At 43.3% G+C, this 72,089-nt stretch overlaps 1 protein-coding gene and 1 non-coding gene across 2 annotated transcripts; both read left to right on the forward strand.

The window, feature by feature from the left end:
- The first annotated feature begins 5,267 nt into the window (after positions 1-5,267).
- SSUH2 (ssu-2 homolog) lies at positions 5,268-44,453 on the forward strand. Its single transcript, XM_029051517.1, has 11 exons — positions 5,268-5,362; positions 6,399-6,480; positions 9,121-9,250; positions 10,628-10,688; positions 13,549-13,673; positions 14,429-14,491; positions 19,138-19,223; positions 23,737-23,829; positions 26,281-26,386; positions 28,388-28,495; positions 42,764-44,453. The coding sequence occupies exons 3-11, from the start codon at positions 9,131-9,133 to the stop codon at positions 42,908-42,910; spliced, it is 909 nt and encodes a 302-aa protein (XP_028907350.1). The 5' UTR covers positions 5,268-5,362; positions 6,399-6,480; positions 9,121-9,130; the 3' UTR covers positions 42,911-44,453.
- Positions 7,234-7,373, forward strand: LOC114806764. The gene has a single exon (XR_003754826.1). It is a non-coding gene; the product is annotated as a small nucleolar RNA SNORA7 (small nucleolar RNA).
- Positions 44,454-72,089: the final 27,636 nt, after the last annotated feature.

Here is a 72,089-nt window from a genome sequence, read left to right on the forward strand (position 1 = left end):
CCTTCTGTTGTAACAGGTGTGGAGATGGTGAGGAGTAGTGTTCAGGGGAGGGCCCATGATGGGAGGAATGGAGGAAAGAAGTTGGATAGAAAGTCCTCATGCTAGCAGACCTTGGGACTCAGCACATTCATCAGCAGGACGGCAATTTCAGCTTTTCTGCCCGCCATTCTTGCCATTCCATTTCACTGACGTTTTGGACTCTCATAGCTGACCCAGAGTCTAGGCAGGTTAGCAATGGGGTAAGAAGCTGAGGGCATAACTCTCAGCTCTCCTAGCTGAAACTGTCAACTGAGAAGATTCCTGAGCAATCAATCAGAAGGAAGACCCATCTGAGGAAACATATAACTTTGACCCTACCTGGAAAAATAACAGTAACTAGTTGCAAATTCAACTTTTGGTGAATTGAAAACAAAAGCCATCTTCTGTTGGCTCCATGAAGGAATACCTCAGCTCAAGATTTCTTTTTTTTTTTTTAAAAAAAAAAGGGTGCTCATTTTGTCAATACAGATTCAGCCATTGACTGGGGAAAAAAGGACTCTTTTTTCCAGTATGAGCTTCTAAAAATGTTACAGTGCATGGGGAAAGCAACTCTCCTTCACTCCCCTCCTTAATTCTCCAGTGATGCCAGATGTTCAGTGAAGAACCCCTCTCCAGGCAGCAGCAACTTATGCTGCTGTCCTTTGGTTCTCCATTGTCCCTTCCTGGTGTTTTGAAATCTTAAAGAGGGAGAAGAGTGAAGCTGACACACAAAATCACCAAGACCCTAACCCCTCACTCCTAGATCTACTCCCAAACAGTGCCACCCTAAGCCTTGAATGTAGCATCCTGGAACTATTTTCCTACCAAACAGCTCAGCATTTATGGACATAGAGGTTCCTTTACATCAATTTGGAGAAGCAATGCATTTTGGGAGTCAGAGGACTCAGGTTCTAATCCCAGCTCTCCCATTTGCCCGCTGTGTGATCTTGGGCAACTCATTTAATTTCTCTGTGCCTCTTAGATGGAGAGAGCATGGACTTCGGAGAGTCAGAAGGACCTGGGTTCTAATCCTAATCTGCCACTTGTCTGTTCTGTGACTTTGGGCAAGTCACTTCAGTTCTCTGTGTCTGTTACCTGATCTGAAAAATGGGGATTAAGACTTTGAGCCCTGTGTGGGACATGTACTTATATCTTACATCATCTTATATTTATCCCAGTGCCTAGTACAATGCCTTGCAAGTGCTTAATAAGTGCCATAATTATTATTATTATAATTGTTATTGTTACCTGCTCTCCTACCTAGACTGTGAGCCCCACGTGGGACAGGGATTGTATCTGATTTGATTATCTTGGGTCTACTGCAGTGCTTAGAACAGCAAATTTCACATAGTAAGTTTTTAGCTAAACCACAATTATTGTTTTATTATCAATTTACATAATATACTATCATACATGCATTTATTCATCTTTCAATTCTCTTGTTATAACCAGCTGTATCCCCTTTTCCTCTTAAATATAAATAATCTTGTGTCTTCCTGAAATTCCCATTAGATTGGAAGCTCCTTGATGTTGGGTATCATGTTTTTGCTTACATTTTTCTCTCCTGGATGATTAGTAAAATGTTCTGTATACAGTTGGCTCTCAATAAATATCATTGGTAAGTTGATTACAAATGGGGAGTGAAATAGTCTATTCCCTTACCAGCTAAGTCAAATGTTTGTTTCCCTATGACAGTCTGTTCTTCCCTGCCTCAGGAGGCAGTCTCTGTACCAATATTCAATATATCTTACCCCAGAATTTTTAATTATATCAGTGACATTTGGAATAGGTGGTTTTTCAATAACTCAAAATTTCCAACTGAACATTACAGTAATTTCAACCCTAATAGTACTCTAAACCACGAAGTGTCTTGTATTTCTTTGCTCTCGTTATTCCTGGAGACTTTGTTATAGCAACAAGTTTATTAGTTTTATGGTTTCCAACTCAAAAGTATTTTTAACTTGACAATTTAAATTCATTTGCATTGGCTAGTGCTCAGTGCCCAGAGTGTATTTCTTCCATTAGGTCAGCCCATTTTAAAGGTCTATCACATACACTCTGCACATCCGCAACGGATCTATGAATATCTTAATCTAGACTAGAAGCCAAGTGCAGCAACACTGATTATTCATTGGGAATGTGAAGGCTTTGGTTTATTTTGACATTCAGTGGTGAGCAGTCTTGGCATGTGGAGTCTGGAATTTTCACGCTTCTCTGAAATAAAGCGAGACAGTAGAAGAATTGGTTCTTTCCCATGGCTGTTAGAGTTGCTCCCTGTTTACAGAAGCTTTCCAAATTCCTCAAAGTGACTTCACATTCCCAAAACATGAGTAGTGGACCCATCTATGAGATACTAGAATGTTTTTCCAAAAGAGATTATCAGTTCATTCTCTGGGGATTTTGAAGAAAAGACTAAATGGCTTTCTGCCTGGATTGGTTTTGGTGCATTCGTATCTTGTAGCAGGAAAGTGATCCATCGTTTTCAAACAGGCATACATATTACCCTGAGATACTTCAAAATGTCCTGGGGCCTTAGCCATTATGTCTATGATGCCTTCTATGACTGCAGAACTGGTTCTTAATGACTTTTCTAAGGTGGGAACTCTGGGGAGCCTAGCAAGAAGCAGAGAGGCAGAACCTGAAACAGGTAAAAAGACAAATTGCTCATGCTCTTGCCTGTTGCTGGCACCACTGATGTTCATGGCTGTGACAGAAGCACAGCAAGTAGCATTACCACAAGCCCTGGAAGTCAAATTCTGGGGAGCAATTGTTACTGGCAGTGACACCAGAAGCAGTTTCTCTTCACATCTGCTCTGGTTTTGACTGTTTTGCTCCCTCAGTCCTGGCTTTGATTAGTATTCCTTGGTGTGTGAATGGAGGTGGATGTGAGGATGGTGGGAGAATCAGGTTGTAGATGTGTGTATAGGGAAAGGATGAGTGGCCTCGGGTTGGGGGGCAGGTGCTTGTGTGTTACACTGGGGAAACTTTCAGAACACAGGGATATTTTTTTCCCTTCCCATATTTCCATCACTCTGAAATTACCTGGGCTTGTTAAGCCATTTAGAGAAAACTTAGTTTTTGACTTTTATCTATATTGAGTGATCATATTTCCTCCTGGGGCCTGAATTTATGGTGAGAATTATGAGTTCCACTGTTAGATTGTTTAACTGAACCACATATTGAACATCGTCTGAAGCCTAGACACTTGTAAACCCAATTAACCACCTTTGCATTTTATTCCTTTTTAATTCCTTTCCTCAACACATATGTACATATGAATATCTGTATGTTCAATTCTTTATTCAGTTATTTCATCCTGTCATACTTGTACTACAACTTGTTAGACTCCTGTACTTCCTGCTGCTCCCACTATTTGTAAATCACTTTTGTCTGTCATAATCTCCTTGAGAGCAAGGGATGTTCTCTTCTATTTTCTTCCATCTGCTTAGTTCAGTGGTGCACACTCAGTAAATACCACTGAATAAGCACTTAGTAAAATGTTCTGCTGGTAGTAAGTGCTCAATAAATACCATTGATGGGTTTCATCATTTGATTGATTGGCAGTGGCAACAGGATGCTTGGAAGAACTCTTTGACAGTTATCCTCCTTGATAGCCATCTTAATTTTTAATGTCTAGCATTGGAAACTTTTCTATTTATATCCCTAAGCTTCCCACTACTAACCCATTACTCCTCTTGATATGATTGGCCTGTAAAACATCCTGTGGGAGCCAACTCCATATGTTTACCACTTGCTGGGTTAAGACATATTTCTTTCAGGTTTGTTTTAAAGTTACCACCTTCAGACGTGGGTGTCCATCTCTTCCTGAAAGGCAAATCTGTGTTGGGCATCTCATACCCTACATGATTTTGTAAACTCCTTTTGGGTCTTTGGTGGTTCCAGATGGATAAGAGTCCTAATCTTTTCAGACTATCCCCTTAGGAACCTGCTTGATCCCCTTTCTTCAGTATCCTCTCAGCGAATGCATTCCCTGAGATGTCCCAGCTGGTGAGTTAATTCTTTGCTCTGAATAATGCTGAAAACAATGACCCTGCAGGCTGTTTTTTAAAGTGACCTGCATTGGTACTCACACAATGATTCGGCTGACGTCTTTGTTCCTGTTGTGCAAGGACATCCTTGTTCAATTATGCACAGGAAATGGCGTATTTCTATTTAAACGTCAAGTGTCTTATTTTCATAGGTATAATAATAGAGAGATTAATTTAGTTCCCTGAAGAATTGAGAATTCTCTAATAAGATGTCTAGTACATCAAGTTGATGGATTATTGGTCTCCAGCCACCCAGCTCTCATTCTTTTCCTCTTTTTCCTCCTGTTTGTTTTAAATGGTACATTGTTGGCCAGATGGCATTTCTTAGCTCTTCCCAATCCTTTATAACTGAACTGAATTTTAATATTGTGCAGGTGACTGGGTATAGTTGGAAGGGTAATCAGCAGTTATACCTGTTAATAAGAAGGCCATTTATTTCTATATTCAGCAACAGTGGGGAAATTATCATCAGTGGGGAAATAGGGTCTAATTATATGGTAGCATAAAGACAAAGAAACAACTGGACTCAGAATGTAATTAAAACTGGCTATATTGCCAAGCTGTTGGGAAACTGTAGGAAAAGCTATTATTAATAAATGTCTTGTTCATTCAAGGTAATGCAATTATGAAAAACAGCCAATGAATAATTCTCCCCTCTGATAATATTAAAGTGTTAAATGGTTACCACAAGTATGAGGATTTGCATTTTTCCGGTTCTCCTCAAGTACAGTTTTGACGACATGGAAGACTTAATTTTCATAACTTGTTTGAGGGACGGTCCAAAGAGATACAGAGGTACCCAAAAAGAGTTGGTAATCCTAAATCATATATTATAACATGAATTCCAGAAGGAAAAACAATACATTCAGACCATCTCTAACCTAGAATTGCTCTTGGTCAAGTAATCAGAAGGAATACTAAAATTATTCTCTAGCACAGCAAAGTTAAATAATTCTCTTCTCTAGCACAGCAAAGTTAAATAAGTGCAAGGAATTGTGGGGGCATATTTAGGTGTTCCTGCCCAATTTATATACAGATGATCATTCCTGCTGTTTGATCAATTCTAGCTAATCTCATTTAGACTCTAACAGATTGGGCTGGTAAACTATAGAAAAGTCGTCAGAATCTTTATAACTACATTGATCTGCTTCCCCCAGCATATATTAGTGACTCATAACTGCTGGTTTATTTGGCAGGTATCACTGACCTTGACTATGAGGGGGAAAGTCCACTGGCTCCCCCTGCCGATCTCCTGGAACAACTAGCCCCCTATGACTGGCCCGTTCAAGATGGAGGCAAGTAAAAGAGAAAATTTCTCTGATTTGAAATTATTTTCCAAAATGTGTGTCTGTACATCATGCTAAGGCTAATGGAGCTTTCCGAAGCCACCATCTTTACTACCTTCAACATTCTCTGTGCCTACCTGATAACTCCCTTTGGACTTCCATAGGCTGCCAATGTAACTGAATTCTTTTTGTGGCAGTAGCAGAATTTGAACCAGATCTTAGTCACTTTAATAATCTTGGAGGTATTTAGCAAGCTGAAACAGCCACATTTTGACACATCTCCACTAGGTTTAGCCAATATTACCCTTGGAAAGGTGACTCGTGGGTACAGCGGAGTGGACACCTTAATGGTAATTGTGGATGCTGAGGGGGTCCTGAAGGATAAAACCACCCTGAGGAGGCATGGATCCCATCCACCAAGAATAAAATCATTATGGGAGTTTAAGGGAGTTCCCAGCCTCCTTTCCCCTCAGGGAGCTAGACAGTGTGGTCAAGTGGAAAGGATGGAGTACTTAAAGTCAGAAGACCCAGGTTCTAGTCCCGACTCACCACTTACCTGCTCTGTGATCTTGGCAAATCACTTAACCTCTCTGATCCTCAGTTTCCTCGCCTGTAAAATGGGGATTTAATACCTATTCTCCCTCACTCTCAGCCTGATAATCCCAGGTGGGGCCGGATCTGATCTGATTAAACTGCATCTACCCCAACCCTTAGGAAAGGGCTTGGACATAGTAAGCACTTAACAAATGCAACAGTGGTTATTATTAAGCCCTTCCCTCCAAGCTGGCTTTATGAGAGGAAAGTTTATGCCTCAGATCATGGAGTTGGTGGGAATCTGGCTCTCAGATTACCCCCTGCTTTGGGGAGCAGGGTGGGAGGGAGGATGGGAGCTCTGTTCCTTTCCTTACATTGGAGCCAATTAGATGGGCCTTGAGACTTAGCAGTGCCAGTTGGTGAGGGGTGCTTTAGGGGACTGATAAGGCCTTGAATTAAGCAATGATTAACTTTTTAAATTTTATCACTGTTTTGGAAATATGACATCTAGGCTGGCAAAGATTACCTCCCCCTTCAGAACTACAGAGAAAACTCAGTGAGCAGAGATGTCGACCCATATTTCTAGAATGCAGGTAAAAGTGTGGTTCTTCATTTTCCCTTTGTGACTTTTATTTCCCTTTTATTTGCAGAGCACTTTTCCATTTTTTCTAAACTTGTCTATATTAAGTAGAACATTTTGTCCTCAGAACATCCCTGTGAGGTAGAGGGGCAGGCATTAGGCATCATTAGGTATTATAATTAGGTATTATTGAGAAGCAGCATGGTCTAGTGGATAGAGCACGGGCCTGGGAGTTAAAAGGACCTGAGTTCTACTCCCGAGTCTGCCACTTGTCTGCTGTTTGACCTTGGCCAAGTCTCTTCACTTCTCTGTGCTTCATTTTCCTCATTTATAAAAGGTGGGTTAAGACTGTGAGCTCCATGTGGGTTAAGACTGTGTCCAAACTAATTAGCTTGTATCTATCCTGGAACTTCTTATAGTGCCTGGCACATAGTAAGTGCCTAACAAATACCACAATTATCATTATTGTAATTATTTTGTATTATTCTCATTTCGCAGATGAGGATATGTAGGCACAGGTAAATCTCTGGTTGGCCTGAGGGCACCTAACAGGTTAGTGTCAGAGCTGAGATTAGAACCCCAGTTTCTTGGTTCCCATACCCTATGTCTTTCCACCAGTCCATATTGCCCATTGCTTTCTCATAGAGATCTCATCTGTGCCTTCATTACTGCACTTTAGTCAAGTACGAGAATTTTACCTGCACCTCCATTCTTGAAGCACTCTGACTCAGTAATAATGTAATTATAGTACTTGTTAAGCACTTATTATGTGCCAGGGTCACACCTGGAGAGTTTCCAGTACTCTACCAGTCTCAACTACAGGAGGGAGAGTCAAGCAGAGACATACCCATTCCATTCCTAGTTTGGGCAGTGGCTAGTGAGTGGAAGGCAATCTCTGCTACAAGTCAGAACTCACCTGTGCTGGGCAGAAGTGGCAAGGGAGAGAGTCGAGGGCAGAGACTTAAGTTTTCTGTGAGGAAGGAGGCAGTGGTAAACCACTTCTGTATTTTTACCAAGAAAACTCTATGGATACACTACCAGAAGGATTGCAGATGGAAGTGGGGTGTTCTGGGAGAGATGAGTCCATGGCATTGCTATGGGTTGGAGATGACTCAACTGCATAAGACAAGACATGTGCCAGGCACTGTACTAAGTGCTAGGTTGGGTACAAGCAAATCAAGTTGGACATGGTCCCTGTCCCACGTGGGGCTCACAGTCTCAATCGCCATTTTGCAGATGAGGTAACTGAGGCACAGTGAAGTGACTTGCCCAAGGTCACCCATCAGAAAAGTGACAGAGCTGGAATTAAAACCCATGACCTTCTGACTCTCAGGCCTATGCTCTATCTACTATGCCATGCTGGGTCACTCTGAGATAGATTTCCAACCCATTTTTCAGAAGAAAAAGAAAAATAGCAAGCTCCCTGGGGGCAGAGATCATATCTTTTACTTCTATTATATGATCCTAAATGTCTAGGACAGTGGTCTCTGCTTAGACAGAAAACACCTTATAGGCAGGGAACATGACTACCAACTCTATTGTACTGTACTCTCCCAAGCACTTAGTATGGCACTCTACACAGAGTAAGTGCTCAAGAAATAACACTGATTGGTAGAGGAAGCTCAATCATAAGTCTTGGTGGATGAGTTGATAAAAAAGATTGTCCTAACCATCAATTAATCAATTCAGGCCAATTGTTCCTGCCATGGAGGTAGGATAGATTTGGCATATAGAAAGAGGTAGGTAGACAACTGTTAATAATAATGATGGTATTTGTTAAGTGCTTACTACATACCAGGCACTGTACTAAGCACTGGGGTGGATACAAGCAAATCGAGTTGGACACAGTCCCTGTCCCATGTGAGGCTCACGGCCTCAATCTCCATTACAGATGAGGGACCTGAGGCCCAGAGAAGTGAAGTGACTTAGGAGGGGGACTACCTTCTATTCCCGGCTCTGCCACTTGTCAGCTTTGTGACTGTGGGCAAGTCACTTCACTTCTCTGGGCCTCAGTTCCCTCATCTGGAAAATGGGGATTAAGACTGTGAGCCTCACGTGGGACAATCTGATTACCCTGTATCTCCTCCAGCGCTTAGAACAGAGCTCTGCACATAGCACTTAACAAATGCCAACATTATCATTAGTATTATTATTATTATTATTAAAGGGGGACTAAGCAATTGTTCATAACTTCTTTTTGCTGTGAAGGCAAACCATACAGGAGGTGGACTATCAACTGAAATTTGAAAGATAGGAGGGATACAGTTTTAAAGTATAGGAAGAGGAAGGCTATTTCAGGCATGGGCCAGGGAAAGGTCAAAGGTTAGGGAGGAGCCAGCCTGAGAACAGTGCAAAACTGTGTATGGAAGGAAGGAAGCCACTTCCCCCTCACCACTGACATTTATATCTCAGCTTTTTGACTGGAATGGGATGATCAATGAACTCTTGCCTGATTTAAAGTGAAGAATACTTAACTCTCCAGTCAGTGTGCAGTGCTGTTGCTTTCTGATGAAAGATTTGAGTCATCATTTGATGTGCTGAACTTGTCAGGTGCTGCATTGACCATGAGCCTTAAGAATGGCCCTCACTGTTATCGTACCCTTAAGAAATCTGAACTTTGACGGTAAGTTTTTTCTTTTATTTCAATCTACAGGATTCCAATCATGACAGAGGAGATGGCTCGGAATGCTCTCCTTAGTTTTGTCAATTCAAAATGCTGCTATGGCAACAGAGCTGCTGGAGAACTGGTCATTCAGGGTCTGAAACAACAGGCCCTATACAGAGTATGTAGAAATCTTCTTAGAGAGGTTTGGGGGCCTCTGGTGGATCACTGGACCTGGGAAGCTGAACTCTGAAATCAATAAAATACAGTCATTGCAATGTTCCCCTTCATGAGGGGAACTGGGATGCATCAATGTCACCGGTGCTTCTCTGGACAATTCCATCTACACCATTCTAACCCTTGAGAGAATAATCACAACAGGATCATTGGTGGGGAAGTAATCTCTTATCAGGGAGGAAGGAAAGGAGGTGTTTGAGGCTGGGTACACACTTGCATTCTAGCTCCCTTACTGGTCTAGCCACAGCTGGTCAGAGTAGCCAAGCAGTCTCCTCTTGTGAAGTTTTGCCAAGTTGATAACCCATATTTCCCCACTCCTCAGAAACCGCCAGTGGTTGCCCATCCACCTCCTCATCAAACAAAAACTCTTTACCATCAGCTTTAAAGTACTCAATCACCTTGCTCCATTCTACATAACCTCCTACTACGACCCATCCCACACACTTCACTCCTCTAATGCCAGCCTACTCACTGTACCTCTATCTGGCCACTGAGCTCTTGCACACATCATTCCTCTGGCCTGGAATGCCCTCCCTTTTCATATCCGACAGACAGTTACTCTCCCCACCTTCGAAGTCTTATTGAAGGCACATCTCCTCCAAGATGCCTTCCCTAATTAAACCCTCATTTCCTCTTTTCCCACTCCCTTCTGCACCACCCTGACTTGCTCCCTGTATTCACTTCCCTCCCAACCCAGCCCCACAGTACATATGTATACATCTGTAATTTATTTATATTAATGTCTGTTTCCCCCTCTAGACTATAAGTGTGTTTTGGGTAGGGAATGTATCAGTTATATTGTGTTGTACTCTTCCAAGTGCTTAGTACAGTGCTCTGCACAGAGCAAATGCTCAATGACTATGATTGATTGGGTAACAGTGTAGAAATGGATAATTTAGTAAATGAAACAGTAATCCTAGCAAATAGGCTTTTTCCCACTCAGCCAAAACATGTCAACTTTTTTGACCAGTGAATAGTAAAGGCTGGTAATTTCAATGAGTGGTCAATATAAGTAAATTTATTTATTATCTGAAGGGAAGGTGGCCTGTCTTTTTGAGTTCCTTTGTAAGGTTGCTTTACAGACAAATGCAATTCTCTCAAAAACGATATAAAGAGCTAAAGCATCACCTTAACAACACCCCAGTGAACACAAACACCAAACCCCCAGCTTTAGAGACAACAACAGTATTGTATTGTTTTACTTGGTGAAATTTCGATTAACTCAGTGTAGATATTAAGTAGACATTTCCTGTTATTCCTCCCTAATTGGAAAGATCTCTGTTTGTTAACTCAAATATCATGATTCTTTTTTTTTTCCTAGTATCGACTGGAGACCTATAATGAATCCAGATTAAGTGAATGGACTTTTGAGCCTTTTACTAGTAAGTAAGAATACATTGGGGCCATTTATTTAAAAAAAATCATCTGGAAAATCTGGTATGACTGTAATATTGCTAATAATAATTATAATTGTGGTATTTGTTAAGCACTTACTATGTATGTATTTAGTACCTACGAAGTGCTAAGGTAGTTACAAGATAATCAAGTTTGACACAGTCCCTGTCCTTCATGGGCCTCATAGTCTAAGGGAGAGGGAAAACAGGTCTTGAATACCTACATTATAATTGAGGAAACTGAGGCACTGAAAAGTTAAGTAACTTGCCCCAGGTCACTCAGTGGGTAAGGGGCAGAGGCAGGGTGAGAACCCAGATCTCCTGACTCCCAGGTCTGTCTTCCATCCACTAGGCCATGCTGAAGCCACTCTGATCCTTCCTGAGACATGGGATTAAAAAATATACAACATATAGCATAGAATCTAGGGGCTGTAGAAAGGTATATTAGGCAGAAGGGAATTGGGGCAGGAGTAGAGGGGCATAGAGAGGGAGTGGGTCAGAAAGATGGAAAAAGAGAGAGAGAGAAATAAGGGTTGAAAAGGAATGTACAAAGGATTGGAGAAGTGGGAAGGAAGAAGGGAGAAAATGGTGGAGGGAAGAAGAGGATAAAGAGGTAAGAAGGATCATATATTTGCTCCAATCTCCTTGACAAATCCTAATTACTTTTGTTACTTTTTTCTGGAATGTCTCCAAATTTTCCATATCGCACTCTAGTTGTGGGGCTCCTAATAGTAGAGTCTAAGGGAGAATTACCTCAAGATTTGACCAATTTTATTCCTACATCCTAGCATTGTTCAACTCTGGCACTTTGTGGTTGACATACCCAGATTTTAGGTTTAGTTTTAACTTTTTGCTGCAAACCAATTTATCCCTTCTTGGATTATTTAATAGATGACTATTATTTGACAGTAGATAAACCATCTAATATTGATTGCAAGCTCATGATGATTTTACTAGTTCAGTACATGACATAACTTTCCCAATTACAACTAGAGGCCTTGCCCAGCTAAGCTCTCATTTTCCCCTATTCTCTTTCACTTCTGCATCACTTTCCCATTTGGCTTTGTATCCCTGAAGCACTTGATATTCACCTCACCGTCAGCCCACAGCACTTAAGTTTAACCCATAACTTATTTTAATGCCTGTCTCCCCCTCTAGACTGTAAGCTTATTGTGGGCAGGAAATGTCTACTAATTCTGTTGCATTATACACTACCAGGTGCTTAGTACAGTGCTCTGCACACAGTAAGTGGTTGGTAAGTACAATTGATTGCTTGATTATGACCATATATTTTGGAATGAAACAGGAAGGGAAGGCACAGTTTTCCCAGCCCATCTTTGAATAGAAAAGGAAGAGGAGAAAGTTGGACAACTGCTCCTCTCCTTGCTCTTTGCATCTATGTTATTGCTGCCAGTCCCTTTTTGAAACCCTCCCCTGCACCTCACCAGCTGAGAGTGGGATCTTAATGGATCCTACCAAAGACTTTTCGGGTGGAAGGATAGAATTCCTAATGCAAAACATCTGGTCACATTTTGCTATGGCTGCAGAGAGTGTGTATGCTAGAATTAAAACAGAAAATTTGATTTTAAAGTGGAAGAGAATGAGATCATTCTGGAACGTCTACCAACTCTATTATATTCTACTCTCCCAAACATTTAGTACAGTGCTCTGCACACAGTAAATGCTCAGTAAGTATATCAGTCAATTGACTGATAGCTATGTCAACCTCTCCAAGGAGGCTCATTCTTAAAGCTTATGCTCCTCCCCTAATTTGGCCTAGCGCACTAGCAGAGCATTGCAAATTGAGGGGGATAATGTCTTTTTAGTATTCCACTTTTCTCCACTTCCTCCTCTCCATAATCTCCTCTTCAGGAGATTGGAACTGCAGTAGCACTGCCGTTTCTGGATAATCGCCAAAGGAGAGTAGGTTTTAGGGTTATAGCTCATGATCCAGTAAAGCAGCTAGCCACAAGAGCACTTGCATTCATAGGCAGTGACCAGCAACCAAACCAGGAATGGAAGACAGCTTTCCTCTCCATCCAAACTACTGTCACATTAATATACTCACTCATCCTATCCCGCTTGGATTATTACATGATCCTCCTCACTGACCTCCCAGCCTCCTGTTTCTCCCCACTTCAGTCCATACTTTGCTCTGCTGCCTGGATCATTTTTCTACAAAAACGTTCAGGACACATCACCCTGCTCCTCAAAAAACTCCAGTGGTTTCCCATACACCTCCACATCAAACAAAGCTCCTCCCCATTGGCGTTAAAGCACTTCGTCACCTTGCCCTCTCCTACCTCACCTCTCTTCTCTCCTTCTACAACCCAGGCCATACACTTCTAGTACTGACCTCACTGTGCCTCGATCTCGCCTGTCTCGCTGCCGACCCCTAGCCCACATTCTGCCTCTGTCCTGGAATGCCCTTCCTCCTCAAATCCAACAGACAATTACTCTCCCCGCTTCAAATCCGTACTCAAGGCACATCTCCTCCAAGAGGCCTTTCCAGACTAAGCCTCGCTTTTCCTCATCTCCCACTCCTGCATCACCTTGACTTGCTCCCTTTGGTCTTCCCCCCTTCCAGCCCCACAGCAATTATATACATAGCTGTAATTTTATTTTATTTATTTGTACTGATGTCTGTCTCTCCCTCCCCCTGGCCTCCAGACTGTAAGCTTGTTATGGGCAGGGAATGTGACTGTTTATTGTTGTAATGTACTCCCCCAAGTGCTTAGTACAGTGCTCTACACACAGTAAGCGCTCATTAAATATGATTGAATGAATGAATGATCACTCACATATAAAATAAACTAGCAGGCTCATGGAGATTTTCTTCTTGTATCAGATCACTCAGTAGATGGTCCCCAAAAAGGAACCTCTCCCCGACCTTGGGACATTAAGGTGCAAGTTCCTCCAATGTTTCAGGAGGAAACCAAGAAGTTACAAGTTCCTCATTCTTCAACAGTCAAGGTAAAATGATGATGTATTTAGACTATTTGTATTTCTTGCCTCTGTTCCTTCTCCTAGAAGCCATCTTATACTTTGTGGGGTGGGGCAGGAGCATGGTGGCCAGGACAGAAAATCTTGGTGACAGTTTCATCTTGGATTGTCCCATCCCATGCTTTCTTTTCAGATTACATACCCTATTGTGGCAATGGGTCATATACAACCATGCATGAAGCAGCAAGAATGGTTCAAGCCCCCCACCCTGGTAAACCAGCTTGCCCTCATGACTGGGAGAGGAGAATAGTCAAAGTTTTCATAAACCTTCCTGAATTACTCTGGATGGTCTGTTTAATAGAGAATTGTTAACAATTATTAGCAAGAATCTCAGCCCTGAAATGCCTTTCCTAGATTGTTAGATCTGGCATGAGTCTAAACTATAAGCTCGTGGTGGGTAGAGAACAGGTCTACCAACTCTGTTTTATTGTACTCTCCCAAATGCTTAGTACAGTGTTCTGCACGCAGCAAGTGGTTAATAAAAACCATTGGATGACTGATGTATCTGGCACCATTTTCGGTTGCCATGGGGAGAGGGTGCTGGGAAACACAACCTCAACTGGTTTGTGGGGAAAAGGATCCAGTACTAGTCCGTTGCCCAAGAAAAGTCCACCATGGGTAACTATCCAACGAAATGCTGGTTCCATTACATTGACTGAAGACCAACCTCGTGCTATTTGCCAATAGCCTTGGGCCTTGTTACACAGAGAACATTGTGCTTTCAGGAATGCCACAAATGCTATGGTCGTGGACGATACAAGTGCAGTGGGTGCCACGGTGCAGGCATGGTGAGTTGTGGCTACTGCTTCTTTGAGATAAAGCTCAGGTCCTTCCCTTTGATTCCTCACTTTATTGCCATTCTAGTCTTGAACTTGGCAGGATCAGATTTCCTCTGCAAAGATAACAGATGAAAAGAGATGTTACCTACAAGTTTTTAAAAAAAAAGACTGAAAGAGAAAATCTATACTATGAAATAAATTCCAACTGTGGAGAATGAGCTTCCCAAGGACAATACATTCTTTCTGGGGGAAAAACAAAATCCAAGCAAATGTTAGAATTGAACTGGTCATGTTAAATGTCTCATGTTAAAGTTATCAGCTTCAAAGATACCTTTCACAAATGACCTTTTAAAGTGGTACCTGGTCATAAAATTCATTTTGACTACATTTAAAGCCAGAGTCAGTTCAAGCAGTTCTCCTATAATGTGGGGATTGTGTTCTCTCAAATGCAAAGTAAAGCATGCTCGTTCTTATGCTACAAGCATATGCACAACCATGTCTTCTGATGTCACCATGGTTATGCACACAGTAAGTGATCAATAAACATGATTGAATGAATGAACGATTATATCCAAACAGGCTCTTATTGTTGTAAGAACATTTCCTTATTCCCTAAAAGGTTCTTGCCAGAATGTGTAGACAGATGATGCAATTTGGCAGAAGTGATTGAACTTGACTTTGGGACTTTTCTGGGCCTATGGATGCACTTATATCCATACCTGTAATTTATTTTATTGTCTGCATCTCCCTCTATACTGCAAGCTCCTTAAGGGAAGGAACTGTCTCTACAAACTCTTTTGTATTGTACTCTCCCAAGTACTTAATTCTGTGCTCTGCACAAAGTGAGTGCACAATAAATACCATCGATTGCTTGCAAAACATTGGCCAAGAACTAATAATAACAAGAACTGTGGTATTTCTTAACTGGTTACTATTTTGCCAAACATTAAATTAAGCTCTGTAATAGATATAATTCAAATCAGATCAATCACAGTCCCTGTCCCACATGGGGCTCACAGTCTAAAGGGGAGGCAGAACAGGCATTGAATCCCCATTTTACAGGGGAGGTAACTGAGGCAGAGAAATTGTGATTTCCCCAAGGTCACAGTAGGAATGGGGCAGAGCTGAAATTAGAATCTAGGTCTCCTGACTCTGTCCTGTGGTTTTTCAACTAGGTAATACTATGTTTTAGAACTACAAGAATAATTTGTATGAAAAGGCAATCAGGGCATTAAGAACAGAGTTACCAAGAATGGCCTCTAGGAATGAAAGTCCTCTTAGAGAGCTTGAAGTAGGCAATGCGTATATATCTCCTGCAGCTAACATCTGGTTCTAATCCTAGCTCTACCACTTGTTTGCTGTGTGACCTTGGGCAAATCACTTAATTTCTTTGCCTTAGTTATCTCATCTGTAAAATGGGGATTACTACTATGAGCCCCATGTGGAACATGGACTGTGTCCAACCTGATTAGCTTGTATCTACACCAGCACTTAGTACAATGCCTGGCAAATAGTAAATGCTTAACAAATCCCCACCCACCCAGCCTCTGCGACACACACACACACACACACACACAAACACACAAATAAATAAAATAAAACATCTGTTTTCCTTCCTACTTCGACTGTGAGCCCCATATGGAGGCAGGGATTGTACCTGATCTTGTTATCTTGGATCTACCCCATGGTGTAGATACTGCACACAGTAAGTGCTCAAAAAATATGATTGAATGAATACTATTATTGTTATTATTATCACTATAGTTGATTACAAGTCTGAGGCCCAAACCTGACTACAAATAGAAATCCAAATATTACTAAGAAAATATCTATCTACCAAATATAATGGCCACTTGGTATTATCAAATATCGATGGTATTTACTGAGACCTTACTATGTGCTGAGCACTGTACTAAGCACTCTGGAGAGTACCACAGTCTTTTAATCATTAGAAACAATGGACGTATTCCATTGTATTCTTCTTCACTTCTGGGTGGATCTACTTCCAGAAAGGGAAGGGGCCATCCCAATTAGAAGAGAAGCAGTGAGGATTAGTGGAAAGAGCACGGGCTTGGGAGTCAGAGGTTGTGTGTTCTAATCCCAGCTCCGCCACTTGTCAGCTGTGTGACTTTGGGCAAGTCTCTCAACTTCTTTGTGCCTCAGTTATCTCATCTGTAAAATGGGGATTAAGACTGTGAGCCCCACCTGGGACAGCCTAATAACCTTGTATCTATCCCAGCGCTTAGAACAACTCCAACTCTCTCCTGGACCCCCTCCAATATGGCTTCTGCTCCCTCCACTCTACCGAGACTGCTCTCTCAAAGGTCACCCATGACCTTTTTCTTGCCAAATCCAATGGCTCCTACTCTATCCTAATCCTCCTTGACCTCTCAGCTGCCTCTGACACTGTCGACCATCCCCTTCTCCTCCACACCTTATCTCACCTTGGCTTCACGGACTCCGTCCTCTCCTGGTTCTCCTCTTATCTTTCTGGCCATTCATTCTCTGTCTCCTTCGTGGGCTCCTCCTCCCCCTCCCATCCTCTAACTGTAGGGGTTCCTCAAGGGTCAGTTCTTGGCCCTCTTCTGTTCTCCATCTACACTCACTCCCTCAGTGAACTCATTCGCTCCCACGGCTTCAACTATCATCTCTATGCAGATGATACTCAAATCTACATCTCCTCCCCTGTTCTCTCCCCCTCCCTTCAGGCTTGTATCTCCTCCTGCCTCCAGGACATCTCCTCCTGGATGTCTGCCCGCCACCTAAAACTCAACATGCCCAAAACTGAGCTCCTTATCTTCCCTCCCAAGCCCTGTCCTCTTCCTGACTTCCCTATCGCTGTGGATGGTATGACCATCCTTCCCGTCTCTCAAGCCCGCAACCTTGGTGTCATCGTTGACTCAGCTCTCTCATTCACCCCACACATCCAATCCGTCATCAGTGCCTGCCAGTCTCACCTTTACAATATCGCCAAGATCCGCCCTTTCCTCTCCACCCAAACGGCTATCGTACTGGTACAAGCTCTCATATTATCCCGGCTGGTTTATTGTGTTAGCCTTCTCTCTGATCTCCCTTCCTCCAGTCTCTCCCTACTCCAGTCTTTTCTTCATTCCGCTGCCTGGATCATCTTCCTGCAGAAACACTCTGGGCATATCACTCCCCTAATTAAAAACCTCCAGTGGTTGCCTATCAACCTCTGCATGAAACAAAAACTTCTCACTCTAGGCTTCAAGGCTGTCCATCACCTTGCCCCCTCCTACCTCTCCTCCATTCTCTCTTTCTACTGCCCACCCTGCATGCTCTGCTCCTCTGCCGCTCACCTCCTCACCGTCCCCCATTCTCGCCTATCCCACCGTCGACCCCTGGCCCACGTCCTCCCGCTGTTCTGGAATGCCCTCCCTCCTCACCTCCGCCAAACTAACTCTCTTCCCCTCTTCAAAGCCCTACTGAGAGCTCACCTCCTCCAAGAGGCCTTCCCAGACTGAGCTTCCCCTTTTCCCTCTGCTCCCTCTGCTCCTTCTCTGCTCCCCCTCTGCTCCTTCTCTGCCCCCCCTCTGCCCTCTGCTCCCTCCCCCTCCCCCCCCTTCACCTTCCCTCAGCTAAGCCCCCTTTCCCCCCTTTCCCTTTGCTCCTCCCCTTCTCCCTTCCCCTCCCCTCAGCACTGTGCTCATTTGTATATATTTTTATTACCCTATTCATTTTGTTAATGAGGTGTACATCCCCTTGATTCTATTTATCATGATTATGTTGTCTTGTTTTTGTCCATCTGTCTCCCCCAATTAGACTGTAAGCCCATCATTGGGCAGGGATTGTCTCTATCTGTTGCCAAATTGTACATTCCAAGCGCTTAGTACAGTGCTCTGCACATAATAAACGCTCAATAAATGCTATTGAATGAATGAACACTAGTGCTTGGCACACAGTAAGTGCTTAACAAATACCATCATTATTATTATATGGGGATAGGTGTCATCACCTTGCCCACAGCAGTACAAAGGATTGCATTGATCTTTTAGAACACTGAGCTATGGCAGCATCTTCTGTGGGCCCCACCATGCAGGGGAGAGCTGAACCGCCAGGGCCTGACCTAGCTCCATTTTACTTCCATCATCACCTGAGTCACGAGGATCCATTCACCTGGCTGGATGTAAATGCCCAGAATCAACAAGGGAAGAGAACACAGCTCACCTCCCTGGGTACATTTGGGAGGAAGGGCTAAGGGTGGAAATGCCCTGGCAAGTCAGTGTCAGCAGTGGGAGCCCGAGGTAATCAGATGAACAATAGGAAAGGTTACACCTTGAACACAGCTGTCCCTATAGTTACCACCCACCACTATTACAGCTAAAACAGGATCTTAATGTGTCCTTCTAGCTAAAATGTGGCAGGTAAAATGGTAACCAAAATCACGGGGCTGTCCCACCTAAGGTGGGGTCATTGGGTTACTGTAAGGAGGATATGCAAGTAATAGCCTTTTCCCAGACAGAAAGGGCAACTGCATAGCCTCCAGGGAAAGTGTTCTGAAAATGGGTTGTGCAAGTGCAATGAAAATGCAGTTTTTATAGAAACGTCACTGGTTTTGTGGCTGTGACTCCAACCCAGGTTTAGTCATCTGTTGGGTTCTGATGCATGTTTGTCACTCGTGGGTTTGTTTCCAGATGAGGTGTGCCACCTGCAGTGGAGCTAAGCGCAAGGCAAAGCAACAAAGGCGGTGCCAGATGTGTTCAGGTTCTGGCCGTAAAAGGTATGTAAGCCGGTATCCAAAGGTCCAGTATAGAAGAAGTACTGCAACTTTATCGACTCCATGCCTGGGCCTCCAAATCAATACTAGACTAGAGGTTGGCTGGTAACGAATTTGGGGATTTCATTTGGTGCCAGAAATACCTAATTGGGACCTTCCGGGGTGCCTGCCTTTGGCTGGGGTGATGAGAGGGGCCCCAATGGGCCAGCAGCCATGATGGCACTGGTGACACTGCAAGAGGGAACCCACTGCAGTCTCTGCCATACTCTCCACCATTGAACTGGCCCATCCTGCAGCCTTGAGAAGTGTGAGTTTCTGGGGCAGCTGAAACTATGTGTTCATGCCTGCCCCACACTCCCATTTATACACAGTCCTATGCTGGTCAGTTGATCCACACAGCTGTTGGATCCACTGTCAAAGACACTACCAATTCTGACTGGGAGGGTGGTGGTGGACGAAGATGGGGGCAATGATGGTGAGTACTTTTTTATAGTGTTTGGTAAGCATTTACTTTGTGTCGAGCACTGTTCTAATCTGTGGGGTAGATCAATAATAATGATTATTATTATTATGATACTGGTTAAGTGCTTACTGTGTGCCAAGCACTGTTCTAAGTGCTGGAGTAGATACAAGTCAATCAGGTTGGACACAGTCCCTGTCCCATACTGGGGCTCACAGTCTTAATCCCCATTGTACAGATGGTGTAATTAAGGTACAGAGAAGTTAGGTGACTTGCCCAAGGTCACACAGGAGACATTTGGGAAAGCTGGGATTAGAACCCTTGACCTTCCAACTCCCAGGCCTGTGCTTTATCCACTATGCCATGCTGCTTCCCGATAGAAGTTAATCCAGTTGACACAGTCCCTATCCCACATAGGACTCACAGTCCAATGGGGAGGGAGAACAGGTATTGAATCTCCATTTTACAGTTGAGGAAAGTGAGGCACATGAAAGTTAAAAGACTTACCTGAGGTTACACAGCAGGTAAGTGGTGGAGCCAGAATTAAAATCCAGATCTTCTGACTCCCAGCCTGTGCTTTTGTCATTAGGCATTGATTCTTCTCTACTCTCCCTTCTCCTGTTGTATCTAATCCTCTTTTCTGTCTCTTTCTTTTTCCTCTCTCTAGCCCCCACTTTAGACCCTGCCCCTGAACGTCTCAATCTGGTCACCTTACTCTATCCCCAGGAGTATATAAGGAAATGGGTGGAGAGAAGGGGTAATTCTCCCATATTAAGGTCCTGGGGTGAAGAGGACCCTAATCTCATCTATCTCGCAGTCCATCTCATTGCCGACTCCTTTCCCACTTCATTCCTCTAGCCTGGAACTCCCTCCCTCTCCATATATGCCAGACCACAACTGCCCCCACCTTAAAAGCCTCATTAAGGTTACATTTTCCCTGGCTAGTTTTCCCTCTTTTCCCTGGCTCCCTCTCCCTTTATATCATCTATGCACTTGGATCTCTGACCTATGGGTATTTGATAGTCTCCCCACCCTCAGCCCCACAGCACTTCTGTACATATCTATAAATTATATGTGCTAAATTATTTTTACTAGTGTCTCACCCCCTCTAGACTGTAAGCTCATTGTGTTCAGAGAGCATATCTACCAACTCTTTAATTGTACTCTCCCAAGTGCTTAATACAGTCCTCTGCACACAGTAAGCACTCAGTAAATACCACTGATGATGACTGATGTAGAGGAAAGACATGCAAGTGAGTCTTAAAACTCTGCTTGGGTCAAAAATCCATTGGCCTGCCATGGTAGATTCCTGTTCAGGTTAGTTTTTCAGTCCTTACCCAAACTGATTAAGACCCTCCATGGCCCAGAATCAAAAGACCTTGAAAAATCTTTTAAAGATTAACTAGGGCCATTGTTTTAAAGAGATGTTGTCCCATTAAATGGCCACCATAGTTCTCAGTGTGGGCACAGTAGCCATACCTTCTCTGTTTTGACTCACTGAGCTCATGTCCAAACCAAAAGAGTTTGAAGGTGCAAAGAGTGCCTTCCTTCCCCTCCTCTTCATTTCTTTCTCTGGCAGTGTGACACTTATGGCAGAAGGAGAGAGGCTCAGCATGTAAGCTTACTCAGGAGGCCTTGTAGCCAGTTTTATACTTGGCAATCTCTTTTTCAGTTGGTCTGTCCCTTGGCAGGTACTAAAACTGCTTTGGATGCCTTGAAATCTGGGATTTCAATTGTAAGCCTCCCTCTGCCTTCGCTCCTGTTGCCAAATTCCATGGCTCAGAAGTGACACGTCTGTTCCCAGGGACCTGGGAGGGGAAGGCAAAAGCCCAAGAGCCAGACAGAGATTGAGGAGGGAGGCCAGCCCCCCCACACCCTGGAGAAAGGCTGTAGGTTCAGGAAGACTTTAACAAAATGCTGCATATGATGTCATTACATTATGCTGTGTACCCAACAGAACGCATATTATGCATATCATGTACAGAGGGGTGTCGATTATTCCCAAGTGCTGTCATTGGCCACCTCAAGAGCCCTCCCAGAGTCAGTTGTGTTTGTCCTTATGCCAACACAGAGCTTCACCACAGGATTGGATTCTACAGGATCAGTTTTGGCCTTAGTGAACTTTGCATCCAAGTCACCAACCACTGTCTGATCTGGCAAAAATGAAGCTTTTGGCCCAATACAGCTGGATTGGGTCTGGGTCTTGTGAGGCCAGAGTAAACCAAGGCCTCACTTTGAGCAGAGAAATGCTTGGCCTGTATGAAACCATCCTGTGTGAAGGCACTAGAGCTTAGTAGATAGAGCATGGGCCTGGGAGTCAGAAGGACCTGAGTTCTAATCCCATCTCCATCACGTCTGCTGTGTGACCTTAAGCAGGTCACTTAACTTCTCTGTGCCTCAGTTACCTCATCTGTAAAATGGGGTTTAAGAATGAGAGTCTCTTGTAGGACAGGGGCTGTGTCCAACATAGTTAACTTGTATCTACCCTAGTGTTTAGAACAGTGCTTGGCATGTAGTAAGCATCTAATAAGTACCATTACTATTATTATCGTTATTATTATCCTGCATTTCATTCATTCATTCAATAGTATTTATTGAGTGCTTACTATGTGCATAGCACTGTACTAAGCACTTGGAATGTACAATTCGGCAACAGGTAGAGATAATCCCTGCCCACTGATGGGCTCACAGTCTAATCGGGGGAGACAGACGGCAGAGCAAAACAGAACAAAACAAAAACAAGACAACATTATCACGATAAATAGAATCAAGGGGCTGTACACCTTGTTAACAAAATAAATAGGGTAATAAATAATATATACAAATGAGCACAGTGCTGAGGGGAGGTGAAGGGGGAGGAGCAGAGGGTAGAGGGGGAGCAGAGGGAAAAGGGGGTAGCTCAGTCTGGGAAGGCCTCTTGGAGGAGGTGAGCTCTCAGTAGGGCTCTGAAGAGGGGAAGAGAGTTAGTTTGGTGGATGTGAGGAGGGAGGGCATTCCAGGACAGTGGTAGGACATCGGCAAGGGTTCAACAGCGAGATAGGCGTGAACGGGGGACAGTGAGGAGGTGAGCGGCTTTTTTTAAGATGTTCTAAAGAGCAGGGGTTTGAATTCCCAAGAAGAATTTAGCTGAGTGTTCTTAACTGAAGCAAGTACAGTGTCACTCAATGTATTAAATCTGAGATCACCTAATTTGGGGGTGCTAAAATTAGCCCCGGCAATTCAAATGGAAAGAGTGTCTACCAGATTATCTTTGGTATTCTGTGAAAAATTCATAGCTATAGATTTGTTTACAGAAAATATATCCCCCCAAATCCACTTTCTCTAACAGTGAGGCTGAGGCTCTCTGAAGGATGGTTAGCCTGCAGACATGTGAAGATATGACTTAAAGATGATGGGAGAAAGAAGAGCCTGCAAAGGAGACCAAATAGGAGCAGAGAGTCAAGAAGAAAACTACAATACTGTGACAGGGAAGCCAAGACCATAAAGAAGACTTAGATGAGGGCAGTGATCAGCATTGGCAAAGGAAGCCCATAGGTCAAGGAGGATTAGGATGGATTAGAACTCACTGGTCTTGGCCCAAAAGAGGTCACTGAAGATGTTAATGAGCACAGTCTCATTAGAGTGAAGGTGGCAAAAAACAGATTTTAGTGGGTCATGAAGAGAGCTAGTGGAGAGGAAGTGAAGGCAGTGGCTGTATAACCCTTAAACTCTAGACTGTGAGTCATTGTGGGCAGGAAATTTCACTGTTTATTGTTGTAACGGACTTTCCCAAGTGCTTACAGTGCTCTGCACACAGTCAGCATTCAGTAAATACAATTATATGAATGAGTGAATGAAGGAGTTTGGACAGGAATGGGAAGAGGCAGATGGGGAGAAAGGTGGAGGGAGCTGTAGGACCAAGAACATTCAAGTGAACAAATGACATACCTTAACCTGTTGACAGATTCTCTGTGGGCTTCACTCTCGATGATGAAAGACCTGTTCAAAAGATCACTGAAGTACCATTACAGTCATCATTTCAGTTCAACTGAAGTTCTACTGTTTTCTGGCCTACAGATGCAGTACCTGTTCAGGGCGGGGGAACAAGACCTGTGCGACATGCAAGGGGGAGAAAAGACTTATACACTTCATCCAGTTGATAATAACTTGGTAAGTGAAGAGGTGAGAGCTTCCTCTTGGCCACTTCTTACAATTCTTCAGTGTTCATTTTGAAATGTTTTCTTCCAGGAGGACGCACAACCACCTCACCCATTCTTTCAAATTTCTCTTTCCGCATTACCGTGTTAATTCTTTCCATTCAAACTCTTATTTTTCCACCTTTTAAACATTACTTTTCAAAAATTGCAGCAGCTCCCTAGCTGCTGTCTTTCATCCCTACATTCTCCAGAATTTGTTCCCCAAAACCTGGGGTTACTTAGCACCCCACTATTGATGGTCTCTCGTCTTTTCTTCCTTTCCACTTTTGGCCATTGGGCATGTTGTGATGTTGTGACCCCTTTGTCTCTTAAGGTGTATGTCCCTGGATGAATCATTTTTCCTATGAAGCAAACCACATTCCATCCCTACCCCTCCCTCGTGACTTTAAATTCATAAAATTTCTCAGTCTATATCTCCCTCTGTATCCATCCAAAACCTTCCTACTTTATCCTTGTTCTTCTTTCTGCTTTCACTAGATCTGTAAATATTTGCTTGTCTTCCCCATTAGACTTTAAACTCCTTTAGGGAAGAGAATGTGTGTTTTGCTACTGTTGTACTATTTCAAATGCTTAGTAGATTGCCTAGCACCCAGTTGATGCTCTTTAAGTATCATTGATGGATTCTATTTTCTCTTTTACTCCTTTACTTTTATAAAATTCTCTACCCTGGTCATTCTATACTCATTCTTTGGATTCTAGGTTCAGGTCTCTCTGCAGACTTGTCACAAAATAGAAAGTAGGGACCTGCCTCTTTCAACAATATTAGTATTAATAGTAGTATGGTAATACTAATAAATCATAAGCTCCTTGAGGGGAATAAACACATCTACTGTGTCTATTGTACTCTTTCAAGTGCTTCATACAGTGCTCTGCTCACAGTAGGTGTTGAATAAATACCATTAATTAATTGACGTGTAAGCTCAGTTGATCCACAGAACTCCTAGAAGTCTGCTGCATATTTTCTCATCCCAGGATCTATTGCCAATAGCTATAGACATACAGGCACTCTCACCTAACTTTTCTCATGACCCATATCTCCTTTCAGATATATTCATTTACTGTCTACAGACTAGAGGGTGATCTGGATAGTGTTGTTTCACCATTTGTCCCACTCTTTTTTCTAGACAGTCTGAAATTTTCCTTCCTTCCATTGCACTGTTCAGACCTTTTCATTTTATTTCAGTCAACTACCACCACTATCATGGTCAGATTAAGGCTTTGGTGGGACTGGGGCAGAATAAGCCTGGTAGGGGTCCCCCAACCTGTAGTTCATCCCCATCTACTCTTCCTGGGTGTAGTCCTTCTCTTTTCATTCATTCATTCAATTGTATTTATTAATCACTTACTATGTGCAGAGCACTGTACTAAGTGCTTGGGAAAGTACAATACCGCAATAAAGAGTGACAAATCCCTGCCCACAGTGAGCTCCCAGTCTGGAGGGTGGGGCAGACAGACATCAATACAAATAAACAGACATCAATAAAAATAAAATTACAGATATATATATATATATGAGTGCTGTGGGGCCGGGAGAGGGGGGAAGAGCAAAGGGAGCAAGTCAGGGTGATGCAGAAGGGAATGGGAGATGAGGAAAAGTGGGGCTTAGTCTGAGAAGGCCTCTTGGAGAAGATGTGTCTTCAGTAGGGCTTTGAAGGCAGGGAGAGAGTGATTGTCCGTTGACAGATTTGTTGGCGGGTTTCCTCGTTGTTGGTGCTATTTTCAGGCTAGGAGCGGCTGCAGTGGAGCGAGGGTAGAAGATTCTAAGACACTGTGGGCCCTCTATCTGAATCAAGGGGGTAGCTGTCCCTTCTGCTCAATGGTTAGAACAGCCCAGATTGCTAGATTTTTTTGAGTAAAATTCTAGCAAATATTTTATTGTTTCTACTGCATAGTCTTCATGGACCCCAGTTTCCAACATCTCCCCTCTGCCCTTTCATAAACAAGAGTCAGTGGTGTGTGTGTGAGTGAGAGGTTTCGTCTGGTTTAAAGGAGAGAATGTGGACACAGAGGTGGAAGGTTGTCTTCCTTCCACCCCTGGCTGGGCGTGTTGGTGTGGATGGGAGAACAAGGCTAGATGAAAGAATGATATGGGGGACAAGGACTTGGGTACATCACCCAGCGTGGCTCAGTGGAAAGAGCATGGGCTTAGGAGTCAGAGGTCATGGGTTCTGTTCCTGGCTCCGCCGCTTGTCAGCTGTGTGACTTTGGGCAAGTCACTTAACTTCTCTGTGCCTCAGTTACCTCATCTGGAAAATGGGGATTAAGACTGTGAGCCCCGTGTGGCACCGGATTACCCAGTGTCTACCCCAGCGCTTAGAACAGTGGCCGGCACATAGTAAGTGCTTAACAAATACCAACATTATTATCACCCCCAAATACCCTTTGTTCATTCCTCCTCTTCCAGGAAGAACAATCTGTTCGAGTTTGTGTCTGAGCATCAGCTGAACTTTCCAGGGGAGCTGCTCACTAAAGTCAAAGGAGAAAATATATTTAAGGATGAAAATGTCATGGTGAGGAAAGATTGTTTAATGCAGTGGGGTTGGGAGTGGGCGGGAGGGATTATAAATGTTGTTTTTATCCCCCTGCTGTAGGCAAAGAAATTATTGGCCTTTTTTAAATGAACATTTTTTTTGAAATGGAAAACAATCCAGCAAGGGACAAGCATCTCCTGCTGAACTTTCAAAAAATCTCATGTTCTGCTCCATTACCTCTATTATCCGCTAGACTTTTAAAGGTTAAAATCAGAAGTCAACAGGTTCCTAGTTTCTCTCACACCAACCCCAACTCCGTTTCTCAGCTATTTCTCTCACACCCACTCCCAAAGTGTCTGGAACCCTTCACCGATAGGAATTACATATTTGTCCCTTCTGTGCCTCTCTTCACTGAAGTAATCTGTCTAACAAATGCCATTCCTGAATTGGCCCCTGTTGACAGGAATTTAAAAAACATATATAGCAAACAAAAAGTATTTGGGATTAGAAAGAGACAATTGCCAGTGTCCACATTAAGAAGCAAATTGCAACTCTTGAGAATAATTTATTCCAGAAATCCAGGACTGTACATGAAGTTTTCTGTGACTTTAATAAGAGTATACATATGTGATAATAGTATTGATAATGGTATTTGCTTACTATGTGCCAAGCACTGTACTAAGCATTGGAATATATAAAAGATTATCTGTAGAAGCAGCGTGGCTTAGTGGAAAGAGCACGGGCTTTGGAGTCAGAGGTCATGGGTTCGAATCCCAGCTCAGCCACTTTATCAGCTGTGTGACTTTGGGCAAGTCACTTAACTTCTCGGTGCCTCAGTTACCTCATCTGTAAAATGGGAATTAAGACTGTGAGCCCCACGTGGGACAACCTGATTCCCTTGTGTCTACCCCAGCGCTTAGAACAGTGCTTGGCACATAGTAAGCGCTTAACAAATACCAACATTATTATTATTATTATTATCAGGTTGGACCACCGTTCCTGTCCTATAGGGGGCTCACAGTCTAAGTAGGAGGGGGAACAGGTATGATATTGCCATTTTACAGATGAGGAAACTGAGGCACATAGAAGTTAAGTGACTTGCCCAGGGTCACAAAGGAGGCAAGCAGCAGAACTGGGATTAGAACCCAGGTCTTCTGACTCCCAGGCCTGTGCTCTTTCCACCAGGCCAAACTGCTTCCCATATACTCCTGGGCCTCCTTTTTCATTAACTGGATCATTTTCTACAGAGCATTGGAGGCATTTTAAAAGATTTAGGGTGTTGGCTATATATGCTTTAGTCAGTATTCATTTTATACTGTAAAAAATCATGTTAAGGCAATATGCTGTAGATAAAATATTAGATTAAATAAAATTTGATGCTTTTATTGATAAGTTGGTTGTTATCCAACTGTCAAATTGCCTGTCATTTTCTCTCCCATCTGAGATTTCACTGAATGATTTTGTGGGAAAATTATTTTGAAACCTTGGCTAGAAACACACGTGTTCTTGTTTTGATAGCAACCTAACTAAACTGAGATATTGAATAAATTCCCCTAGTAAATTAGTAACCCTCTGGAGAGTCTAGTGTATCCTCTCAACTCATCGAGGGTGTACATAGAAAAATTAAAATGTGGGTAGTAGATCCAGGAGGGATTGCTCACTTTTTACTGCCAAATGAAACATTCTCTCTTCTTAGGGAGAAAAAGCTTTCTTTTTTTGAGAATTTAATTTGGGGCAAGGATAATTCAGTGGAATGTTTAGGAATAATTTTCTAAATGTTATAAGTGAACAATTTTGGATAAACCTGAGAAGCAAGACCTGGGAGTTTCAAACCCCATTAAAATCAGTAAAAATAAGTGATTTTAAAAAAAGGTATAAATCAGGCAGGGTTGTGTGGAGCCAAGATGTCAGAAACTAAAATGTTACGGTGATTCGAATGTGTTTATTCCCAGCTTAGCCCTTGTGCCATATCACAGAAGTGCACTTCCAGACCTTTCAAATGTTTTTTTTTTCTTTTCCTAATTCCTTTTTCTGTTTCAGGTGTATCCTATAATAGACTTTCCTAAACCTGAGATCTCTCTAGCATCCCAGAGAGGCATCGCTGAGCACAATGCTGCATTTGCTTCCAGATCACGCATTCTACAGCAGGTCAGGAGGTGAAAAAGTGGGGTGTGAATAGAAGGGAGGACAAATATGAATTGAGGGGCTAACCAGGACTGTTGAGTTCCTGACATGTCTCAGTTGGAGATTCAGGCCTTCCAAGGCAATGACTTCTCTAGACACCCAAGCCCTCTTTAAAGAGCTGATTGTTTCATGAAATATTCCTCATTTGTTTAAAGACTCTGAGATGCCAGATGGCTCTGAATCTGCACGCTGAGAGTCTACAGGCTGCATAGTGCAGCATTTAGGCCTAGGGAAGTCCCTCCCTAGTGGGTGGAGAGAAATGAGAATACCATCCTTCACACCTTCAGAGTAGGAAGGAGACTAATAGGAAATGGAGCCCTCCATGGGCTGAAATCCTGGGGCTCAGGCCTGAAATCAGAGGGTCTCCCTAGGGCCCCAAGAGGCAACTCAGCAACACACAGTAATTTCCACACTTGCACAATTCCTCATGCAAATGTGGCAACAACATGGCCTCCAAATTGCCTTTGCTAGAGGTCACCATCTTCACGGCATGGCTTAGTGGAAAGAGCATGGGCTTAGGAGATGTGGGTTCTAATCCCACCTCCGCCACTTGTCAGCTGTGTGACTTTGGGCAAGGCACTTAACTTCTCTGTCCCTCAGTTACCTCATCTGTAAAATGGGGATGAAGACTGTGAGCCCCACCTGGGACAAGCTGATTAACTTGTATCTACCCTAGTACTTAGAACAGTGCTTGGCACATAGTAAGCGCTTAACAAATGCCATCATCATCATTATTATTATTACTAACAGAGGGGGAAGGGGTAGTTGGGGTCAGATGCAAGAAGACTTTGGAATTCCATGACCTTACCTGCCTGCCTGCCAGTGCAGAGCATTACCAGGGAAGGCAGCAATCTTCACTTCTTCCTTAGTGTTTTCATTTCTTGTCTCTTTAGTATATTGATGACTGCTCATGGTGTTCTTCTTTGGAAACTGTTTTTACATGGTATTTGTTAAGTGCTTCCTATGTGCCAGGCACTGTATTAAGTGCTGGAGTGGATACAAGATAATCAGGTTGGATACAGTCCCTGTTCCTCATGGGACTCACAGTCTTAATCACCATTTTACAGCTGAGGTAAATGAGGCCCGGACAAGCTAAGTGACTTTCATTCATTCATTCAATAGTATTTATTGAGCGCTTACTATGTGCAGAGCACTGTACTAAGCGCTTGGGATGAACAAGTCGGCAACAGATAGAGACAGTCCCTGCCGTTTGACGGGTTTACAGTCTAATCGAGGGAGACGGACAGACAAGAACAATGGCAATAAACAGCGTCAAGGGGAAGAACATCTCGTAAAAACAATGGCAACTAAATAGAATCAAGGCGATGTACAATTCATTAACAAAATAAATAAGGTAACGAAAATATAATATATAGACTTGTCCAAAGACACACAGGAGACAAGTAATGGATCTGGGATTAGAACCCAGGTCCTCTGACTCTCAGGTCTAGGCTCTTTCCAGTAGGCCACACTGCTTCTCAAACTGGAAACTAGAATCAGAACCCTTGTTGAGACCCAGAGCTCAACTTGCCCTTCTGGCTGAGACTCTAAGGTGACCCTACATGCCAATTTTTTTCTCTGCCACTCTTTTTCTCTGTCTTTCTTTAGTTCTCCTTTTTCGTCTCTATCCATCTCTTTCTCCCCAATTTTCTGTCTTTTCTCAGTCCCCTGAGTCTTGCCCTCCTGTTTTGAGCTCCCCAAAGCCTGGTCATTTTTAGAGCTCTATTCTAGAGCCTGAGCAACTTGTAGAGATCCCCAAATTCTGAAGAAAGATGGATACTGGATCCATCATGGTGAATTAAAATTTAGAGAAGCAGCCTGGCTTAGTGGAAAGAACACAAATTTGGAAGTCAGAGGACATGGGTTCTAATTCCAGCTCCGCCACTTGTCTGGTGCGTGACCTTGGGCGATTCACTTAACTTCTCTATGTCTCAGTTACCTCATCTATAAAATGGGGATTAAGACTGTGAGCCCCATGTGGGACAGCTTAATTACCTTGAATCTATCCCAGTGCTTAGCACATTGCTGGGCACATAGTAAGTGCTTAACAAATACCATAATTATTATTATCAAATTCTTCACACATCAGTAGTCTTGGAGGCAGTAAGGCATTCCAGAGTTGCATGAGTGCCAGGGGTTGTGGGAGTACTTGGGCTTCCACTCTTCATGCCCCTCCTCCCACCTTGTTCTCAAGCCTAATGTGTCAGCAGGGGACATTTCTATCACTTGGGGATAGGCCAGTTTCTGGTTTCCAGTGCCCCAACTCCTCTCAATCAATCAGTGGTATTTATTGAATCATTACCAAATACAGAGCACTGTACTAAGCACTTGGGAGACAAAGTTGGTAGACATATTCCCTGACCACAAGGAGTCTCTCTGGTCTAGAGTGGGAGAGAGGTATTAAAATAAATTATAGGTATGTTCATAAGTGCTATGGGGCTGAGGGGGTGATTATCAAGTGCTTAAAGGGTTCAGATCCAAATGCATAAGCACTGCAGAAGGGAGAGGGAGTAGGAGAAATGAGGGCTTAGTTGGAGAAGGTCTCTTAAAGGAAATGAGATTTTAGCAAGGCTTTAAAGGTGGGGAGTTCCAGGCCAGAGGCAGGATGTGGGCAAGGGATCGGCAGTGAGCTAGACGAGATTGAGTTGAAGTAAATAGGTTGGCATTAGAGAAATGAAGTGTGCTGGCTGGGTTGCAGTTGGAGATCAGGAAGGTAGGATGGGAGGCAAACTAAGTTCTGCTGGGTCTATCTACCAAGATTATTTTAATGATGCAGAAGATTTCTGTGACTTAATCTTTCTTCTTGGCAAACCAGTTGACTAAAGTGAAAAGAAAAAGAAAAATAGTCTCCAAATGCAGGAATTCATTGTTTTCATAGCTAATCAAGCCCCACAGTACTGCATTTATTCAAAAAGACCACTTGGTGGCAGTAGTTATTCAGTAAACTCCGTGAAAACCTGTTTATAAGATCGTTTCAGATTCACTCCTGAACAAAATTAGAGACCAAATTCCAGGGATTTTTTTTCCAAGGAAGGCCCTTTCGGAGCATCTCTGCACTCCAGTTGGTAGAAATATTTGTGCACAAAGCATGCCACACATGTGTGTTCCTCATTGGCATATTGTAACAGTGGGAGATGCAGGGAAGAATTGGGACTTGGTTTGTTGGTCCTCCTTAAATAAGAGAAATATTCATCTTGTCCCAGGTTACATACTTCCCTTCTCTCCACTGAGTAGCCCTTATCCCTCTCTGCACACCTCCCTTTCTCCTGGACCTTTCCTCATTCCCCTCTTGCTAGACCTCTACTCCCTAACTTCAGCCACACGAACTCACTGAGCCAAGCCATATAGTCCCTCACCCTGGCATTCATTCCATCGTATTTACTGAGCACGTACTGTGTGAGGAACACTGTATTTTAAGCACTTGGTAGAGTACAATACCACAATAAACTGGCACATTCCCTGTCCACAATGAGCTCACAGTCTAGAGGGAGCTCAGTCTGTAGGGCAGAGATTGAAATATTTACTCATGGAGATGTCCTCAGAGCAGAGAGCGCCAAAGCACCCCCAGGTCAGGAATAGGTAAGCATAAGTGGCTGTAGCAGCTGCTTTTGAGAAGCATCGTGGCTTAGTGGAAAAAGCACGGGCTTGGGAGTCAGAGGTTGTGGGTTCTAATCCTGACTCCTCCACTTGTCAGCTGTGTGACTTTGGGCAAGTCACTTAACTTCTCTGCGCCTGTTACCTCATCTGTAAAATGGGGATTAAGACTGTGAGCCCCACGTGGGACAACCTGATAACCTGTATCTATCCCAGCACTTAGAACACCAGTGCTTGGCACATAGCGCTCATTTGTTATTTTGAGCTGAACTTGCCCAGTTGGGGATGATGGGGCTATAGTTACATGTTTCTGCTGCTGCTGCATTGTGCTCCTTGCTGCAATAGTCTCTCTTCTGTCCTCACCACTGGCTGGCCTATTCCTTCCATTGACTACTTCCATAACAGGATCGACTTTAGATGGTAAGCAAGTGAGACAGCAGCTCAAGGTATACCATTAAGTGAACTTGTTGTGGGCAGCGAATATGTCTGTTCTTGTATTGTACCCTCCCAAGCTCTTAGTACAGTGGTTTGCACACAGTAAGTGCTCAATAAATACTATTGAATGAATTAGGATGGTGGTGACGGGCAGAACTGGGAGGTAACTACAATGCAGAAGTGGTTAAAGCTTTTCAAGCATCCATCTGTTGGAAGTGTCACCTGTGGGAACAGGAACCTGGATAGGGAATGAAATGACTCTGGAAGAACACAGGGCAGTACGTAGGTATGGGTGTGAATGGGAGATGAGGGAGATTATAGCCTTTCCATAGTGAACAAACGGATGGGTGAATACTATGGACTGGTTTTCTCTGCTCCTGGGATTTACCCTGTCCTACATCTGGAAGTCCCCCAGGGGCTGTGGAGGCGGTAGCAAACATCTTCATAGAAAGCTGATTTCTTTTCATGACAAAGGCCCAGTTTTACACATTCCTTTCCATGTTAACTCTATGGATAAACTCTAGGCAAAAATCCCCTCCTTGGGGTTGGGGAGGAGGGTACGTATATGCCTTGGAACCAAGTAAACCCTACATAGACTGTAAGCTCCTTGTGGGTGGGGAATGTCTACCAACTCTGTTATATTGCATTCTCCCTAGCCCTTAGTATGGTGCTCTGCACATGGTAAGTGGTCAGTGAATGCAATTAACTGAACAACAACCCCTCCACATCAACAACCTAAACAGCCCTAAGTTCTATTTTAAATACAGTCAGAACTGACTTATCTGCCACTTGACCAAACTGAAATCTTTAGTGAACCATTTCTGATCTCCTCCAATCAGCAGACGTGGTCAAGGCTCTCTTCCCTTCTTTCTCTTCCCCTTCCCCTTCCTCTTCTTCTTCAGCCTCCACCTGCCTGCCCCAGTCCCATCCTGGTCCAGTCCTGGCTCCCAAAAGGTGGGGTTGGGGTGGCAGAAGTTTAGCGATGGGCCATCCAATATTCCAAACCTTTCCCTCTATATCCTTAATTTTCCCTCTGGAAATCCATTCTCTGTTTCTGGTCTTGAACCTTCTGCTATATTCTACCTTGCCCATCCTGTGACTAACTCCTGGGAGTCCTAGCGGGGCTGGCCAGGGCAGCAGCCAAATTTGGGAGCAGTAGGTGTTTTGCTAATCTAATGCATAGACAGTTCTCCCTATACCAAGTTTTGGCATCTGAATATACACAGAGCTAGGATTCAGCTAGCAGGCTTCTGAAGGAATTTTATTGCTAATTATTATATGTAACTCTAGCTTGTCTTCTTCATGACCCTCCCCACTCTCCTTATACATGCACACACACACACACACACACACACATTTGTGTGTTTCTGTCCCTCTGTTTATTCTGACAGTCTAGAGATGGGACTTCTTGGGGAAAAAAAATAAGGCCTTGTGCTTTCCACCAAAGATTCTTAAAAAGTACTTTAAAAACAGGACCCAATTATAAACCTTATGCCATCCTGTGAGGTAAATAATAAATGAAAACACAACCACGGTGGTCAGATTTTGGCCCCACCCTGAGTCACTGGTTGGAACAGGAACCTCACCCGCTCTGGCCAGCAGATTCCGGTTCTCCTGGAAACCTCATTTCCTTCATCTTCACATATTATTTTCCTTTCTCCACACCCACTGACATATATGACACTGTTGTCCTCGGCCTTCCCTGTACAAGTTAGTATCTTGGAACAGTCTTTCACGGACCTATTACCATTTCTCTAAAATGTCTCTCATTTTTAAGAATCACAGGTACTTTGTAGTACTTTTTTTCCCCCACTCCCTGGGTTTTAGGCAATGATTACAGCCAGGAACAAGCTGGAATGTTGGTATGGAATTACACCACATTTCCATAGGGTTTCCCAAGATGGGTTTCTGCAGTTGTATATCTAACTTGTGGCATTCAAATAAACATAAAAAGGTCTGGAACTCTCTAGTGGAATAGGCCTATATAAATCTAATTCATAAGATAGATAAAAAATGAAATGTGTAGTATGGCTGCCCTTTCTTCATCTCGGGGAATTACAGTCCCATGAGCCCAATTCAGGAATTCCAACCTCTCCTCCCTATCCTGTGCCTGAACTCCTGGTCCCTTCAGAGGCTGGCACCGATGCTTTCAGGTCACTAGAGCACTAAGAGTTAATGCAGCTTCCAGAAGGTCCTAAATGCATAATCAGGAAATTGCTAAGATGCTGGGAGCTTCTAGCAGAGTGATTATACAAAGTGTGTTTATAAGAGGAAAAACAATTAAGCCTACATGCTGCTGGTTAATTGTAATTACACGGACAAATCCTGGAGGATGAAGGTTAAAATGGAAGACAAGCTCACCTGTTTCAGTAGCAGAGGGGACGGGGAAGGGGGGCAAAAGACCATTTTGAATAATTTTACTGTACAGGCTTTGGATGTTTTATTCTTAGAGAAATTCAGTCATGCATCAAACATTTGACTCAGAATTGAAAAGGAGGAAAATTGATGTTCCTAAGTATTACATAGAAGCCATGTCAAAGAAGGGAGAGGCGGAGTCAAACAGAGAAATTGGATCCTAGGTGGATGACAAAGTGACAAAACAGATAAATATGGAATCACAAGACAACCATTTTAATGGCTCTTTATGCCACAGGCAATTTGTGGTCATACAAATGAGAGGAGATTGTCTGGTCTGAAATGAAGGGAAATTTCTATGATCTCCCTATATGTTAAACAGAAAGGTGTTTTTAAACTCTAGTAAATAGGGGAAATGTATTTCAGAGTGCTTGCATGTTTTTTTCTGTCCCTTTCTCTTTTCTTAGCTCTTTTAACTACCAACCAACTTGTACCCAATAATATCTTGCAGAAATGTTATGAGTCTCATTAACGTTATGGGCAGGAAACGTGCCTGCTAATTCTGTTGTATTTTAACTGTCTCAACCACTTAATCCATTGTTCTGCACATAGTAAGCAATCAATAAATACTATTGATTGATTACTGTAACAACCATAGAAGATGTCACTAGAGTGTGTAGGGTTACCATAAACTTCTGCTCGGTTGTAAGCCTCTTAAGAGCAGGGATCATGGCTACCTACTCTCTTGTACTCTCCCAAGTGCTTAGGACAGTGAATACTCAAATACAATTGATTGGTTGAAATAAGAAATCTTAATTGATTACTGGTAATGAATGGCTGTTCCCAGTTGTTGTTATGGAGGGCATTCTACATTTGTCAAGTACCGGATACTCAGCTCCATAGAGGACCCTAACTGACAGTCTTCCAATGTCCTAATGCCAGCACAAATAAGTACCTAGCTAACGTTAGCTGGGCTGACCAGTTGTAGATAAAACTAATCTTCCTGGAATGACATCCCACCAGCCCCAGCCAGGATTCCACCCAAGAACAGTGGTGACAGTGATGTACAACCGTGTGATGGATAGAGTGCATTTCAGGCATTTCCATTGACCAGCACTGTGTTCCATTACTGGGTTAAACCAATGTTTTATCCAGCTCAGTATCTGGTTTCCAACAGGGGCCGCAGAGTGCATGGAGGAACAGTGTGATGACTGCTGTCCTCAACATCCCTCCAGCATCTCTAACTTTCCATCTAATTAGCAGTAGTACTTTTTGAGCACCTACTTGATGCAGTGTATCCAATAAGGAGCTTGGCAAATACAAAATAAAGTGACATATTCCCAACCCACAAACAGGTCACCACTGTAACGGCTCTTGGGTGACAAACATAAAAATGATTCTGGTTAGAGCAGTCGAAATAAATAAATGTGCACAAGTATGTACAAAAGTGCTGAAGATAATTATGAAAGAGTTCATAAGGGATAGAGTTGGTAGATGGGGTGGCTGGGAAATTGATCAGGGAAAGCTTATTGTTGGAGGAGGTGGGATATAAGGAGGTCTTTGAATTATGGGGAGAGCAGTGACCAGTCAGACTGGGGAAGGAACAGAGGGAGGGACTTCCAAGCTGGGGAAACAGCACAAGTGAGGGAATGGAGGTAGGAGAGTCCAGAGCAAGATACATTCAGCAGGTTGGTTTGGGAAGAAAGAAGAGTGGTTTGGGAAATAGTGGTTGAAGGGAGCAGATAGTTAAGGTGGGGCAAATTGGTGAAGAGCCTTGAATTCAGTAATAGGTGTTTTTGTCTCATGGAGACACAGGAAACTACTTTAGAACACTCAATTACCTTGCCCCCTCCTCCCTCACCTGGCTGCTCTCCTACTACAACCCAGCCTGCTCACTTTGCTCCACTAATGCCAACCTACTCAATGTACCTTAATCTTATAATAATAATAATAATGTTGGTATTTGTTAAGCACTTACTATGTGCCGAGCACTGTTCTAAGCGCTGGGGTAGACATAGGGAAATCAGGTTGTCCCACATGAGGCTCACAGTCTTAATCCCCATTTTACAGATGAGGGAACTGAGGCACAGAGAAGTTAAGTGACTTGCCCACAGTCACACAGCCGACAAGTGGCAGAGCTGGGATTCGAACTCATGAGCCCTGACTCCAAAGCCCGTGCTCTTTCCACTGAGCCACGCTGCTTCTCTGTCTTGCTGCTGACTTCTCCCCCACATGCTGCCTCTGGCCAGCAATGACCTCCCTCCTCACATCTGACAATTACTATCTCCATCTTCAAAGCCTTATTGAAGGCACATCTCCTCCAAGAGGCCATTCCTGACTAAGCCCTCATTTCCTCTTTTCCCACGCCCTTCTGAGTCACCTGACTTGCTCCCTTTATGTGCCATCCCTGTCCCCAGTACATATCCATAATTTATTTATATTAAAGCTTGCCTTCTCATCTAGTTTGTAAACTTACTGTGGGCAGGGAATGTGTCTGTTTTATATTGTTGTTTGTGCTCAATGTCTAGCCACGATACACCCCGAGCTAGTATCAAGGTGGTAGCAGTTTGGATGAAAAAGACGAGGTAGAGCAGAGACATGTTCTTTAGGACAAACTGGCAGGATTTGGAAATTGATTGAATTTCAGAATTGAAAGGCAGTGAAAAGTCCAGGATGACCCTGAGCCTGTGGGTTACTGAGCCAGGGAGAATAGTGATGTTTTCAAGTGAGATGGTAAAATTAGGAGGGAGGGTCTTTAAGGGGAAAGAGGAAAAGCTTGGTCTCAGACATATTGCATCTGAGAAGGCAGGGGACGAGGGGAAATCCAAGTGAGGTCCTAGGGCAAGTGGAGAATGTTTAGGGGTAATCTGATTTATCATGTAATGATTGGTCAGTCAGATAACTTGAACCATTCTTTGTGTGATTTGTCAATTATTTGTTGGAGTAGAATTGTGAGAACAAACAGACAAAAGATGTGAAACCATAGAGGAAAGAAATGCTAAAGCCCTATATAAATTCAAGGAATTCTGTAATTTTAAAATTACTTTCAAGTAATAGTATCATAATATGATTATATTGCTATGATTATAATAGTACCATAATAATATTACTATAGAATGAATGGGATTCATTCTTGCCAGTCCCAACCTTCCCAGGAGTAAGTGGAGGGAGGGTGGGTTTGTCACAAGTTCCATGAATGAATCAGTGCTTGATAGTAATATTAACATATTACTATTATATTACTATAGTAATGTTATGGTGCTAGTATAATTAGCTATCAGATAACTATATTTATATATTAATTATCAGATAACTGTCCAATCAGAACACAGAAGCAACATGGTGTAATGGATAGAGCATGGACCTGGAGCAGGAAGGTTGTGGGTTCTAATCCCGGCTCTGCCACTTGTCTGATGTGTGATGTTGGGCAAGTCACTTCACTTCTCTGTGCCTCAGTTACCTCATCTGTAAAATAAAAATAATAACTGTGGTATTTGTTAAGCGCTTACTTTGTGGCAGGCACTGTATAAAGCACTGGGTTGGACATAAGTAAATTGGGTGGGACACAGTCCCTGTCCCACAAGGGGCTCACAGTCTCAATCCCCATTTTACAGATGAGGGAACAGAGGCCCAGAGAAGTTAAGTGACTTGGCCCAAGGTCACACAGACAAGTGGCAGAGCCGGCATTAGAACCCATGACCTTCTGACTCTGGTGATTGAGACTGTGAGCCCCACATGGGACAGGGACTGTGTCCAATCTGATTTTCTTATATCCAAACTAGCACTTAGAACAATGCCTGCACATAGTAAGCACTTAAAAATGCTATTATTATTATTATATGATAAATTAGATTAACCCTAACCATTTTACCCCTCATCCTTGTTCTAATCTTAAATCTAGACTGAATGTAGTTTGGGCCGGGGGCAAAGTCAGTCACTGCTCAGAAGATTTAATTGGCAGTGTTCAAAATTAAAATTCAATCTTGATAATTTAACTTTAATTTTGGACATTGCCAATGGCAATTTGTGATCAGAGATTTATTTATTTTATTTCATTTTATGCTTTTTCATTTGGCATTCACTTCATCCCCATGAACGTGTCTTAGTGGGAAGCAGCATGGCTAGGTTGGATAGAGGCCTCAGAGTCAGAAGGTTGTAGGTTCTAAAGTGGGCAAGTCACTTCACTTCAGTTACCTCATCTGAAAAATGGGGATTGAGACTGGGATCTCCATGTGGGACAGGGACTGTGTCCAACTGGATTTGCTTGTATCTTCCCCAGGACTTAGTACAGTGCCTGGCACAAAGGAAGTGCTTAACAAATACCATCATTATTATTATTATTATCAATAGCAGCCAATGCGAGAGACAGTAGACATAAATTGATGAATGTATCATAGTTGAGAGTAGAAAAATGGATATAAGAATTGATTTAAGGGAGTCATTAGTTATAATGATTTATTTGTTATTTACTCATAACCAATAAATGAATAGATAAATACCCAGTGTTGGGTCAGGGACTACGTTCCAACTACATTGTTTCTACCCCAGTGCAACACAATGCTTTGGTACATAGTAAGCATTTAATGCCATCATCATATTTATGATTATTATTATTATTGTTGCTGGAGGAATGGCATGACCAGGCTGGTGGGGGCCTTAATCAAGAAATTCATTCATTCATTCAATAGTATTTAATGAGCACTTACTATGTTTCAATAGTATTTATTGAGCGCTTACTATGTGCAGAGCACTGTACTAAGCGCTTGGGATGAACAAGTCGGCAACAGATAGAGACAGTCCCTGCCGTTTGATGGGCTTACAGTCTAATTGGGGGAGACGGACAGACAAGAACAATGGCAATAAACAGCGTCAAGGGGAAGAACATCTCGTAAAAACAATGGCAACTAAATAGAATCAAGGCGATGTACAATTCATTAACAAAATAAATAGGGTAACGAAAATATATACAGTTGAGCGGACGAGTACAGTGCTGTGGGGATGGGAAGGGAGAGGTGGAGGAGCAGAGGGAAAAGGGGAAAATGAGGCTTTAGCTGCGGAGAGGTAAAGGGGGGATGGCAGAGGGAGTAGAGGGGGAAGAGGAGCTCAGTCTGGGAACGCCTCTTGGAGGAGGTGATTTTTAAGTAGGGTTTTGAAGAGGGAAAGAGAATCAATTTGGCGGAGGTGAGGAGGGAGGGCGTTCCAGGACCGCGGGAGGACGTGACCCAGGGGTCGACGGCGGGATAGGCGAGACCGAGGGACGGTGAGGAGGTGGGCGGCAGAGGAGCGGAGCGTGCGGGGTGGGCGGTAGAAAGAGAGAAGGGAGGAGAGGTAGGAAGGGGCAAGGTGATGGAGAGCCTTGAAGCCTAGAGTGAGGAGTTTTTGTTTGGAGCGGAGGTCGATAGGCAACCACTGGAGTTGTTTAAGAAGGGTAGTGACATGCCCAGATCGTTTCTGCAGGCAGAGCACTGTACTAAGCGCTTGGAATGTATAATTCGGCAACAGATTAGAGACAATCCCTGCCCAATGACGGGCTCATAGTCTTGAATCCATCTGGTATTGAGTATTTATGGTGTGCAAAACACTGTACTAAGCACTTGGAAGAGTACAGTAGAGTAAGTAAACACAGTTCCTGCCCTCGATTAGTGAGTTCACAGTCTATCATGGGAGCTAGAAGGAAAGTTTCCCAAAGGAAATTAAGGAAAGGTACATATGATTATTCTCATTTTCAAGATGAAGAAACAGAAGCCCAGGAAATTTAAACTATTTTCCACATTCACACAGCAAGCCAGTAACAAGGCTAGAACTAGTTAATAATAATGATGGCATTTGTTAAGTGTTTACTATGTGCAAAGCACTGTTCTAAACCCTGGGGAGGATACAAGGTGATCAGTTTGTCCCATGTAGGGCTCACAGTCTTCATCCCCATTTTACAGATGAGGGAATTGAGGCACAGAGAAGTGAAGTGACTTGCCCAAAGTCACACAGCTGATAAGCGGCAGAGCCGGGATTTGAACCCATGACCTCTGGCTCCCCAGCCCATTCTCTTTCCACTGAGCCATGCTGCTTCCCAAAATTAAGGCACCTGACTCTGAGCTCTCAGCTATGGCATTTGTGAATTAATCAGGGAAGGCTTCCTGGGGTAGGTGTGATTTTTTTGGATAGATTTTTTTAAAGATAGAGGGGACTGGGTCTGGGGGATTTTATGGGAACCGTAGGAGTTAAGGGTCAGAGGTGGGAGAGTACGATTAAATGGGGAGCTTGGGAAGAGAGGATGAGCTGGGATTAAGAGATCTGAATATAAGAAATGGAGAGAGCTGGTGGAGAGCCTTGAAGCCAGTGGTAATTAGTTTCTGCTTCAGGCTGAGGGAGATGGATAGCTGTTGGAATAACAATAATAATAATTGATGGCATTTGTTAAGCGCTTACTATGTGCAAAGCACTGTTCTAAGCGCTGGGGAGGATACAAGGTGATCAGGTTGTCCCACATGGGGCTCACAGTCTTAATCCCCATTTTACAGATGAGGGAACTGAGGCACAGAGAAGTTAAGTGACTTGCCCAAAGTCACACAGCTGACAAGTGGCAGAGCTGGGATTTGAACCCATGACCTCTGATTCCCAAGCCCATGCTTTTTCCACTGAGCCACGCTGCTTTGTGGGAAAGATATGTGCCAAGTGATGCTTCCAGAAGAGAATTTGAGCAGCAGTATGGCATGTGGACTGGAAAGGGGAAGATGGTGGAGGTCTCTCTCGACTCTCCCATCTTCAAGGCCCTACTGCTACTAATCATGATTATGGTATTTAAGTGCTTTCTGTGTGACAAGCACTGTACTAAGCAGTGAGGTATATACAAGATAATTACATCAGACACCATTCCTGTCCCACATAGGGATCACAGTCTATGTAGGAAGAAAGACAGGTATTGAATCCCCAATTTACCAGAGAGGAAATTTAGGCCTAGAGGAATTAAGTGACTTCTCCAAAGTCATGTAGCAGGCAAAGGTTGGAGCCAGGATTAGAACCCAGGTCCTCTGCCTCCCCGGCCTGTCCTTCCCCCTAGGCAACACTGCTTCTCTACTAAAATCACATATCAATCAGTTATACTTATTGAGTGCTTACTTTGTGCAGAGTACTTGGGAGAGTACATTATAACAGAGTTGGTAGACACCTTCCCTGCCATGTCTCCTGTACCAGGCCTTCCCTGACTAACCCCTCAATTCCCCCCATTTATACCCTCCCTTTTGTGTCACCTATGCACTTGGGTCTGAACCCCTTAAACCCTTTGATAACCCACCCCAGCCCCACAACACTTATGTTTACATTCTTATACTCTGCTGTTTCCTCTCCGGAACTAATTTTAACATCTCTCCCCTCCCTTAACTGGAAGCTCCTTGTGGGCAGGGATTGTTTCTACCAACTCAACTGTAGTGTGCTCTCCCAAGGCTTTAGTACGGTGCACTGCACACAGTAAGTGCTCAATAAATGCTATTGGTTGATGAAGACCAACAAGGAGGCTAATGCAGTCCGCAGTAGTCTAACCGTGTTATGACCTTGACAAGAGGGTGGTTTGGTAAAATATTTAGGGCAGATAAGTATTTTGCTTTCCTTTGCTCATTGTGGGCAGGGAATGCGTCTGCCAACTCTGTTGTATTCTCCCAAGGGCTTAGTACAGTGCTCTGCACTTAGTAAGCAATCAATAAATACCTTTGAGGATTTGCAAGGTTGTTAGGCCTATTCATCTTAGGTGGTCAGGCAGTAGCATGACATAGGACATAGACTGTTTGGTGAGAGACATCTAGGTGTGATGGATTCAGTTGTATTTAAAACTTCTTTTGCCATTTGCCTTTGCAGCGCCAGACCATTGAGCTGATTCCCCTGACAGAAGTTCACTATCGGTATCAAGGGAAGACTCATCTGTATTATGTCTATGGAATGGAGAACAAGGTTTATGCACTGGATTATCCTGAGAGATACTGCTGTGGCTGTACTATCATATGATGACAAGCTAAAAATGTTCCTAAACAAGTTAAAGAGTAACAAGAGACAGACTCACACCTCCTCTCAAGAAAGAGAAAAGAGGTTAAAGGTCAAGCATTTCCCCCACCCTTATTTTTTCAGGTAACAAATGAAAACTTCTTTGTGTTGAGATGTTTACCGCAGTTTCAACTTCCAAATAATTATTTTACGACACTGCTACTTGTGCCCCGTCGCACATCCTAGGGGAAGTCAGGCTGTATTGATATTTGGAATTGGTTAGTGTTGGGGACAGATACTCTGCCCCAGAAATGGGAAGACCATTATTGATCTCCTGACCAGACAGGGAACTGCTTCTCTCCCACTATCCCAACCACCATCCTCAATTTTGGCCAAAGGGACATTGCTGTTGTGAGTGAGAGAGGACGGGTCAGAAATGGCCTGCCAGTAGAGGAGGCAGAGAACATGTTATAGCAGCTGCCCAGAAACCAAAATGGATTTGCTTCTCACTGTGATCTTTGGCTTTTGCACTCCAACATATATTGTTCAGTGTCTGTTACTTTAATCTGCTGAATTGTAAAAAGGGGATTTTGAGACCCTATTGAGCTATTCAAGAACCAGGGTGATTCGGGAGATGTATTGACCTTGGGAGCAAATGAATCCTAGGCAGGCAGGTTAGCAGGTAGTGTGGGCACTGGCCCTGGTGCAGACTTTCTTCTGGCCCAGATTGAGAAGGGATGGGTTGAAAAATAAATCAGTTGTAATCATTAGGGGCAGGGCAAAGGACTAGGTCAGTAGAGCTGTGCAACGCTATCAAGCCCCTTCCTTCTTCCTCTTGCCCAATTGAGGGGGCCTGAGGAGAGGCCCTGAAAAAAATTCATGCTGTAGAGTGGCAGAGGATGGTGTTCCAGGTCATGTTCTCTGATTCCATAAAAATGGTTCAACTTTGTGAAGCTCCTGCTTTTGCACCAGCTTAAATTTGGGACTCTTAAATTTTCCTTTGACATTAGGAAATTGAGGTCCTGGTTGGGACCTAATAATAGACAACAGCTTTGAAGGGATTTCAAGGGTAACAATCTGGGTTGGGCCAAGTTGGATTCCTGGAAACTTCTCATTTTATTTACTTTCATATGCTATTAATGTGATGAAAATGTTTGAAAGTGAAAATGATTTCAAAGCCCTTAAAAACTATTGATTCAATTTTTCTAACATTAAGAAGTTTGGGTGTGCAGCAAACACTGTTGGGCAAATCTTTTACTAAAAATACTTGACTTTGGGTCTTGTCTACACATCCTGTGCGTAATAGATATTGTTATTAAATATATGTCCTGCAAGTAGTATGTCTAAGTAGAAAGCCTATTTTAATTTCATGCTCCCACTACTTTGCATCCTGAGGATATCAAAATTGTTTTCCTGGCCCACAATGAACTTTTTGTGCCTTTTAGATTGCTTTTGAGTCTTTGTAGCTTTAGCTTTCTTTGAGACAAGGGTATGTATTCAAACCTTGTTGTTGCATTAGGTCAGCTCAACAATAAAATGTACTCTAGACTCCAATAAAATCGCCAAAGCCTTGCATTCTTGTTTTGTATTAGGCTCTTAAGGCCCACTAGGAGACATGATATACCACTACACCACCAAACCAAACTCGATCCTGGAATAATCATTGTTACCAATAGGGGTAAATTGTTCTTATTTCCTCTCACTATTAAATCATTGCTAAGCATTTGTTTTATATTATTTCCTGGTTTTACTACTCCTTTTATGTCCAGAAAATGACTGAGGTTACTACTTTGGATTCTTACTACTATCTAGGGTCATATCTGCTTAATATGAAGCGTTCTTAACCTCATTGGAAATGCAGTATAAATCTCAATGGTAGAACAGGACCCATTTACTTTGTAATCATAATCACCGTTATTTAGAGCTCCCAGCAAATTTGGCTAAGAGAACATCAAGAGCTAAGTGACTTGTATAATCTGCCATGGAAAAACACTCCAGAACAGTAAAGTTAACAGGCTTTATTTCTGCATACAGTAGAACTTAGTCTTAATGAACTTGTGTAAGATGTTAGCTTGGCTAGGTTTTAGTGAGTTCAGTGGCAATGTATTTTTGACCACAGATTCCACCTGCTATTCAAAAGAGGCAATCTCAGCCGCAGCACCTGTGGAATTCCTTGGGACTGATTGTGTGTGACCTTAGAGAATGGAATACTAGACATTGGAAGGAGGAAGGTGAGGTGAGGGGAAGAGGGGCTGACATAGCTCTTTGGTCAACAGGTCAACAAGGTGATTCTCTCAGTCATCCATGAAACTCTTAGCTGCTTCCATTCCTGAGATGGTGGGGTGTGTGTGTGTGTTGAAGGGAATAATTTAGCACCAAAGAAGTGATGTGCTACCCTTCCACATGCAGATAAACAAGGTTTCTCCTATCCTACCAACCCTGACCAGTGGTCTCCCTGTCCCCCATTTCTGTGAGGTCTCTGAGGATTCCTCTCTCTTGGCCCCCAAAGTGTTCAGAATATTTCTTCTCCCATAGCCCTGCATGCAAGCTGGGCTTCCCCACTCCCCATTCATCCCCAAAAAGGGCTATAGGATGGGGGATCCCAAGGTCCACATGGTTTCTGGTTAAATTGGTATTATGATGGCTAAAACAACATTAAAAGCATTGTTTGTTTCAGTGTCCCTGTACCTAGATTCCCTTCTATATTGGTTATCTCTGTGCATTATATGTCCTCCCCTAGCCCCAACAAAAGACCACAGAGCTAAAATTCAGCTATTAGCTTGTTTCTGTTTGGCATTTTCTATACATATTCATTTGGGTCATGTGCATTTTTTTTTTGACTTACCCATCTTCTTCCTGAGAGAAATCAGAATTCTCAAGTGGCTTTTTCCCTCTTCCCTGGCATTTCATACATTCAGGATAGAAGCCCAGAGTGCTGTTGATTTGGGGATAGGTGGATTTCTCTGGGTTCAGGGAATGACCGTGACAGATGGGTTTAGGAGTGCTTAGGTGGGGTAGAAGTGGCAGTTCAGGGGGGATATAAAATAGGGATATTATAAATTAATCAGGGAAGACTTCCTGGAGGAGATGCAATTTCAGAAGGACTTTGAATATGGGGAGAGCTTGGTCTATCAGAGAAGTTAAGGGGGCTAATGTTCCAGGCAGAGGAGAGGCTGTGATCAAGAGTTTGGCAATGAGAGAGATGAGAACAAGACACAAGCTTACTTGTAGGGGAAGGAGAGAGTCCTTAAGTAGGGGAGAGAAATCTGATTGTCTTAAAAAGCTAATAGGAGTTTTTGTTGGATAAAGAGAGAAGAATGCATGACCATTTGAAGTTTTTGAGGAGTGGAGAAAAGCATACAGAATGATGTTTATAAAGATGATCTTGGCTTCAGAGGAAAGTATGATGTGGAGAGAGAAGAGGCTGAAGACTGGAAGATCAGCAAGGAGGCTGATGCAGAAGTCTAGCTGCAGTATGATGAGTTAGGATGGAGAGGAGGAAGTGGATCTCAGAATTATTGTGGAGGAAAAACCAGCAGGATTTGGTGACAGACTGAATATGGGAGCAGAGAGAGAGGGAGGGGTCAAGCATAATGCCAAGGTTGTAGATGCCAAGGAGTGTCAGAGCAGGGCTTCACACAGGCAAGGGCAGTTTAAAGGCAATGTGCAATGTCACCAGGCAGTCACTCCTGTCTTGAGGGTTTGGAAGGACTGTTCCCAACACCTGTGTTATTACCAAACTACTCCCAGTCAGCCACTACTCCAAAGAGGAAACATCTCTCCAGAATAAGGTGGATCTAGCACCCATCTCTATGAACCAGCTTGCCCAGTGCTGATATCAACTCCATTTCTAGACAGTCCACCTGGACTGTGACTGCTCTCATCATCCCCCAGAGCCCAGAAGAAGTATGAGATATGACAGCACCTGCAGAGAGTGGAGGATTGGGGAAGAAAAAATCAATAACCTGAGAAGGATGGAAACTCACTTTCTACATGGGTATATGATCGGTTTGCGGCTAATCTACATACAGCTCGCTACAAGAAATGGTAACTTCTGGTTTGATGATGGCCAATATTTGAGGAATTGGTCAAATAAGAAGATTGCTGTCAGTAAAGTCGCAATAACTTCATGGAATCAGTAGAACATATAAAATAATTATATTAATAATTGTGGTATTTGTCAAGTGCTTACTATGTGCCAGGCACGGTACTAAGCACTGGGTAGGATACAAGCAAATTGGGTCAGACACATTTCCTGTCCCACATGGGGCTCACCGTCTTAATCCCCATTTTACAGATGAGGGAACATAGGCACAGAGAAGTGAAGTGACCTGCAAATTGTCACACAGCAGACAAGCGGCAGAGTCAAAATTAGAACCCAGGTCTTTCTGACTCCCAGACCTGTACTCTATCCATTAGGCCACACTGCTTATCTAAAAAAGACAATGGGTCTTCCCTGCTTACTGCCCTCAATCAATCAGTGGTATTTACTGAGTACTTACTGTGGGCTGAAGCACTGTATTCGCTTGGGAGAGTACAAACTAATAGAGTTGATAGACATGATCCCGGCTCCTGTGGCCTGTGGCCTGTTGAGTCAGATTCTCACTACTGATATAGAGGTAGGTGAATGCTTTATGTGATGCCAAATTGCTCACTAGGGTGTGGGGGAATATCCTTTGGGGTATATTATAAATAGAAATAGATTGCTAAACCCTAAAGTGGGTGGGGTGAATAAAGAAGCAGTGTGTCCTGGAGGACATGGGTCAGGGAGTCAGAGGACCTGGATTCTAATCTCAGCTCTGCCACTTGACTGCTGGGTGACCTTGGGCATGTCACTTCACTTCTCTGGGCCTCGGTTTCCACATCTGCCAAATAGGCATTAAATATCTGTTCCCCGTCCTTCTTAGACTGTGTGCCCTGTATGGAACAGGGATTGTGTGCAATCTAAAAATTTTGTATCTATCTCAGTGCTTAGGACAGTGTGTGGCACATAGTAAGTGCTTAACTAATGGCACAATTCTGACTTTAAGGGAGAACAGGAATTTAATTTACTTCTACAGACAAAAGAGCAGTTCAAGTAACAAATAACTGTAGCAGTCAGAGGTGTCAAGTTCAGCTCCTGCTATTGGTCTTAATTTTTCTTTGACCATATGTACATGTTCATCTCTTTGAGAAGAGAGTTAAACCACTTAAAAGTAATATTCACGCTGATATTTTCAAAGTGCCTAGACTTTGAAAACAGAAATGGCCAATGATTAAAACCATATTTTACGGAAACTGCCTATATATGGTTGAACAACTTAATACAGAACCCTTTACAAAAAAGGCTCCCTGAACTTGCAGTAGGTAATTAAAACACAGAGTTCAGAGCTCCATACAGAAAAATCACTTGAAATCAAGTCTTTCCAATGAATCTTTTCAGTTTATTTTTAATAACAATAATAAAAAGTATTAATCATTGTGGTATTTGCAATTGTGGATGACCATCTGGTCATTTTATAAATATGCTTTTGCCACATTCCCCAACACGCTCATCAGGGGCCTGATCCTCCTCCATCATTATGAAAAGGTAAGTGTCTTATTAATAGTAATAATAAATATAATGGTTTTAATCATTCACTATGTCCCAAGGCCTGGAGTCAATACAAGATAATCAGGTTGGCCACAGTCCTTGTCCCACATGGGGAGCATGGTCTAAGAGAGAGGGAGAATAAGTATTTAACCCCCATTTTACAGATGAGAAAAATGAGGCACGGAGAAGTTAAGTGACTTTCCCAAGGTCACACAGCAGGCCAGCGGGCAGAATGGGGATTAGAACCCAAGTCTCCTGACTCCAAGTTCTGTGCTTTTCCCACCAGACTAAATTGGTTCTCTAACCAGTCTTTAAAGATGTTTTGCCTAATTCCTTATAGAGTGCAATATGTACCCATCAGCTAAATCTGTAATCTGGTATCTGAGTTTGTGAGGGTGACCACTATCAACACACGTAATAAATCTGTGTATGCCAAAATTCTTCCCAAACCCAATAATCTTTAGTTAGCAGTCTAGGTTCTGATTCTTAGGAAGCTACCTCTCAGGATGGGACAAATTCCATCAGGAAATTCCTCTATCCTTAAGTGCAAACATTTTGGTAAGGTGTGTCACTCACACAAAGGACAGCTGGGTTTTGATGCTAAGATCCTATTCATGTGTGCGAGTGTGACTTGAAAAGACATATTCCTTTGCAAAATTGCCTGTTCCTCACGCTCCTGATTTTTGAGAAAGGAATAAAAGATTATTTTCATAAGCAGTAGTGGCAGCTCATGCCAGGGTAGGATGAGGAATGGTTTTATAATGCTGTAGATACAGGCTCACAGAGATGTATGAATTCTGCAGTAGGAAGAAAGGTTCAGATAGAGGAGGCTCTAGGTAGGATGAAGAGGAAGGTGGTGGGGAGGTTATGTAATTCACTGAGAGTCTTTTGTTTGTATCACTTGTAAGTGCAGTTGAAGTAAGTGATGTAGTTTCAAGTACCCGCTTACCTTTATTTTCCTTCTCCTCTCTTTTCTCTCCTTATTGCTAGACTAAATTCCCTGGGTAATAGCTCTCCCTCCTGTTTGTGGGTTGTAAAAAAGTGGGAAAATTATGTGAATAAATGCATATGTCTTCATATATGGCTCTATATGTTGATACATAGCCATTAACATTTATATTTTCTATACGTTTCTCTCAAAATATATCTTTAAATGCCTCTCTCTGTTACTATCAGCAGTATTATTAATAATTATAATTGTGGTATTAAGCATTTACTATGTGCCAAGCACTGTGGTAAATACAAGATGATCAGGTTGTACATGGTCCCTGTCTCACCTGGGGCTCACAAATCTCAGTTGGAGGGTAAACAGGTATTGAATCCCCATTTTACAGCTGAGGAAACTGAGACTCAGAGAAGCTAAGTGACTTGCCCAATGCTATACAGCAGGCAAGTAGAGGAGCAGGGATTAAAACCAGGTGCTCTGCCTCCTAAGCCCTTTCTCCATCCACTAGGCCATGCTGCTCCACCTTAGTCCATCAGGGGTCACAGCAAGGGACTTCCCAATGTTCTGTTCTCCCAGGCACACAGCCTGCTACCACTCACCTTCAAGATGGCCAGGAGCTTCCATATCCAACTATATGCATTGTCCCTCTGCTTCCTCCCTAATCTTGTTGTCTGATTAGCTCAGTTAAGGATTTACACTTCCGTAGGGGAGGGACACTGCAGAAAGAACTCTCCTGGCTTCTTCCTCCTCACAAGTGGGGGGGGGGGGGGGGGGCAGTGGACTGGCTCTAACAAGGAGAGCACAGAAGATATGGATCGTGATTTCAGACATGGCTTTCTGGAAAGGGGGAATTGCTGGAGACAAGGTATTTTAATAAGGTGGGATGTGACTCTTCAGTTTAATACTGGTTTAGAGTAATAATTATGGTATTTTAGTGCTTACTATGAGCCAAGCATTGTTCTAAGCACCAGGGTAGATGATACAAGGTAATAATAATTATGGCATTTGTTAAGCGCTTACTAAGTGCAGAACACTTTTCTAAGCACTGGGGTAGATACAGGATAATCAGATTGTCCCACGTGGGGCTCACATTTTTTAATCCCCATTTTTGCAGATGAGGTAACTGAGGCACAGAGAAGTTAAGTGGTTTGCCTAAGGTCACACAGCAGACAAGTGGTGGAGGCGGGATTAGAACCCACGTCCTCTGACTCCCAAGCCCGTGCTTTTTCCACTAAACCACACTGCTTCTCATCTACTCCAAACAAATTTCTCCCCCATCAGATGGCTGTTCTTTTGCCATCCTACAGCTGATTTGGCAGTGAGTCACTAGCTAGCCACCTCAGGTAATTCAGGAGGTAAATGGATAGAAAAATGGAAAATGTAGTACTTGTGTCCTTCTGAGCTTGAAGAAGAGACTTAGGTTTGCTGCTTTTGTCCGGGAGCTTTGAACAGTTCTATAAAACATATTTGCCAAAATAACTCTGCTCAGCTTTACAAAATCACTATTCTCCCAGTATGTGTGTTTTGAAAGCTGTGTCCTTGGTTAGTTTGATTTGGCCCTTGGAAGCCTTTATCCTGGAGGTGCCATGGAAACGGAAGTGGAATATTGCATTAACATTTGTTTTAAAGTTTAGCAGGAGGACCAAATCACAGCAAGATTTATGGATGCTTCACACATTTTACTTGAAGGCTTGGCTTCTTTGTCTATCTCTTCTCTATCCATCTCGCCAACATGAGCACTAGCTGACATTTTCTGTCCGCTGCAGTGATGCCCAGAATGGCCTATTTTGGTATTGTTACAGCATATTTGTATTAGAAGTCAATTTCTCTAACACTGGTTTTGCCTCTGAATGTTTTGACACCAAAAAATAAAAATCCACAAATTTTGAGGAGGAGTCACCAGAGCCTGACTGAGGTGGGGGTCCTTGGGGCAAGAGGGCCCACCGAGATTCAGGAGCCCACTAAAGTCCTGCCACTACTGCACATGTTTCTATTGGTTGTTTTCACTTCCCACATCCCACCACAGCCTGGCGCTTCTCCTGCCACTGCCATTTTCCAGTATGCCCAAGCCTCCACCGGCTTCTCCCAGGTTCCCACCACTGCTGTGGCCGAGTGCCTGGTATCAGCTACGGTACGGAGAGGCTTCCTACCCCACACCACATATGCCACTGCTTCCACTAAGGTACCTGGAGATGCGGGGGTGGGGGTGGTCTGTGTATGTGTTTTCATAAGGGTTTGTAAGCTGAGGAGAGCTGTGGTCAAGGGGTTTTGAAGGGAGTAACAAGGCTTGTGGAGTGCATTTCATTCATTCATTTATTCATTCAGTCATATTTAGTGAGCGCTTAGTGTGTGCAGAGCAGTGTACTAAGCACTTGGAAAGTACAATTCAGCAACAAATAGAGACAATCCCTGCCTATAATGGGCTGACAGTCTAGAAGGGGGGGAGACAGGCATCAAAACAAGTAAACAGGCATCAATAGCATCAATATAAATGAATAGAAATATGGATATATACACATTTATATAAATAGAACTATAAATATGTACATATATGCACAAGTGCTTTTGGGGGGAGGGAGGGAGAGTAAAGGGAGTGAGTTGGGGCGATGGGGGAGGAAGGGGGAACAGAGGAAAAGGGGGGCTTAGTCTGGGAGGGCCTCCTGGAGGAGGTGAACCTTCAGTAGGGCTTTGAAGGGTGGAAGTGTGATTGGTGGATTTGAGGAGGAAGGGCATTTCAGGCAAGAGGTAGGATGTTGGCCAGGGGTCAACGGCGTGACAGGTGAGAACGAGGCAGATTGAGAAGGTTAGCACCAGAGGAATGGAGTGTGTAGGCTGGGATGCAGAAGGAGAGAAGGGTGGTGAGGCAAGAAGGGACAAGATGATGGATCTATTGGTGTGGCAATCACAGCCATTAAGCACTTTCAGCAGGAGAAAGGTTGTGATGGTTTACAAAAAAATATGAAGGGAGGGGTTGCTAAAATCTACAAAGGACTTTTAGAGAGAAAAAGCTCCAGAGCCTAAAAATACCAAGAAATGTGTGAGAGGGGTGGTTTAGGGGGAGAAATGTCTAGCACTGTAAACAATTGTAATATGCATTTTTTAGACTGCGTCCACCCGAGGGACAAGGACTGTGTCCGATTCCCATCTATGCATTCTTTCCCAGGGCTTAATACCATCCTCAGCACCCAGTAAGCACTAAATAAATGCTTTTACTACTATTACTAGGCACATCTTTGATTTCTGTGGCCATCTCTGCAGTCAACCCTCCTTTCATGGAAATTTGAACTGCACAGTAATGCCCTTATACAAAGTATTAAGTTGCAGCATCTGCCATATAGCATGATCATCTTTTCAGATTTCTATAGTGACATCCATTTTCATGAAAACTTAGATATTTAGGGCCCAAAAGAAGGTTGGAGGAAGGATTTGAATGCATCGACCGTGGCTTCCATCAGGAGTCCTTAGTACATGGCTCAAATGTGAGTACATAATGGTTCCAGGGTACCATAATGGTCCTCGTGTAGAGAAGCAACATGGTGTGGTGGATAGAGCACAGAAAATCATGGGTTCTAATCCCAGCTCCACCACTTGTCTGCTGTGTGACCTTGGGCAAAGCACTTAACTTCTCTGTGCCTCAGTTACCTCATTTGTAAAATGGGGATTAAGACTGATCCCCATGTGGGACAACCTGATTACCTTGTATATACTTCAGCACTTAGTGCTTGGTACATAGTAAGTGCTTAACAAATACCATAATTATTATTATTATTATTGACATCATAAAATAGCTGGATCCCCCATAGCACCATGGCCTAATAATAATGATGGTATTTGTTAAGCACTTACTATGTGCTAAACTCTGGGGTAGATACAAGTTCATCATATTAGACACAACCCCTGACCCATGTGGGATTCACAGTCCAAGTTGGAGGGAGAATAGGTATTGAATAAATTTCAGATGTCTATAAGTGCTGTGGCGATGAGGGTGGGGTGAATATCAACTGCTAAAAGGGGTACAAATCCAAGTTCATAGGATATGTAGAAGGGAGAGAGAAGCCCTCTTGGAGGAGATATAATTTGAGTATGGCTTTGAATCAATCAATTAATGGTATTTAGTGAGCACTTACCATGTGCAGAACACTGTACAATAGTCATGGGAGAGTAAAACATACAGAGTTGGTAGACAGGGTTCCCACCCACGATGAGCTCTGAAGTGGGGAGAGTGGTTGTCATATATGGACCAGGAGGGAATTCCAGATCGGAAGGAGGATATGAGGAAAGGGTCGGCAGTGAGATAGAAGACATCACGGTACAATGAGTAAATTGCCCCATGTGTATAATTGGGATTAAATACCTGGTCTCCCTTCCCATGTGAGACAGGGATGGTATCTGACCTGATTTTATTGTATTGGTTCCACAAAGACCTTCTATTTGGCGACTTCTTTCTCCAAGATAATCAATTTCCATGCTCCATTACTGTATTGACTGACCTTTCTCTGATAAATATACATATTTATTATATCTGTAATTTATTGCAAATTAGATATGAATAAATTACAGATATAATAAATTACAGCTCCCTGATGCAGAGAATTCTGAGCTCCAGACAACCCTCATTGCTTTATGGTTTATGGAGTCACTCAGGCGGGGTGGGGGAGTGACCCTTGGAGCCCAGGCCAGAATTCTGGACAAGAAAGTCCCTGGGGTCCCTGGTAGCTGGCTGCTGGTTTGAAGGAAGCCCATAGGGGTTCCTCCAGTGGGACTAAGCTGAATCTCAGGCTGACCTCATGGAACTCTGGTTTGGTCCCTAGGTAGATCTGAACCCAGAGGAGACTGACTTCCATGGAGGAACCAGCCATGACCCCACAACCAGGTGAGGTAGTCCATGACTTGGCCACATGCGAGGCACACTGCTGCCCCTATCCCACTGCTTCTTTATGTGGTCTTTATGTGGGACAGGAGAGGCAGTAGCCTACCATAAGGAACCTGAGAGATGGCTGCCATTGTCTTCCCCATACACACACACACAAACTCACTCAAAATGACACACCCCCACTGCAATATCCTACTCCTCCACCCCCCCACACACAATGCCATTCTGATCTTGTCTGTGGGAACAATCAGAGAATGCAGCCCTTGAGAGTCCTGTCAAGGAATCATTTCACCTAGTAGAATATGATCAAAGAAGAATCCCCTGAGAATCAATCATTTCTTTGATCATGTAACCCATGTGTTAAATAAACCCTCCCTTGACCCCACAACTCCCTCCAGTTACTGCCCCATCTCCCTCCTACCATGGATCTAGACTGAAAGCTTGTTGTAGGCAGGGAACTTGTCTAACAACTCTGTTGTAAGATACTCTCCCAAGCACCTAGTACAATGCTCTGCACACAGTAAGCACTCAGGAAATACCATTGATAATAACTGATGATTCCTCTTCAAACCCCTTGAGCGAGTTGTCTACACCCAATCAGTCCACTTCTCCTCTAATTCTCTTTTTGACCCTCTCCATTATGGCTTCTGCCCCCTTCACTCCACCAAAACTGCCCTCTCGAAGGTCGCCAATTATCTCCTTCTTGCCAAATTCTATGGTCGCTACTCCATCATGATCCTCTGATATCTCTCAGCTGCTTCGCACACTGTGGACCACGCTTGTGGATTTTCCCATCACTGTAGACAGCCCCACCATCCTCCCTGTTTTTGCAAGCCCATAACCTTGACTTAAATCTTTCATTCAACCCGCATATTCAGTGTCACCAAATCCCATTGGTTCAACTTTCATAACATTACTAAAAACCACCCTTTCCTCTCCATCCAAACTATTACCATGTTAATCCAAGCACTTATCCTATCCCACCTTGATTACTGCACCAGCATTACTGCACCAGCCTCCTCGCTGACCTCCCTGCCTTCTGTCTCTCCCCATTTCAGTCCATACTTCACTCTGCTGCCTTGAACATGTTTCTATAAAACCATCCAGTCCATATTTCCCCACTCCTCAAGAACCTCCAGTAGTTGCCCATCCATCTTGGCATATAACAGAAACTCCTTATCATTGGCTTTAAAGCAATTACCTTCCCCTATCTACCTTTTCTCTCTCATTTTCTATTGCAACCTAGCCCACACACTTCTCTCTTCTAATGCCAGTCTACTCACTATACATTCATCTCACCTCTCTCGCCGCTGATTTCTTGTCCCGTCGCTGGCCTGGAACTCTCTCCCACTTCACTTCTGACATATCATCACTCTCCTTACCATAAGAACCTTATTAAAATCACATCTCCTTCAAAAGGTCTTCCCTGACTGAAACCTCATTTCGTCTTATCCCACTCCCTTCTTTGTCAACCTTACACTTGCATTTGTACCCTTTGTTCACCCCACAGCAATCATGTACAAATCTGTAATTCATGTATTTATATTAATGTTTGCCTCCCCATCTAGACTGTAAGCTCCTTGAGGACAGGAATCAAGATTACCAACTTTGTTATATTGTACTATCCAAGCACTTAGTATAGTACTCTGCACACAGTAAGCATTCAATAAATATGATTGATGGATTGATTTGGTCCTCTGTACCTTAGCAGACAGAGATCTATTGTTTGTCCATTGTCATGTCTGGCACATTGTCTCAGCTGTGGAATTTAGTGTCAGGAGCCAAGACAGAGGGAGGCTCTGCACCAAAAATTAAGACAGAAAAGAGCCTGGTTCCATATTGGAACTGGGCAGGGGACAAGTCAGCTGAAAACTAGCCTGTCTGGAATATAACTAGAAAACTGGCCTCCCTATCTGCACACATCTTTAAATTAGAGAAACAGTGTGGCTTAGTGGAAAGAGTCAGAGGTCATGGATTTTAATTATGGTTCTGCCACTTATCAGCTGTGTGACTATGGGCAAGTCACTTAACTTCTCTGTGCCTCAGTTACCTCATCTGTAAAATGGGATTAAGACTGTGAGCCCCACATGGGACAACCTGACTACCTTGTATCAACCCCACTACTTAAAACAGTGCTAGGCACATAGTAAGTGCTTAACAAATACCATAAGTATTATTATTAATACCGTCTCTGTTCTTGTAAGCCCTTGTGTCTTGGGAGCCAGGTGCCTGCTTCGGCGTTGTTCTGGCATTCTCTGCTGGGCCCTTACCCCTCACAAAAGTTACTACGCAGGGTTTACAAAGAAAAGGGATCCGTGGTTTTCAATATTTTGTTTTTTTTAAAACTAGGTAGAGTACAAAGGCAATGGCTTTTAACATAAAGGTTAAAAGAATGGCTAACCAGTAGCAATAGAACTAGCAATTTGACTCTGGTCAAAGCTTCTGAGGGCCAGCAATGCACTCTTGGAAATGCAGAGGAGAAAGCAATTTCCTTCTCCCCCTGCCCCACCCCCAACACTCTTGTTTCTCTCCAATCCAAAAGGCTATACCAGTTTCAAGAAGAGACTCTACCTGACATGTTGATGCTCAGTAGTCTATCTTAAAGAGATGTTACCAGAGAAGGGGAGCAGTAGCAGTTCTTTCAAGGTAAAATTATACACACCTGGAGCCTGCCTCAGGATAAGCCTTCAAATGGTGCGATGTGTTCTTGGAGGTATACTTTGTTAAGGAACATACAGCAAACCTACCCTGTAGTGTATTCTACACAGAGTATTCTGCACACCCCTCCCTCCCCTCCTTTGGAATCCTCCAGGGATTGTTATATGGATTTAAGACCCTCCATTTTCCCCCCATGCAGCAGCAGGATCAGATTCATTGAGTGCTTGTCTTTCCTACAGTTGTCAGAGATTTTAGTGGGAAAACAGGTTAGTCAAATTGATATCTCTTGTTACATTTGCTTATTTCAAGAAACTTCTGGAAAGAAAATGTTTTTTACATTTAAAAGTAAAAGCAGATACATTTTAGAATAGTTGCCAATTTACATATTTGAAAAAAAATTCCACTGTTGGATTAACTGTGGTTTTGGAAAATGCATATCTGTTCTTTCCCCCCATCAGCTTGACTTACTGAGAGTTGACTGTACATTGAAGTGCTCCTAAAGCAGCATCTTTTCCCTTCATGAAATGTGTCAGGAAATCACAATGCATACAGTGAAAGTCACTGTTTCACAAAGTAAGAAATTGCCTTCCCTGCGGGGATGGGGAGTGAATGTAGAACTGTCACCAGAATCCCATGCTTTGAAAGTGGTTGGCCAGCCTCTGCCTCTGTGGGGATGAGACCTAGCTGCCCCCAGGTTTCCTGCAGCCCCTAAACTGGGCTAGAATCCACAGCTACAGAGAATCCAAACATCTCTCCATCCCAGTTGTGACCCAAGGGTTTGAGGAGAGTCAATTCTACTCCCAGGTTCATTCTAGGTTTATAAATACATTCTATAAGTGTATATAAATGCATTTTAAAAATTTATAATTGTACTTTAGTACCCCTTGGCTTTTTTGTGGCTCCAGGAAGGAGGCAGTTTGCTAAATCAGTGGGTACTGTATTCTCTGAACATTCTCTCTAAGAGAATGTAAATGTTGTAGAGGCTTTGGAAGCCTATTCTGCATGGAAAGCAGCTGTTGATGAAGAGAGGGTGGAGACTTTTGCTAAGGAAATGCCAAGGTTCAATCATTTCTGTTTGAGGGGGTGAATAAAATAACATCAGCTCAGCTGTGCCATTCCTTGGCATTGGACTCATGTAAAGCAGCATGACCTAGTAAAAAAGTCAGTCAGTCAATCATATTTATTGAGGGCTTACTTTGTGCAGAGCACTGTACTAAACATTTGGGAGAGTAAAGTATAACAATATAAGAGACACATTGCCAGCCCATAACGAGTTTATGGTTTGTCCCACCCCTCCAGATGTGAGGCCTGGGGACGCTTCAGGTCTGCTTGGTTGTTTGGCCCCAGACTTTTGGAACTCAAGTGCAATGGGGGTGGGCCGGCTCTCTCTGGAGGACTCATACACATGTCTAAACAACAACAAACTAGAGCCTTGGGACTGTCATTTACGTAGAGCCATTTACAGCCAAATAAGGATCGCCACTAAAGACCAAGGGGACAGAACCCATGAAGAATTTGGCCGAAGGTTCTGGTTAAACTTTAAATCCTTCTGAATATGAAAAGGAAGAATTACTTCCTACAATCTAAAAAAATGGCCACTGAGGAATGAAAATCCCTGTCTTTGTTTATGCTTTGGAGAGCATTATAATAACACAGGCTTAGGAGTAGGAGGACCTGGGTTCTAATCTCAGCTCTGTCACTTGCCTGTTGGGTGACCTTTGGTAAGTCACTTAAATTCTCTGAGCCTCAATTTCTTCATCTGTAAAATGGAAATTAAATCCAACTTCCTCCTACTTATCCTGTGAGCCCCATGTGGAATAGAGACTCTGTTCAACCTGATCATCTTGTATCTACCCCATTATTTAGTGCAGTGCTTGACCCATAGTAAGCAATAAATAAATACTATTATGATGATTATTATCCATTCCAGGCCAGTATTCTGGGTCTGACAGTGGTAACAGGATACTTATAGAAGTTGTGATGACTGTCATCCATTCTGAAGGTTAAGCTATACCATCTAACATCTCTATCATGTTCTAACAGGTTTAGGAGGGTGGAATGGGAGGGGGAGGCTGAGAGGTTTGAGTCAGCTTCCAGGTCACCCTGATTCCAGTATTCATTCATTCATTCATTCGATCGTATTTACTGAGTGCTTACTGTGTGCAGAGCACTGTACTAAGTGCTTGGGAAGTACAATTTAGTAACAAATAGAGACCATCCTTGCCCACAACACCCCTCTCAATCCATCAGTAAATCAGGAAGTCTTATTTATTGAGCACCTACTGCGTGCAAAGACTGTACTAAGAACTTAGAAGTTGGGAAGGTATAATAGAATTAGTTGATAGGATGTCTGCCCTCAAGGAGCTTACTCTCTTGTGGTGAGCTTAGCATGGCTTTATGCAGAAGGCTTCACCTCCGCAACTGCCTCTCCTGCTCTTATTTTTCCAAACTGTGTGAATTTGATGATTCTGAGAGGTAAAGATGCACAGGAGCAGGAGAGGCATTTGCTCCGCTCCCCGGATTTGGACAAAATAAAACTTAGTCTTGAAGGAGGTGCAGTCTTCCTAAAGAGTCCATTGAGTGGCCATAGCTGCAACCCTAATGGTTTTAAATGCAATTGGTACTCCTCCATCTAGTACCTTGGATACGGAGGTGATGGCAGCATCAACCTGAGCTAAGGGAAGGATTCTCGGCCAGACAGATCTCTCATGAGTGGTCAGGTAGCAATGATGATAACTTTCCACCCACAGAAACCCCCAAAATTGCTTTTATCATTGGAGAAAAACAAACACACAAGGCTTTTTCTGCTGTGTAAAAGCAAGACTTGAATATACCTATTTTCATGAAGCAAGCCAAATCAAGCAATCAGCCTATGGAGTGCTGTTCAGCAAGTAGCTTCCTCCTTGCCGCATTTTTGAAAGGAACTTCAACAAGTGTTTCTAAGGTCTTTGAAAGGATCTCCATTTTGTCAGTTGTTCCACTTTCTGACTCCTCCTTGCCATTTTGTCAAGAATTTCTGAAGGGATCATAAAAACTTTGCTGGTAGATTGTTGGTGGTTTGTGTTTCAGCTCTCTTTTGGCATATTGAATGCACTCGTTTTGAAAGACCAGCTGTGGAATTTGGCTTTTGATGAAATCCTTCTGGTATGTTGAAAGCAATGACTTTTGATTAGTGAATTGCTTTTCCTCCCCTTGTTTTAAATCCTGCAACAGGGAAACATGAATTAGCAGCTTAGCCTCTTACAAGGTACTCCAAATAAATGGAGCCATAGATGTGACTATGTTGCACCTCTCCTCGGTTCTTCACCACTCTCCTTGTTCCATTATCACTGGCCAAAGTTAACTCACGCAGTAAAGTGCAAAGCCTGTAGGCAACTTCTTTTCCTACATTTTCCCAGACCAATCCTAACTCAGGTGATGTAGATGAGACAATGGAAGGGTATGTCAGAAAACTCCAGTGAGGATCTGACCAGTAATTTCTGGAAGACCTGTAGTACAATGTAGAATAATATTAGAGCTACAGAGAAAGACTCTTTCCCCAGATGTAAGAGATAACTCTACTTGGGCCTTTTTCTGCCCACTCTACCCTCGGGCCTGTGTAGATCCAGCACTCACATTGTCCAATTTGTTGTCCAATTTGGTTGGTTCAAAGGATGAGTTTTGGACTATATCCTGGAAATAAAATGAGATTTAACATAAGAATGGGGCATAATGCTCTCCTCCATCGATCACTTCTTGGAATAAGATTAATAATAATGAGATTATTTTGTCTAACTCCTTTCAAACCGTGTAGATTCAACCATATGGTATTGCTACTAATGGAATTGGAGAAGCAGCGTGGCTCAGTGGAAAGAGCACGGGCTTTGGAATCAGAGCTCATGGGTTCATATCCCGGCTCTGCCACTTGTCAGCTGTGTGACTGTGGGCAAGTCACTTAACTTCTCTGTGCCTCAGTTACCTCATCTGTCAAATGGGGATTAAGACTGTGAGCCCCACCTGGGACAACCTGATTCCCCTGTGTCTACCCCAGCGCTTAAAACAGTGCTCTGCACATAGTAAGTGCTTAACAAATACCAACATTATTATTAATTGTAATGATTTGCCTAGTACTTAAAACTTCCTCAGGAATTTTATCTTCTTGTTTTAGGTTCTTATTGTTCCATAGACTCTATACCAAGTTTCCTTTTCTTGCTGAAGGCTGAATTCACTCTCAGAAAATCAATCAATAGTATTTATTGAGCGCTTACTTCGTGTACATCACTGTACTAAGTGCTTGGAAAAACATTTTCTTCCTTCGGAGCAGATTCCTTTACAACCCAGTAAGCCCTGCACAAAACCCTAGGGTAGGATAAGCTGAGCCCCTTATTGCTAAGAACCCTGGGAAAAGTCTATTAACAGGAAAAATTTCAGCTGGCTGCTGGGGAACTTTTGCTTTACCACTGTGCGCTTAAAAAGGGCCCGCAAACTGGCCCTGACATGGCTGATGATGTCTGTTTCCCGACCTCAGGAGCCAATCACTCAATTCACTTTCAGACATGAGTTTTTCATCCTGAAAGATGAATATAGTTCAGGCCCCAAAGTAGGGTTTAGGATGGGCTCTTTCTAATTAGTCAATCAATCAGTCAGTCAATCTCTAGGAATAATACTGAAGTATAAACCTTTCTGCAGACAGGTGTGAACATAAGCCCATGGGCAGTGCCATTACTGGGTCAGAGCAATGTTCTATAATGGGCAACTAGAGGGAGGTAGAGGGGAAAGAGCACAGACCTGGGAGTCAGGAGACTTGGGTTCAAGTCCCACCTCCACCACTTGCCTGCTGTGTGACCTTGGGCAAGTCACTTCACTTCTCTGTGTCTCAGTTTCCTCCTCTGTGAAATTGGGGTAAGATATCTCTGTTCTCCTTCCCTCTTAGACTGTGAACCCCATATTGGGTGAAGTGTGTCTGATCTGCTTATCCTTTATCTACCCCAGCATTTAGCACAGTGTTTGGCACAGGGAGAGTATTGCTTAGTGGATAGAGCATGGGTCTGAATGTTAGAAGGACCTGGGTTCTAATCCTGGCTCTGCCACATGTCTGCTGTGTGACCTTGGGCAAGTCACTTCACTTCTCTGTGCCTCAGTTACCTCATCTGTAAAATGGGGATTGAGACTGTGAGCCCCATATGGGACAGGAGCTGTGTCCAACCCAATTTGCTTATATCTACCCCAGCACTTTGTATAGTCCCTGGCCCATAGTAAGTGCTTAACAAATACCACAGTTATTATTTTTAATTTATATTACTGTCTGTCTCTCCCTCTAGTCTCTAAACTCTTTGTTGGCAGGGATTTTGTCTACCAATTCCATTATATTGGACTCTCTGAAACTGTGTTTTGCACACAGTAAGCACTCAGTGAATACCACTGCTTGATTGATTGATTGTGTGCTTTTAGAGCACTGTGCTAGTGGTTGGGAGACTATACTAGAGTAAGTTAACATGGACCCTGCTTTCAGTGACCTTACAATCTACTACGGGAAGTAGTCATTTAATCTTAGATTGTGAACCCAATCAATCAGTCATATTTATTGAGCTCTTACTATGTGCAGAGTAATTACTTGGGAGAGTACAACATAGAGTTTGTAGACACATTCCCTGTCCACAGTGAGCTTACATTCTATAAGGGGTTACAGATATTGATATTAAACATGGTCATTTACCTAAGTGCTCTGGGAGTGAGGAAGGGTTGAATAAGGAGTGCAAATCCAAGTGCAAGGGCAACACAGAAGGGAGTGGGAGAAGAGGAAATGAGGACTTAATTGGGGAAGACCTCTTGGAGGCAATGTGCATTCAGTAAGGCGTTGAAGGCGGGGAGAGTGATTGTGTGTTGGATATGAAGTGGAAGGGCATTCCAGGCTAGAGTCAGAATGTGGGTAAGAGATTGGCAACAAGATAGATGGGATGTAGGAACAGTGAGTAGGTTGGCATTAGAGGAGCAAAACGTGTGGGCTGAAGTTTCTGTTTGATACGGAGATGGATGGGCAACCACTAGAGGTTCTTGTGGTGTGGAGAAACATGGACTGAATGTTTTTGTAGAAAAATAATCTGGGCAGCAGAGTGGAGTATGGACTGCAGTGGGGAGAGACAAGAGGCAGGAAGGTCAGCAAGGAGACTGCAGTAATCAAGGTGCGATAGGTTAAGTAGTAGCAGTCTGGATGGAGAGGAAAGGGTGGATTTAACAATGTTGTGAAGGTTGAATTGACAGGATTTGGTCACAGATTCAATATGTGGGTTGAATGAGAGACACATCTCAAAAATAATGCCGAGGTTATGGGCTTGTGAGACGAAGGATGGTGGTGCTGTCTACAGTGACAGGAATGTCATGGGGAGGACAGGGTTTGGGTAAGAAGATGTCTGTTTTGGACATGTTAATTTTGAGGTGTTGGCAGGACATCCAAGTAGAGATGTCTTGAAGGCAGGAGGAAATGTGAGCCTCTAGAGGAGGATAGCTAAAGGCTGGAGATATAAATTTGGGAATCATCCACATAGAGATGGGAGTTGAAGACATGGGAGTGAATTTCATTCATTCATTCAATAGTATTTATTGAGCACTTACTATGTGCAGAGCACTGTACTAAGCACTTGGAATGTACAAATCGGCAACAGATAGAGACAGTCCCTGCCCTTTGACGGGCTTACAGTCTAATCAGGGGAGACAAACAGACAAGAACAATAGCAATAAATAGAATCTGAGTTCTCCAATGGAGTGAGTGTAGAAGCAGACAAGAAAGGGACCCAGAACTGAGCCCTGAGGGACTCCCACAGTTAGGCAGAGGAAGGCAGAGGTGGAGCTCATCAAAGAGACCAAGAATGGCAGCCAGAGATATAGGAGGAGAACCAGGAGAGAACAGTGTCAGTGAAGCCAATGTTGGATAATGTTTCCTGGAGAATGGGGTGGTTGACGGTGTGTCAGGCAGCTGAGAGGTCAAGGAGGATTAGGATGGAGTAGAGGCCATTGTAGTCTACATATTCTCTATGCATGTATGTATTCTCTATGTATTCTCTTCCAGAACATAGTACAATGTTCTGCACACAGTAAGGGCTTAATAAATAAGATTACTACTACATTAAAATACAGTACAGGAAACAGTCCCCGAAGAGTTAAGTGACTTGCCCAAAGTCCTACCCCAGTGCTTAGTAGACTGCCTGGAACATAGTAAGTGCTTAACAAATACCATTAAAAAAAAAAAGGTCACAAAGCAGGCAAGTGGAAGAGCCAGAACTAGAACCCAGGACTTTTGCCTGCCAGTTCTGTGCTCTTTCCACTAGACCATGCTACTTCTCATTGTTATAGTTCTCTTTAGAAATTATCTTCATCATCAAATTTACTTTGGAAAAAAATACACTTTTTAAACGAAATTACTTAATGCATCAGTGTGCTACCAGCATTTGGTTGTCAAATAGAATAAGAACAGCATGTCATGTCAAACTTGGATTATTGGGTCAAGCACTTATCAGTATAATCAATAATAATAACAATAATTGATAACTAAGCACTTAAAAATAATAGTAGTGGCATTTCCAGTCAGTGCTAAGCACTTAACAGATTCATTCATTCAATAGTATTTATTGAGCGCTTACTATGTGCAGAGCACTGTACTAAGCGCTTGGGATGAACAAGTCGGCAACAGATAGAGACAGTCCCTGCCATTTGACGGGCTTACAGTCTAATCGGGGGAGACGGACAGACAAGAACAATGGCAATAAATAGAGTCAAGGGGAAGAACATCTCGTAAAAACAATGGCAACTAAATAGAATCAAGGTGATGTACAATTCATTAACAAAATAAATAGGGTAATGAAAATATATACAGTTGAGCGGACGAGTACAGTGCTGTGGGGATGGGAAGGGAGAGGTGGAGGAGCAGAGGGAAAAGGGGAAAAAGAGGGTTTAGCTGCGGAGAGGTAAAGGGGGGGTGGCAGAGGGAGTAGAGGGAGAAGAGGAGCTCAGTCTGGGAAGGCCTCTTGGAGGAGGTGAGCTTTAAGTAGGGTTTTGAAGAGGGGAAGAGAATCAGTTTGGCGGAGGTGAGGAGAGAGGGCGTTCCAGGACCGCGGGAGGACGTGGCCCAGGGGTCGACGGTGGGATAGGCGAGACCGAGGGACAGTGAGGAGGTGGGCGGCAGAGGAGCAGAGTGTGCGGGGTGGGTGGTAGAAAGAGAGAAGGGAGGAGAGGTAGGAAGGGGCAAGGTGATGTAGAGCCTTGAAACCTAGAGTGAGGAGTTTTTGTTTGGAGCGGAGGTTGATAGGCAACCACTGGAGTTGTTTAAGAAGGGGAGTGACATGCCCAGATCATTTCTGCAGGAAGATGAGCCGGGCAGCGGAGTGAAGAATAGACTGGAGCGGGGAGAGAGAGGAGGAAGGGAGGTCAGAGAGAAGGCTGACACAGTAGTCTAGCCGGGATATAACGAGAGCCTGTAGCAGTAAGGTAGCCGTTTGGGTGGAGAGGAAAGGGCGGATCTTGGCGATATTGTATAGGTGAAACCGGCAGGTCTTGGTAACGGATAGGATGTGTGGGGTGAACGAGACAGACGAGTCAAGGATGACACCGAGATTGCAGGCCTGAGAGACGGGAAGGATGGTCGTGCCATTCACAGTGATAGAGAAGTCTGGGAGAGGACCGGGTTTGGGAGGGAAGATGAGGAGCTCAGTCTTGCTCATGTTGAGTTTTAGGTGGCGGGCCGACATCCAGGTGGAGACATCCTGGAGGCAGGAGGAGATGCGAGCCTGAAGGGAGGGGGAGAGGACAGGGGCGGAGATGTAGATCTGCGTGTCATCTGCGTAGAGATAGTAGTCAAAGCCGTGAGAGCGAATGAGTTCACCGAGGGAGTGAGTGCATCTCTGTCTGGTCCCTTGCCATTCTATTCCCCCCAGCACGATGAAGGACACGCACAGTTACCACAGTTATTTTATTTGGGATAAAAGGCAGGTTTTCCCTCACTTCCCTGCAGCTTTTTTGTTTGCTGGGAGCAGAATGGGGGAAGCTGGATGAGGCAAACACCTTGGAGCTAGGATTCCAGATCCAGGAAAATTGGGTGCCATTGGATGGACACCAGGAGACAGCAGATACAAACTAAATCATTTCGTCAAACCCTTCATCCAACATCCAACATTCTCCTGAATAATGGGCCATAGCAAAGAATGGGCCTCCCTATCCTGGAACTGTGTGAGGGAGGCCCTAGGGGTCCCTCCAATGGGTCAGAGCTGAATTCAAGCTGACTTCATGGAACTCTGGTTTGGCCTCCTCAGGCAGACCTGAGCCCAGAGGAGACTGACTTCCATGGAGGTCCCAGCTGTAACCTCACCAGTGAGTGAGGTCATTTACGATCCTTGGCCCCAAGGTGGGGCCACTGCTGACCCTGCCCTGTTGCCTCAGGGAGCCTCATGAGGAACCAAGAAGGCCACTGCCCACTGTGAGAATTCTGAGAGGTACCCTCCATTGTGTCCCCCACCATGCAGTCACACCACTGCTGCTGCCATTTTCTTCCCCCTTTTCCTCCCCATGCCAATCAAATCCTGTCTGGAGTAACCAATCAGAGGATGTGGCCCATGAGCATAGCATCAGGCATTTAATTCAATTAGTGGAATAAGGTCAGAGAAAGACCCCCCCAGGATCACTCATTTCTCTGGTCCTTTGGACCTTAGATAGAGATTTATTGTGTCCCTCTTGTATCTACCCCAAAGCTTAATAGAGTGCTTGGCACAAAATAAACATTTAACTAATACTTTTATTATTATTATCATTATAACTTTACTGGTCACCTCCTCCACTGCCAATCCTGTCTCCCTCCACCTCACCTGACACCTCTATCTGTGAGAACCTCTAATGACAAGGACAAGGGTTGAGAAGTCGCAGGCAGATATCCTGCTTTCCACTCAAACTCTTGCACTGACCCTCTTTCTTCCTGTGAGGGAAGAGGGTGCATGATCAAGGGAAGGTGGTGTCAGGACCAGCTACTGTTGATAGATGAGCAGGTGAAAGGGTAAATGAGGGTGGAAAACTGATAGCACATGGTAAGGATATAGGGAGGAATCATGCTGTTGAGGCAGAAAATGGGAGAGGCACTTAGGAGATTCCTGGGAATTACTTGAAATTAGTTCAGCTGTCTGGAATGGATAAAAGAATGTTAGTGAATGCCCTAGAATGACAAGAGCATGACTGAAGCCCCAAAGTGAGAAAAGAAATATTTTGGTTAGAAGGGGAGTGTGCTGCTGCTCCCCAGAGTTGCTTGTAGAGTCCAGATCAATCACTTTTCTGAACTGGACTGTGAGAAAAGGAATCACAGGCTATGTGTCAAACCCTCTTGTAAATGCTGAAGGAGACTCAAGTTAGTCAGACACAGTCCCTGTCCCACAGGAGGCTCACAGTCTAAGGGGGAGGGAGGGAGAACAGTTATTGAATTTCATTTTAAAAACGAGGAACCTGATGCATAGGAAAATTTAGTGACTTGCCCAAGGTCACCCAGCAGATAAGTGATGGAGTCAGGATTAGAACCCAGGTCCTCTGACTCCCAGGCCCATGATCTTTCCAGTAGGCCATGGTGGTTCAGTACAAGTATAGGAAGGGACCTTTACTGGAACATATTCGCCTATTTGTGTCTGCTGTTTTTCTTATTTGATTTTAGAGTCCTTGATTGTAAGGATTTCTCCTTCTGTTTCTTTTTTTATGTTACCCAAGTATCCTCCACCCAGTCAATCAGTGCTGTGGTAGATGATTAAAGAGGAACTAGTGTACTGAACAGCACCAGGCCAGCTCTCGATTTGTCCACCAGGAGGCAGCAGATACGAACTAAATAATTTCGTCAAACCAAGTGAATCCACTGTTGCGAGGTTTCCAGGACCCAGAGGACCCTTTGAACATTATGCCTTTTCATTATGTCTTTACACCAGCACTTAGCATTAAATTCACAGAATTTAACCACCAAAATAGCAGATGGACTCTCATATAGGGTTTGGGATGAAAATAATTAAAAGGTTACATACATTAGCCCAGGGCCTGAAAGAAATTAGGTTAAACCTCAAAATATTCAGGAGTCAAAACAACCTTAGACTTTGAATTCATGTGGTTCTTTCTGGAGGAAAGATAATGAGCTTTCATAACCTTTCAATGGTGCATTCAGTGAGATGTGTTCCCCTCAATGCCCAAAATCAATGACCTCCCACAGACACCCCACGGAAATACCAGAAGTGAGAGTAGCCGGAGGGTGCTGCCCGTAGGGCCAGGACTTAGTCATCCTGGTGGTGTGGGGGGCCAGTGATCACCCCTATACAATCGTCTAATTTTAGTTTATTTCCTTTCACAACAAGGTAGGCAAACTGCATTACCAGAAGCTGTGGGCGTTGCAAGTAGTAGTACTTTGTCCTTCAATTCTACCAACTCCTTTAGAGGCAAAGAGCGGTCTTGGATATGAGGGGACAAACTGAGTTTTCAGAAGAAATTAGATACTCAATTCTGCTATAGTGCATGTTTTCACATGAGTTTCGGGTAGATTCCATTAGGGAAATAGGGAATATTCGTCTGACTATGTGAGCTGGTTTGCAAGCTCCATGAAGGCAGTCATAGTGGAGTAGTAGTAAGATTATTTATTAAGCACTTTCTGTGGGCAGAACACTGTACTAAGGTCTGGGAAAGAATACATGGGTGGGAAAAGAATACACAGGTCTTACGGTCTAGAAGGGGGAGAAAGACATGAAAATATATTAAAGTTTGGGGAAATGGCAGAGTTTAAGGATGTGTGCATAACTACTGTGGCACTGAGGGTGGGATGAGTAGCGTGGCTCAGTGAAAAGAGCACAGGCTTGGGAGTCAGAGGTCATGGGTTCAAATCCCGGTTCAGCCGGTTGGCAGCTGTGTGACTGTGGGCAAGTCACTTAACTTTTCTGTGCCTCAGTTACCTCATCTGGAAAACGGGGATTAAGACTGTGAGCCCCACATGGGACAACCTGATCACCTTGTATCCTCCCCAGTGCTTAGAACAGTGCTTTGCACATAGTAAGCACTTAACAAATGTCATAATTATTAATAATAATAATAATGTTGGTATTTGTTAAGCGCTTACTATGTGCAGAGCACTGTTCTAAGCGCTGGGGTAAACACAGGGGAATCAGGATGTCCCACGTGGGGCTCACAGTCTTAATCCCCATTTTACAGATGAGGGAACTGAGGCACAGAGAAGTTAAGTGACTTGCCCACAGTCACACAGCTGACAAGTGGCAGAGCTGGGATTAATTATTACTATGAGTAGCAGAGCCCTTAAAGGATTAAACCCTTAACCCAAGTGCATAGATGTCACAGAGGGAAAGGTGAACAGGTTGGGGAAATGAGGGCTTATTAAGGGGAGGCCTCTTGGAGAAGATATGATTTTAATAGGGTTTTGAAGATGGGGAGAGTGGTGGTCTGTCAGATATGAAAGGACATTTATTTAATTCCTTCCTTTGGAGACAACAAATTAATTTCAATTTGGTTCTTTTAAGAAATAAGTAGTATTTATTAGTAGTAGTAAAAATAAGTATTTTTTCCTTAGCTGTGGCCCTACAATCTTCTATTTGCTCACCTGAAATTAAATGTCGCAAAGAATCATGAAGTACTGTAGTTATCATTCACTACAGCAGATTTTGGGAACCGTAGCACTTTTGGGAGTTGAGGAGTGCATGGAAGGAATGGTTGAAGTGTCAGGTGGATATTAAAGCTCTTATTCATTGCCAAGTCAGTGGTTCATGAACATCAGATAAACATTTTCTCCCTTAGTGAATTTTACTTCAGCTTTTAAATATATTTTCTGCTCATAGGTGTATAAAACTAAACATTAATAAAATTCTCCCAAAGATTTCTTCATGATCTCTAGTCTCCTTATTTTTTAAAAAAATTTAGCCACACTATCAAGAATTCATATTTTTCTTTGACATTTTAGCCACATAAATTGAGATCATTTATTATATCTCTTGTTATCAAAATTACAACTGGCTGTCTTTGAACCTGCTTTTGTATCTAAATGATCTACCTGAGCTGATTGAACTAGTCTTTAGTTTCTTTTAGGAACTGCTTAACTCTGGCCTTATTTTTGCAGCCTCTTCCATCAGATTTGTTTTTGTCAGATAGGTCTACAACCTAACTAAATCCTGGAGTTGTAGACGCTTGTATTGTTAATATCCATTCAAAAGGAATTTGCTTCTTAGGAAATAGTCCACAAGTTAAACGTGAGTCCTAAGCAAACACACTAAGGCACTTAGCATACCTCAGTCATTTCCATTTCCCCCTCTTCGCACCCAAGAAACTTTCCATAGAATTTGGGCTGTACAAGATGTAAGCACATAGAATCAAATGAACCAAGATTTCTTCTAAGGATTGCCTATGCAGGTTTAGAATGAATTTTAAAAACTTCAGATCAGAAAATAGCAACAAAGGCAGATACGTGCAGCTGGTATCAAAGACCCTCCTGTCCCCCTTCAACCCTCACTCATTTTTAAATTTTATGCTGATTTCTTATTGTGGAGAAGGGTTCTGGCCTGTCAAATACTTTCTGAGACAATTTTAATTCCTGTCACCATTGATTCCTCTAACGTATAGTATTTTAGAACTAGACAGACACTCCCAGTTTTCCTCTGAAGCATAACCCCATGTTGCAAATGCTATGTTATATATGTGTTCTACATGTTGAACTGTATCAGGTTTGTGTTATCAAATGAATGATTCCTAATTCCCTATCAATGTTTTAGCCAAAATGTGTAGCACAAACACATATTATGGCAGAACTAAGGGTACCTTAATTCAGGACACACAAAACCATGACATCAATCCGTAATATTTATTGAGTGTTTATTCTGTTCTAAGAACTTGAGAGAGTACAAAAAAGTTAATAGATTTGATCCCTGCCCTCTATGGACATCTTAAATTTTGTAAAATTGTCAGGTCTCTTTCTAGAAGCTATCATTGATTAAGAGCCAGATTAAAGCATGGCCTATAGGGTTGTCTTTCTGTTCAAAGACAGCACTCCTGATGGTAAGACTGCATCCCTCAGTGACTATCATTGAGTGAATCTCTTGCATGCTGACTGTGCCCATGAAAATATAGATCTGCATCTTTCCCAGCTTCATGCCATTCAGGATGCGACCACAACAGTTAAGAAGGGAAAGGTAAGTATTACCACCAGCAAATCACATCTTTGAGTTGTTTTTGTGGTAATGGTGATGTTTGAACCATGTTATTCACACTCACCCACTTCTTTGGGAAACTCATTTGCTCCTAAAGCTTCAACTACCATCTTTATGCTGATGTCTCTCAAATCTACATTCCCATACTTCGGTCTGGTGGCCAAATCATTGTTCTAATAGAATACTTCCGCTCATATCCCCCCACTAATAATAATTGTGGTATTTGTTAAGTGCTTATTATGTGCCAGGCACTGTACTAAATACTGGAGTAGATACAAGACAGTCAGGTCAGGTACAGTTCCTGCCCCACAATTTAAGTGGGAGGGCAAACAGGTATTTAATCCCCATTTTACAGATGAGGTAACTGAGACCCAGAAAAGTGAAGCGACTTGCCCAAGGTCACATGGCAGAGAAGTGGCAGAGCTGGAATGAAAACCCAGGCCCCCTGACTCCCAGGCTGTTATTCTTTCAACTAGGCCATCCTGCTTCTCCTCAAGTGCATCAGATTCAAGGCACTCATGTAACTCTCTCGCATTACTTATCCTCACTCCTCTTCCACTACAACCCAGTCTGCACTGTTCACTCCTCTAATACCAAACTATTCACTTTACCTTGCTCTTGCCCCCTTTACCTCAGCTCCCCCTCCCTTCCACATCACCTCGGCTTGCTCCTTTTGCTCTCCCCACTGCCTCCCAGCCTCATAGCACTTATGTATATATGTATATATCTATAATTTTATTTATTTATATTGATGCGTGTTTACTTGTTTTGTTGCCTGTCTCCCCACCCCCCCCCCCCCCAGATTGTAAGCCCACTGTGGGAAGGGATTGTGTCTCTTTATTGCTGTATTGTACTTGTCAAGTGCTTAGTATAGTGCTCTGCACCCAAGGTTGAAGCTATGGGAGCAAATAAGCTTCCCAAAGAAGTGGATGAGTGTGAATGACACAGTTCAAGCATCACCATTACCACAA

Source organism: Ornithorhynchus anatinus, chromosome X1 (genome assembly GCF_004115215.2).
Source record: "Ornithorhynchus anatinus isolate Pmale09 chromosome X1, mOrnAna1.pri.v4, whole genome shotgun sequence".
Lineage (NCBI taxonomy): Eukaryota > Metazoa > Chordata > Mammalia > Monotremata > Ornithorhynchidae > Ornithorhynchus > Ornithorhynchus anatinus.

What these genes read in the sequence shown, in the direction of transcription:
- SSUH2 (XM_029051517.1), top strand. Translation starts at nt 9,131, where the DNA reads ATGACAGAGGAGATGGCTCGGAATGCTCTCCTTAGTTTTGTCAATTCA. An exon ending in GGTGCCACGGTGCAGGCATG is followed by an intron (nt 14,492 to 19,137) that starts GTGAGTTGTGGC and finishes GTTTGTTTCCAG; the next exon opens with ATGAGGTGTGCCACCTGCAG. An exon ending in TCAGGTTCTGGCCGTAAAAG is followed by an intron (nt 19,224 to 23,736) that starts GTATGTAAGCCG and finishes TCTGGCCTACAG; the next exon opens with ATGCAGTACCTGTTCAGGGC.